Below are 69,771 nucleotides of genomic sequence, written 5' to 3'. Positions count from 1 at the left end.
TGAGAGTGTCCTTGTATTGCTTCTTCTGACCTCCAAGTGAGCAGTTGCCTTAAAATAGTCTTTTAGGCAAACGTACATTTGGCATTCAAACAATGTGGCCAGTACTTTGAAGCTGCACTCTCTGTAGTAGAGTCTGAATGCTCGGCAATTTAACTTGAGAAAAAACCCCAATGTCTGGTACCTTATCCTGCCAGGTGATCATCGGAATCTTCCTAAGACAATTCAAATGGAAGCAATCCAGTTTCCTGGCATGGAGCTGGTAGGCTGTCCAGGTTTCACAGGCATACAATGAGATCAACACAATGGCTCTGTAGACCTTCAGTTTGGTAGGCAGCCTAACGCCTCTTCTGTCCCACACTTTCCTTCTGAGCCTCCCAACTACTGAGCTATATCTGGCAATGCGTGTGTCAACCTCACCATCTACGTGTACATGCCTCAGAAGTATACTGCCAAGGGAAGTGAACTTATTCACAGCATCCAAAATTTCTCCATTTGCTATAACCAATGGTTTCACGTATTGATGCTGAGGTGCTGGATAGTGGAGAACCCCTGTTTTCTTGATGGAAATCATTAGGCCAAAATTAGCACAGGCAGCAGTGAATTGATCCATGATTTGTTGCATCTCAACCTCAGAGGTTGCATTGAGTACACAATCATCTGTGAACAAAAAAAGCATGCACTAACTCTCCCTCCACTTTAGTCTTAGCTTGTAGCCTTTTCAAGTTAAATAATTTACCATTGCCCAGCAAAAAAAAAGAAGAAGTCATGCAATTGGGGTTAAGTGACTTGCCCAGGGTCACACAGCTAGTAAGTGTTAAGTGTCTGAGGCCGGATTTGAACTCAGGTCCTCCTGACTCCAGGGCCGGTGCTCTATCCACTGTGTCACCTAGCTGCCCCTGCTTTCATACTTTTTATGATGTTTTCTGTGATGTTGTCAGACACCTTCAATGAGGACGAAAAGAGCATCAAGGTTAGCTATCACACTGATGGTAAATTATTGTCATCTACCCAAAAGCCATTCACTCCATTGGTGACTAGGAAAGTCCATTATCCAAAACCTGGGCAAACATACCATCATGAAACTGATGTACAATACTGATGACCTTCTCTAGGTGACCAAATTTTGCTATAATTTTTCACAAGTTGACAGTGTCAAAGGCCTTGGTCAGATCAATTAATGTTGTGTACAGACCTCTCTTCTGCTCCTGGCATTTCTCCTGGAATTTGTAAGGAGCAAACACAAAATTGACTGTTTCACGGCTCTTTCTGAAGCCGCACTGGCTTTTGGGTAGATGACCATTTTCCAGATCAAGGATCCTATTAAGGAGGACTCTGGCAAGAATCTTGCCAACAATGATTAAAAGACCACCCCACCCCACTTCTGATTGTCACAGGACAATCTATTTCCTTTTCCTTTATAGAGATGGACAATGGAGATGTCTTTGAACTCCTGGGAGATAACCTCCTCTTGACATATAACTTGGAAAATTTCAGTCAGCTTTTGTATGAGTGATGGATTCCTGCCTTGTAGATCTTTGCTGGAATACAAGCAGCACCAGGCATTTTGCCACGAAAGAGGAGCCTAATGGCATTCAAAACCTCTTCGTTAGTTGGAAGTTCAGCTAGAGAGGGATTGACTTCAATCTGGGGTAGAAGGTCAATGGCTTCAGCAATGATTGATGATGGCCTGTTGAGAACACTATGGAAGTGTTCAGCCCATCTCTTCAGGATCATGTCATTTATCACTAATCAACATGGCTTGAGATGCACCATAGATCTTTGGTCCATAAATAGCCTTCAGGGTATCATAAAAGCACTTTGGATGGTTGCTATCAGCATAAAATTGAATTTCATCTGCTTTCTAACTCATCCAAGAATCCTGCATCTTTCTAAACTTTGCTTGCACTTTACTTTTTTGATAATAAACATTTTTATTTAAAAGTTTGAGTTCCAAATTCTATCCCTTCTTCCCTCCCTTCCCTCTCCCCTCCCCCCTCCCAGTGGGAGTAAATAATCAGGTATAGGTTATACATTGAACTTAATTTTGATGGAGTAAAGTGCTGCCTCCTGAGATGGATACTGGCAAACTGCTAGCAAACCCTGTGGAGTTCTCATTTTTTCATTTAGCAGCTTCTGAATTTCCCAATCATTTTCATCCATCCAGTCTTGATGTTTGTGAGTGTTCTGACCCAGATGACTAAATGAAGTACTGTACACCAAATCTCTGAAAGCTACCCATTCCTTTTTTCCTCCACTGTTGCCAACTGTGTGTTGGCTCAGCTTTTCCTCCAAATTAGCAATGAACTGTTTCATCTTGGAAAAGCTCAGCTCTCTAATCTCATGATATTAAGTATTCTGGTAGTCATTGCCTTGGGGTCTACACTTGTTGAATGAAATTATTTAGCTTGGAGAGAATAAGTCTGCGATTGGTCCAGCACTCTGTGCCACACATTGCCTTCATCACTCTCGTCCTGTCTGGCTCTTCTCCTTACAACGACATAATCTATTAAATGCCAATGTTTGCTGTAAGGGTGCATTCACAAAGTTTTATTATGTTTAAGTAAATGGAAGACAGTGCTGGTGATGAGAAAGTCATGAGATGCACAAGTCTTCAGTAGTGACTGTTGATGTTTCTAACTCCATTACTCCCAAAGACTCCATGGCATGTCTGATAGTCTGTGCCTCCTATTATATTAAAGTCACCCAGAATTACAAACTTGTTCTCTTTTGACCCATTGATAAAAAAAGGTCTCCAGGTCTTTATAAATTTTTTCTTTGACCTCATCAGGGTTTGTCATTATGGGAGAATGGTCACTGATGATGGTAGAATGGTACTTCCCTGCAAGTGGCAATTGCATTGTCAGGAGCCTGTCATTCACTCCTTTTGGAAGGCAAACAAGCTTGTTGACTAGATTAGGGTTTTTTTTTTTGTTTTGTTTGGGCAATGAGGGTCAAGTGACTTGCCCAAGATCACACAGCTAGTAAGTGTCAAGTGTCTGAGGCCAGATTTGAACTCAGGTCCTCCTGACTCCAGGGCCGGTGCTCTATCCACTGCACCCCCTAGTTGCCCCTAGATTAGTTTTGATTGGGAAATCCAGGGCAGCTTCACAACGCTTGCTTTCACTGTGGTCACTCTGGAAAAATGTGTTTCCGGCTTCAACTTCAGTCAGCTGGCCCTCATTCACCAGCCTTGTTTCACTCAGGGCTGCTACATGGATGTGACACCTGCTGAGTTCTCTCCCAAGAGCTGTTGGTCTGCTGGATTTTGTGTTGTCCATAAGTGTGCACACATTCCATGTCCTGATGGTGAGTGGAATCTTTGCAGAAGTTTTTGTACATATTTTTTTTGTGTGTGTTTCAACCCTGCAGGGTGGTATTTCCTGCCTTCCAGGTTAATCAGGCCAGGATTGGGTAAGCAGAGTTTCTAAGGCACCTTTTCTAGCCCCTTCCTCACACCAAGAGGTGATCAGTGCAGTCCATAAAAGGCTGCTTAGACAGCCAGGGGACTGCTGAATCTCTCAGTTGCTGCTTCCAGTGAGATGACCCTATGACTTGAGCTGCCTGTGTGCAGGGGTGTGACTACAGCTTCCAGTGTATCTGCATCTGCTGCCTCATCACTTGGCTTTTGCCACAGGACTTTGAGTTTGGTCAAAATGGTAAAATGATGTGATGTCTTTTGACTTGAGTGTAAATTGGATTGAAGTGAGGCGGAGTTGGGAAGTCATCAGCCTCACTATCTCTTCCAGAGTCATCAAAGTCCAGTGGCAAGACAAAGTCAAGACGACTGGTGATAGCCCAGGATTCAGTGGATGACCTTGGACCGTGGCATCTTCGATGTCTGACCAAGCTCTAAGTGCTCCACAGAGCCTGCTTCAGCCACCTTCATGGTCATTGGAACAAATCCTTCTCATCCACCCATTCCACCAGGGGAAGTCTTCACATGCTTGGGGTAGACACCCCTCCCCCTGCCCTGACTCATCGAAGGATTTGAGACCCCTTGGTTCCCTTAAACATGGTTTAGTCTCTCTACTGAAATGGTTTACTGGGATGTGGCCACTGTGCATGCTACAGCTTGGAGCCACAGGTGAGAGTTGGGTGATTGGTTAGACACCAAAGAAGAATGAGCAGCCCTTCAAAGGGCTTGGCAGTCCTCACTCCAGAGGCGCTAGTCCTCCCTGAGCACCCTGTATCCAAGCTTTTCCACTTCCTAGCTTTCCTTCTGGACCTCAACATCTTAACCTGACTCAAGCCCCTCATTCTGGGAGGACCCTGAGCCCCAGCTTGGGGGAAGTGACTCACTCAAACCTTCTCCATTTGGCTTACCTGACAGTTTATTGGGAACCAAGCACTGGAAACAGTTGTCCCAGAGAGCAAAGCTCAAGGTTATGTTGTTCCATGGTTCCCTTCGGGAATGTTTTAGGGTGACCCACCTGGGGTGAATGCAGATCACAAGCATGATGACCCAGCTCAGGGTGGTGAGGATGACTGCCATGAGCCTCAGACTCAACAGATTCCTCCTGGTAATATAATAGTGGATTTGGGTGGGGTAAGTGGGAGAAAGGGACCCGGACCATGAGGACGTCTTCAAGCTGGGTTTATCCTCTGTCATATGGGGCATAATCTCCATTTTCTCTCAGATACAGAACACCAGGGCCTCTAGCACTGAACTCGTTTGGCTTCTTCACCCCAGTGAGTCGTCCGACACTGCCCCCTCAAAACAGCCTCAGACTCTGAGCACAGCTCGCCTCGTCACCTTCCCCAACTTGGGACCAGCCCACATGATGCCCATCTGGATGGTCTGTCTGCCTGGAGTCAGTGAAGTCCCTGGAGAACTGAACAGGAAACCCCTACTCTCCTTCCCCAGAGGCTTTGAAACTGCTCCTGTTCCCAAGGACTTCTCTCTTAACACGGGAGGGACCTTGGGCCCTCATCAACTGTGACTATGCCTTGTTCCCCTGAGGGCCTCTTGGGATAACATCATCCCCAGGCTCATCTCTTACAGTTAATTCTAACTGTCATGGAACCTTGGTCCATTCCCCTCCCTTTTCCCCAATGCAATAAACATTTATTAAGTGTACTGTGTACAAGCTGAAGAGGGACTATTTCCTTTCTGTCTTTGTATCCCTTTACACTGAGCTAGAGCCTTGCAACACAGTTGGAGCTTAATAAAAGTTTGCTGAATTGAATTAAATTACAAGGCCCTGAACTCAATGCTAGAGATACAAAGAGAAGCACCTTGTATGTCAAGCACTCCCACCCCAACCCCCTTCCTGGTGTTGGCCCCCAAAGAGCTCATCAATTAGTGGAGGGGACATGACATGTCTGCACAAATTAAGATGATCTAGGGGTAAGTTCTATGGTGGGGGAAGTAGGTGACAAAGAATCTGAGATTTAGAGCTAGAAGAATCCCCTACTCTAACTCTCCCATTTTCCAGATGAGGAAAATGAAGCCCAGAGAGGTTAAGGGGTTTGCTAAAGGTCCCTAAAGTAGGACTGGAACTCAACAATGCTAGGACAACAATGCTCTCAAAGGAGAGGTCTAGACAAAATACTCTGTGAAAATCCAGGAAGGGAGAAAACACTTTTGGCCAAGGGTCAAGGGTGGGAGGAATCAAGGAAGGCTTCGGGGAAGAAGTGGCACCTGAACTGAGCCTTGAGGAAGAATACTTCCGATGAGCAAAGCTGAGGAGAGGCCAGATTCCAAGGCTGAGGGATAGTCTGAGACTCACAGACCCTCCAGAATGAAAACAACCTCAGAGGCATCTAGTCCCACCTAGACCTGATTCAGAATTTCTCCACGTGTCCTCAAGTGCTCGCTTGGCCTCCGTTCCAAGCCCACCAGCTATGGGGCGTTGGCTCCCTCCCCAGGAACTCTCCCTCCTCACCTGGAGATGGCTCTATCTCCTGCCCTGGGGTCCCCACCACCGAGAGGGGTGGGTCGGAAGCTCTTTTTCCCCTCTGTAGGCTCTCAGTAGTGGCACAGTAGGCGGTTACAGGGATGATTGTTGTGGTTGTCTGGGTTGTCCCTGATTGGTTGGCAGGACCTTCCTCAGACCCTCTGGAGGCTCCTTATCAATCTCAGGGCTGATAGGCTCATGGGAGCCTATGTCTAGAATGGGACCTTGGAGACCATTCAGGTCAACCCTCTGGTATGACAGATAAGGAAACTGAGGCCCAGGGAAAAGGATTTGCCTGATTTGCTTGTTGCCCAAGTCAACAAGCATTTGTTAAATGCCTACTATGTGCCAGGCACTGTGCTAAGGGCTGGGGATGCATAGAAAGGGAAAAGTAGACCCCAATTTTGAGGGGCTCAGAGTCCAGTGGGGGAGACAACACACACATGAGTATTGTTAACCTTGTGTATTTAAAAATTCTAAATGTGGGTTCTAATCTGTCCCCCCAGTTTTGGGGGGAAACTGGCTAAAATTACTGATAAGTTCACCAAGAGTTTAGGCTTTTAAGGGTTTATTAAAAGATATAAGATAGCAAAGAGAGAGAAAGATTGAGATCTGATTCCTTATAGCATGGAAATCCTAGCCTTCCTAATCACCCACTTGAAGTCCTGTCAGCAAGCTGATGTCTCAAACCCAAGAGGAAGTAAGTCCTCAGCCAGTGTCCCCTTCCTCCTTCATGTCCTCCTCCCAGAAATGGGAGGTTCTTCAAGCTGATTGGCTAGCGTCATTCAAATCCATTGGTTCACTGGACTTGAGGGTGGTCTCAAGTTAAGTTCAAAGTTTTTAGCTTCTGAGAACAATATCTTCTTAAGGGCTAGCCAGATGTCCTTACAATCTAGTTAACTTGAAGTAGGCTAATCAACAGTCAATCACTCTCACTTAATTCAATCAGTTTAGATTAATCTCCAGGTGAGCTCAAAGTATCTACTAAATCCCCTTATCTACCACATTCCATTATCTTGACACAACCTGAAAATTAATTAAACAATCAATATAGGAGAAATAAGGTCTTTAATAAGGGCAGAGGAGCTATAACTCAGTGTATCACAAAGCAAGAACACTAGGAATACCCAAAGATGGGGCCTGAGAACAGGGTTTATAGGAGGTAAAAGAACAAATGAGGCTGCCTCAGATGATCCATAAGTCAATCAAGAGTCTGGAATTGACAAAGATTGGTCGGCCCCAGGCAATTCATTGGCCTGGGAATGGGGAGTAGGTGAGAATCAGTCAGTTCTCAGAGAATTGTCTTTCTCAGTATGTACAAATAAGATTATAGAATACATTGAGGACACTCTCAGGGGAGGGGCATGGAGAATCAGGAAAGGCTTCTTGGAGAAGGTGGGATTTCAGCTGGGATGTAAAGGAGGCTGAGAAGCCAAGAGGTTGAGATGAGGAGGGGGAGGGCTCCAGGCATAGGGGGCAGCCAGGGAAAATGGCCAGAGTCTGGAGATGGAAAGTTCTGTGTGAGTAAACAGCCAGAAGGCCCAGGTCACTGGATCACAGAGGATCAGAAGCAGGTATCTGTGGGTTGGGGGAGTGGGGGCAGCTCAGGAAGGGCTTTGAGCAGCCAGAAAGGAGAGAATTTTTTAGTTGATCCTGGAAGTTGTGAGGAACCACTGGAGTTTGGCAAATAGGAGGAGCACATGGTCATCAAGAGAGTGAATTTCAGAGACAAGATTTGAACCCAGGACCTTCTCCAAGGCATCTCCCCTTTCCCCTGAATGCCTGGATCCAGACACACTAATGCCCCCTGTGTCTGATTTCCTCTAGTGATTTCAGCCAATTCCTCTTTTCTTGGTGCCTGGCACAGTGCCTTGTATACAGTAGGTGCTTAATAAGTCTTAACTGACTGGGTCTTAATTTCAGCATTGATAAAATGAGAATGGGCGGCCTGGATGCTTTCTGAGGCCCCTTCCAATTTGAATTCTATATTCCTAAGGTCCCTTTCCGGTTGGAATTGTATCAACCGGATACATCCCTTTTCTCGTCTGAGCAAGAAGTGGGGCAGGCAGTGTGACAGAACTGGCTTCAGAGTGGAAAAATCCAGCAGATCCAGGTTCAAATCCAGCCTCTGATGCTTAGGGCCCATTATAACCTTAGAAAGGTCACTTAAGTGGCTTGGGCCTCAATTTCCTCATCTGTAAAATGAGAGGGTTGGACATGGTGGCCTCAGAGGTCACTTGCAGCTCTAGAGCTATGGTTATCTCCTGTCTGAGTTTGCCTGTGATATATGCTGGCTGTGTGACCCTGGACACATCACTTAACCTCTCACTCTGTTCTAAGCAACATTTCATTGCAGGCACCAATTTGCAGTGATTGAGGCGGGTTTCCCTACCCATAATTCCCTACCCGTAACTGCTCTGCCTCAATTTCTTCATCTGTAAATATGGATTTTAAAATTTTTCAATAAACATTTTTATTTAGAGTTTTGAATTCCAAATTCTATCTCTCCTTCCCTCCCTCCCTGAGGTGGTAAGCAATAAGATATAGGTTATGCATGTGCAATTATGTAAAACATTTACATATTAGTCATTTTATGTAAGAAAACTCCAATAAAAGAAAAACATTTGAAGAAATAAAGTGAAAAATAGCATGCTTCATTCTGTGTTCAATCAACATTGGTTCTTTCTCTGGAGGTAGATAATATGCTTCATCCTCTGCAATTGTCTTGGATCATTGTATTGCTGAGAATAGCTAAGTCAGTCACAGTTCATCACTGAACAATATTGCTGTCACTGTGCACAACATTTTTCTGGTTCTGCTCACTTTACAATGCATCAGTTCATATGTCTTTCCAGGCCTTTCTGAAATCATCCCACTTCTTAAAAAATATGGATGTGGGGGCAGCTAGGTGGCGCAGTGGATAGAGCACTGGCCCTGGAGTCAGGAGGACCTGAGTTCAAAGCCAGCCTCAGACACTTGACACTTACTAGCTGTGTGACCCTGGGCAAGTCACTTAACCCCCATTGCCCTGCAAAACAAAACAAAAAAATAATAAACAGTTTTATTTAAAGTCTTGAATTTCAAATTCTATCCCTCCTTCCCCTCCCCTCCCCTTTCACCTCCTTGAGGTGGTTAAGCAATCAGATAATGGGTTTTACATGTGCAATATGATGTGCTTGTGAGAGGGAGGGAATGCTAGCGACTGTGAGGATGAGGAACAGCCTTGTGGTGCCTGAGTGGCTTCATGGGAGGGGAGGGATTCTGGACCCATGGATGCAGAGCGGCAATGTATCTCAGGGCACCCAACCCTGCTCCCTCCTTTTATAGATGAGAAAGCTGAAGCCCAGGGAGGGGCAACCACTGATGTTCAGAGGTTGTAGGTATCAGAGGCAGTCTTCGAACCCAGATCTCTGACTCACTAGTTAGCACTGTTTCCTCTGAGCTGTGAGGGAGTAGACATAAAAAGGGAATGTGTTCCAGACATGAGACCACTCATGCAAAGGCATGGAGGTGGAAGATTGTGTTGGAGGGGGACTAGTTACCAGGTGGGTTTAAATAGAATAGAGAACATGGGAAGGGGGGAATATAAAATTAGATTGGTAAACTAAGAGGGGGTCAAATTGTGGGGGGCTTTCGATCCCAGGCTAAGGATTTAGAAGCAGTAAGGAGCTAGCTGCTGGAGTTGTTTGAGTAGGGGAGAGGGTCGGATCGATCTGTTAGGCAGCTATATAGAGGAAGGATTGGAGATGGGAGAGATTGGAGACAGGCTGAGAGACTGATGAGCAGGTAATGGCAATGGGTCAAGGGAGAGGTGACAAGGGCCTGGGCCTGGCTATCTGTGGTATGAACAGAGAAAAGGGCCGGGTTCCAGAGAGATGATGAAGATGTTAGCCTTGGTGAGAGGGTGGGGGTGGTTGGAGTATGTGAAGGGGAAAATCAAAGATGCCTCCCAGGTCATTACCCTCAGTGACAGAGAGAAGATGGTGCCCTGGACAGAAATAGGGGCATTTGGAGGAGGGAGGAGGTGGGGTGGGGGGACAGAACGAGATGCCATTGGGACGTCCAAATGAGAGATTTAGTAGATTTCCATTAGAATGTAAGCTCCTTGAGGGCAGACTTGTCTTGTTCTCCCCCCCCCACACACACTCTGAGCATAGAGCTAGACTTATAGATGAACTTTACTAAATCTTAGTTGATTAATTGATTAATAGGAGACTGGTTGCCCTCCTCCAGACTCTCCTCAGCTTGTCAATGTCCTTCCTAAAAATGACTGTCCACAACTGTCCATAGATCAACAAATCAGCAAACATTTAGGTGCTCAGACTGTGCCAGGCACCAAAGATGCCAATCCAGTGGTAAAGCAGGTCCCTGCCCACCCCCATCCTGCCCTGTTTTACTATGTAACACATGGTTTAAAGATACATATCTCTAAATAGAAATAAAAACAAGAATGTGGACCATGGATGTAAGAAAGGGACAAATGTCTGAGGAGGGAAGGATCAGGCTTGGGGAGTGAGACAGGTCCATGTTGTTCTGGGACCTGGTCCAAAAACCTGGGTCAGATGGAGTCACTAGACCCCGCAAGGGTTTTTCCCCCTTTTTGGGGGGGGGCAGGTAAATGAAGGTTAAGTGACTTGCCCAGGGTCACGCAGCTAGTAAGTGTCAAGTGTCTGAGGCTGAATTTGAACTCGGGTCCTTCTGAATCCAGGGCCAGTGCTTTATCCATTATACCACCTAACTACACCCCCCCCCACATGGACTTTTATGGCAGAACCTGGGTTCTCATTGCTAGAATGCTTCAGTGCAGAGAGCCTAGCCTTTGAGGTTCTAATCCCAGCTCTGACAGGGGTGGGATTGGGGCAACCTTGACAGGTCACAGAATGCTAGAGAGACCTTAGATATCATTTCATAGATTAGAGAAATAGCTAGAGGAGATCAGTGACTTGCTGCAAATCACCCAGGTAGTAAATTAAAACCAAGATTTGAACACAGGACTTTAAAAAAATTTTTTTTTGGTGAGGCAATTGGGGTTAAGTGACTTGCCTAGGATCACACAGCTAGTAAGTGTTAAGTGTCTGAGGCCGGATTTGAACTCAGGTCCTCCTGACTCCAGGGCCGGTGCTCTATCCACTGTGCCACTTAGCTGCCCCAGGACTTCTTAATCTAAATCTGGGACTCTGCCCATTTCCACCCAGAATGTTTTCCATTTCTGCCCCAGGGGAATAAGAAAGGCTGACCCATTTCCCTGTGGGGCTGTTGAGAGTCAAATGAGATAATGCTGCAAAGGAGGTTGGTTGGTGAGGAATCCCTAGGACTGAGCATCTTCTGCTTGCAGCACCTGCTTCAAGAGGGAAGCCTGGGCCTCATTCCAGGTCCTGGAAAGAGAAGACCAATGTATACTGGGCTTTTGGGCCATTTCCTTGGATTGTGAAATGGGGACAGTAATCTTTGCACCACTGACCTCACAGGGTTGTTGTGAGGATCAATGAAATCAGAAATGAAAATCCCTGGGCAGCTAAACAAATTGTGAACCATAGATTTCGTGGAAATTGTACTGTGTCAAGCCATAAGAAATGATAAACATGATACATACAGAGAAGCTTGGGAATACTTGTATGAACTGACCCAGAAATATAGGAGCAGAACCAGAAAAGCTATATGCACACAAATGAGAATAACCATAGAGCAATCAAAAGTGAATACCTTCAAAACCATATTGACCCTTAAACCATCAGCAAGCATTGTATGTAATGGGGATAAGTCAGAAACATTCCCGGTAAGATCACGGGTAAAACTAGGATGTCCATTATCACCCCTATTATTCAATACTGTACTAGAAATGTTAGCATTAGCAATGAGAGAAGAAAAGAACTGAAGGGATTAGAACAGGCAAAGAAGAAACAAAACTATTACTCTTTGCAGATGATAGGATGATATACTTAGATAATCCTAGAGAATCAACTAAAAAACTACTTGAAACAATGAACAAATTTAGTCAAGTTGCAGGATATAAAATAGACCCACATAAATTATCAGCGTTTCTATATATGACCAACAAAGTCCAGCAGCAAGAGATAGAGAAATTCCATTTAAAATAACTATAGACAATATAAAATATTTGGGAGTCTACCTGCCAAGGCAAACCCAGGAATTATGGGAATACAATTATAAAACACTCTTCACACAAATAAAATCAGATCTAAACACATGGAAAAACATCAGTTGCTCATGGGTAGGCTGTGCTAATATTTTTTTAAATCATAAAAGTATTTTTTATTATTTTCCAGTTACATGTAAAGATAGTTTTCACCATTTGTTTTTACAAGATTTTGAGTTCCATATTTCTCTCTCTCTCTCTCCCTTCCCTTCCCCCTCCACAAGACAGAAAGCAATCTGATATAGGTCATATATGTACAATCACATTAAATATATTTATGCATTAGTCATGTTGTGAAAAAAGAATCAGAACAAATGGGAAACACCTCAAAAAAGAAAAAAGTAGAAATAGTATGATTCAATCTGAATCCAGATTCCACAGTTCTTTTTTCTGGATGTGGAGAGCATTATCTATCATAAGTTCTTTGTCTTGCTGAGAAGAGTTAAGTCTATCACAGCTGATCATTGTACAGTGTTGCTGCTACTGTGTACAATGTTCTCCTGGTTCTGCTCACTTCACTCAGCATCAATACACTTAAGTCTTTACAGGTTTTTCTGAAATCTGCCTGCTCATCATTTCTTATAGCACATTGCATTCATACCACAACTTGTTTAGCCATTCCCCAATCGATGGGCATTCTCTCAATTTCCAATTCTTTGCCACCACAAAGAGAGCTACTATAGATATTTTTGTACATGTGAGTCCTTTTCCCTTTTTTATGATCTCTTTGGGATATAGACCTAGTAGTGGTGTTACTGGGTCAAAGGATATGCACAGCCCTATAGCCCTTTGGGCATAGTTCCAAATTGCTCTTCAGAATGGTTGGATCAGCTCACAACTCCACAAACAATGCATTAGTGTTCCAATTTTTCCACAGCTTCTCCAACATTTATTATTTTCCTTTTTTGTCATATTATCCAATTGGATAGGTGTGAGGTGGTACCTCAGAGTTGTTTTAATTTGCATTTCTCTAATCAATAGTGATTGAGAACATTTTTTCATATGGCTAGAGATAGCTTTGATTTCTTTATCTGAAAACTGCCTGTTCATATCCTTTGACCACTTCTCAACTGGGGAATGACTTGTATTCTTATATATTTGATTCAGTTCTCTATATATTTTAGATATGAGGCCTTTATCAAAAACACTGGTTGCAAAAATTGTTTCCCAGCTTTCTGCTTTCCTTCTAATCTTGTTTGCATTGCTTTTGTTTGTGCAAAACCTTCTTGATTTAATGTAGTCAAAATTATCTACTCTGCATTTCACAATGTTCTCTATCTCATCTTTGGTCACAAATTCTTCCTCTCTCCACAGATCTGACAAGTAAACTATCCCTTCCTTTTCTTATTTTCCAGTCACATGTAAGGATAATTTTAAACATTTTTTCTTTACTTTTCTTTTTGCAGGACAATGAAGGTCAAGTGACTTGCCCAGGGTCACACAGCTAGTAAGTATCAAGTGTCTGAGGCCAGATTTGAACTCAGGTCTTCCTGAATCCAGGGCTGGTGCTTTATCCACTGTGCCACCTAGCTGCGCCTATCCCTTACTTTTCTAATTTGCCTATGTCTAGATCATGTACTCATTTTGACTTTACTTTGGTATATGGTCTATGCCTAGTTTCTGACATACTATTTTCCAGTCTTCCCAGCAGTTTTTGTCAAATAGTGAACTCTTATCCTGGAGACTAGAGTCTTTGGAATAATCAAACAGGAGATTGCTATATTAATTTACTGCTGTGTTTTGTGTGCCTAACCTATTCCACTGATCTACCACTCTTTTTCTTAGCCAGTACCAAATAGTTTTGATGGCTGTTGCTTTATAATATAGTTTTAGATCTGGTATAGCTAGATCAACTTCCTTTGCATTTTTTTCATTAATGTACCACCAGACAACTATCCAATAGACTAATATGACAAAAAAGGAAAACGATAAATGTTGGAGAAGATATGGGAAAATTGGAACACTAATGCACTGTTGGTGTAGCTGTGAACTGATCCACCCATTCTGGAGAGCAATTTGGAACCATTCCCAAAAGGCTATAAAACTGTGCATACTCTATGACCCAACAATACCACTACTAGATCCATATCCCAAAGAGATCACAAATAAGGGAAGAGGGCCTACATGTACAAAAAATTTATAGCTGTTTTTTTTTTTTTTTGTGCTGGCAAAGAATAAGAAATTGAGAGGATGCCCATCAATTGGAGAATGACTAAATAAGCTGTGGTACATGAATGTAATGGAATACTATTGTGTGTAAGAAATGATAAGCAGATGGATTTCAGAAAAACCTAGAAAGACTTGCATGAACTGTTGCTGAGTGAAATGAGCAGAACCAAGAGAACATTATATACAGTTACAGCAACATTGTGTGATGATCAACTGTGATGGACTTAACTCTTCTTGGCAAAATAACGATACAATACAATGCCAAAAAACTCATGATGGAAAATGCTCTCCTCATTCAGAAGAAGAACTGTGGAGTCTGAATGCAGATCAGAGCATACTATTTTCACTTTTGTTGTTGCTTTTTTATATCATTGTTGTTTATTCTTTCTAGTGTTTTTCCCTTTTGTTCTGATTCTTCTCTTACCATGTGACTAATGTGGAAATATATTTTAAAAGACCCCCAAAACCATAATGACCAAGTTCGGTTCCAGAGAAGTACATCTACATGCCTTCTACATGAAGGCATCTTCTCCTGCTACTTTGATGCAGAAGTGCAGAAGTGGGGGACCAACTATGGATACGGAACCCTGCAGATAAAGAAAGACTTTCTGATGTGCTGGTTATACTGAATTTATTGGTTTGTGTTTTTCTTTATAAGGGATGGTTCTCTGGGGGTGGTGGTGGTGGAATACATTGGGAAATGTAATGACATAAAGACAAATGATGTCAATAAAATGTATTTAAGGAAGGACAATAAAAATCCTTCACAAATTCTGAAGTGAGATGTAAATGTTAGCTGTTATTATGAAAAATAGCATGTCATTGTAGGAAGATTGCTAGAGCACTGGGGCCAGAAGATATGGGTTCAAATCTCATCTCTGTTATACCCTAAGTATGTGATCCTGGGGGAGTCACTTTACTTCTCTGATGGGCAGTAAAATGAAGATAATAATGCCTAGGGCACTGACCTCATAGGGTTGTGATGAATGGGAGCTAATCATAGTAGTGATTTTCAAATGGGGAGATTTAGGGAAAAGGTACCCAATATTTAGGGACATCACTGGTCCCATTGACTATGGTGGGCTTTGGGGGGAAGGTGACAGGGGAGCATCGATCTGAACTTCTCCCTACTTCCTTGTCCCTATTATCAGTAGTAACTTCCCCAGAACCCCACTCAGCACTGTTTGCACTGTTCTATTGTACTTATCAAATTGTATTGTATATTATCGGTATCCACATTGTATCAAGATAATGAAATGTGATAGATGAGATTTAGCAGATACTCTGGGGCCCACCTGGAGATTAATTTAAACTGATTGGATTGCATAAAGTGACTGACTCCTGAATGGATTACTGGCTGACTTCTAGTTAAGCACATCTGGCTGGTACTTAAGGATACTTAAGAAAGCATGGTTGTTTTCTTAAGCTGAAAAAACTTTAAACTTTGAATTTGAATGACACTAGCCTATTAGCTTGAAGAACCTCCCATTTCTGGGAGGAGAACATGAAGCAGCTGGCCAGGCTGTTCGCTCTTTTTGGCTGTGAGAGATCATCATGGTGGCAGTTGACTTCAGAAGTGGGAGCTTAGGAAGCTTAGGATTGCCAGGTTATAGGAAATCTGTTCTCAATCTTTCTCTTTCTTTCACTATCTTTCAATAAACCCTTTAAAAACCCCTAAACTCATTTATCAGTGATTTTAGTCAGTTTCCCCTCCAAACTGGGGTGACAGATTAGAACCCACATTTAGAATTTTAAATTACACAGCATGTATATCTTCTCCTCCTTTGATGTCAACTTTTTATAAAGGGTAGGGCAATAATTTGCAAATAGCTTCAGGAATATAGGAAAAAACCACCAGCTCTACTCTGCCCCTCTGGTATTGCTAAATGAAGCTTCAGAGTGATTTGTATGACTGTTTCTAATTGCCAGAGGCATGATGGCTAAGTGCCATGCCCAGAGTTAGGAAGACCTGAATTAAATTTTGACCTCAGACACTTAACTAGCTGTGTGACTCTGGGCAAGTCACTTAACCATGTTTGCCTGAACTCTTCATCTTGAAAATGAGCTGGAGAAGGAGATGGCAGAGCACTTCAGTATCTTTACCAAGAAAACCCCAAATGGGGTCATGAAGAGCTGTGCATGACTGAAAATGATTGAGTGATAACAACATGATAGAAATTGCAAGGTATTTACTCTCCCATAGACTTCAGGGAATGTTCAGTGAGAAGGAACTAGGGTAGAGAAAAAAAATAGATGACCTTAGAGTCACTTTGGCTGTGCTGGCTGGGTGGGTTCAGCTGTGGGTCTGACTCACAAAAGAACTGAAATAGCCCCGAGGTCAGAGGCTGCCTTATAGAAGCTCTTATAGAAGAAGTTCCCTCCCACCTATTAATACTATGACTAATTAGAAACCCTCCTTGCAGAGAAGATGCCACCTGACTGCTGCAATGAAGTGGAGAAGCAGCAGATGGCAGTAACCACTCAATGGAGAAGCAACCCTAGCCAAGAAATAGCAGATGGCTGCTCAGCAGAGGAAGCAGCCCAGCAGATGACATCAGTGGCTCTGTGGGGAAGCAGCGGGTGTCAGCTTTGGAGGCAGAGATGTGTTTCAACTGGAATATAACCCTACAAGTGTGTTATCAGGGCTATAAACTGTAGAAGAGTGTGCCCTCTATGTATATGGGGTGGTGGATTTTTTTCCCTTGTTATTGCTATTCTGTTTAATTAAATTACTGTGTTTTGAATTCCTATATTATAGCTTCATCTACTGAGATGGCACCATCAGTTGTGAGCTATGGATTTGAATAGATGCTGACCTCCAGATTACTTAGAACCTGGGTATTGCTTTCTGAGGACCATGTTGGAGGACTCCATTTATATCTCTCTCAACAAAGTAAATGTTTAATAAAATTGGTTATATTTTATAGGATTATAAACAAAAAATCCCTGGACATTAAGGGTTTGTTGAACTCAAGGTGGTCTTTTTTTTTTTTTTAAGAGAGCATGGAATAGTTTATTTGTCATATTTATGGACAGAGGAAGAATTTAGAACCAAAGAGATAGAGGATTGCAAAATGTAAAATTGATCATTTTGATTACATAAAATTAAAAAGCTTTTGCACAAATAAAACCAATGCAACCAAGATTATAAGGAAAGCAGAAAACTGGGGTGGGGGATTTTGTAACAAGTATTTCTGATAAAGGTCTCATTTCTCAAATATATAGGGAACTGAGTCAAATTTATGAGAATACAAGTCATTCCCCAATTGAGAAATGGTCAAAGGATATGAACAGACAATTTTCAAACAAAGAAATCAAAGCTATCTATAGTAATATGAAAAAAATGGTCTAAATCACTATTTTTGTTTTTGTGGGGCAATGAGGGTTAAGTGACTTGCCCAGGGTCACACAGCTAGTAAATGTCAAGTGTCTGAGGCTGGATTTGAACTCAGGTCCTCCTGAATCTAGGGCCAGTTCTCTATCCACTGTGCCACCTAGCTGCCCCTAAATCACTATTTTTAAAAATTGTATTTTATTTTAAATTTTTTCCCCAATTACACATAAAGATTTTTTTTTGAGTTCCAAATTTTTCTCCCCACCCCCCTTTCCCTCCCCCCTCCCAAGGCCAGCAAACAATCTGATATAAGTTATACATTACAATCATGTTAAACATATTTCCACATTAGTCATGCTGTAAGAGAAGGGGTCAGAACAAAAAGAAAAAAAAACTCCCAAAAGGATAAACAAAAACTATAACCAAAAAGCAACCACAAAAGTGAAAATAGTAAGCTTTAATCTACATTCAGTCTAAATCACTATTGATCAGAGAAGTGCAAATTTAAAAAAAACTCTGAGGTATCACCCCACACCTATCAGAGTGGCTAATATGACAAGAACAGAAAATGTCAGATTTTGGAGGGGATGTGGGAAAACTGGGATGCTAATCCACTGTTGGTGGAGTTGTGAACTGATCCAACCATTCTGGAGAACCATTTGAAACTGTGTCCAAAGATCTATAAAACTGTGCATATACCCTTTGAACCAGTGATACCACTGGTTTACATCCCGAAGATATCCACAAAAAGAGAAGAAGACTTATTTGTACAAAAATATTTATAGTAACTCTTTTTGTGGTGGCTAAGAATTGGAAATCAAAAGGATACCCATCAATTGGGGAATGGCTAAACAAGCTGTGGTATATGATTTGATGGATTATTATTGTGCTATAAGAAATGACAAGCAGGATGATTTCAGAAAAACTTGGAAAGACTTACATGAACAGATGTATAGTGAAGTGAACAGAACCAAGAGAATGTTGTGCACGGTAACAGCCATTTTTTTAATGAAGAACTATGAATGACTTAGCTATTCTCAGTAATACAATGATCTAAGGCAATTCCAAAAGACTAATGATGAAGCATACTATCTGCCTCTAGAAAAAGAACTGATATTGATTGAACATAGACTGAAGCAGGCTATTTTTCACTTTCTTTCATTTTTTTCTTTTATTTGAGTCTTCTTATACAAAATGACAAATATACATGTATATAATTGTACATGTATTATCTATATCAGATTGTTTACCATGAACTCAAGGTAGTCTTTTTTTTTTTTTTTTAGTGAGGCAATTGGGGTTAAGTGACTTGCCCAGGGTCACACAGCTAGTGAGTGTCAAGTGTCTGAGGCCGGATTTGAACCCAGGTACTCCTGACTCCAGGGCCAGTGCTCTATCCACTGCACCATCTAGCTGCCCCCAAGGTAGTCTTTTAAAGCCTTTATTGTGCTGAGTTATTCACTGGAAAGTTTCTTATGAACTAAGGGCCATCTGCTGAGTCATGAAAACAAGCCCTTTACAGGGGAATAGTGGGGAAAACAGTAGTAGATTCATAGTCCAAGGACCTGGGTTTGAGTCCTGATGATTTCTATAGTCCCTTCTAATTCTAAATCCCATGACCAGAATATGAAGCTTGGGTCTGAGTGAAGTACTTTGGTGACTTCTAGCAGTGGGACTGGAGTCACAAAGACCTGAGTTCAAACCCAGCCTCAGACACTGACTAACCTGTGATCCTGGGCAAGTCACTTAACCTGTTTGCCTCAGTTTCCTCAACTGTAATAATATCTACCTCCCAATGTCTTTGTAAGGATCAAATGAGATATTTATAAAGTGCTTAGCATGGTGCATGGCATATAGTAGGCACTGAATAAATGCTTGTTTCCTTCTAGCACAATAGTAAGCACTTAATAAATGCTTGAATTGGATAAACTGGAAATGCAGCATTCATTCAGTCAGCAGACATTTAGGAACTGTCTACTGTGTGCTGAGTTCTAGGACAGACACTAAGTTGTTTTTTTTTTGCCCCAGACACTAAGTTTTGATGAGACACAGCTCCTGCCTTAGCTCCACTCAGCATTTATTGTCCTGCCAGTCAACTCCAGAGAGCAAGATGTCCCTCCCAGGTTAAACTAGTCACTTCTTATCTCATCACTTCTTTTTTTTAATCTTAAAAGTATTTTATTACAGTTACATGTAAAGATAGTTTTCAACATTTGTTTTTATAAGATTTTGAGTTCCATATTTTTTCTCCCTTCCTCCCTTCCCTCCTTTCCCTCCTCCCCAAGACAAAACAATCTGATATAGGTTATATATGTACAATCACATTAAACATATTTCTGCATCAGTCATCACTTCTAATCTCATCACCAGGCTGCTAACTCAAGCCTTGACTGACACTGCCTTTCTCCCCTCTGATTGGAGGACAGACTACCAACATCTAACATCTTACTTTTGGGCTCACTCCAGTCTGCATTTGCTGCTCAATCTTGTCTCTGGTCTTCCCTCTGCCCCTTTCTGCCTCCTTTTGTGAATTGTCTCCCACCTCTCCCATTAGACTGTAAACTCCTTGAGGGCAGGGACTATCTTTCTTTTTTACTGTATTCTCAGTGCTTAGCACAGTGCCTAGCACATGGCAGATGCTGAGTAAATGTTTATTGGGTTAGGTTGGATTCATTAGTGCATCCCAGACTAGGAGGGGGAGCTACCTGATCCTCTGACACCCTAAGCAGCCCAAGACTTGATTTCATTCCCAAAGAGTGCTTATCCACAGATGTTCTGAGGGAAGGCCCCTACCCTTTCCTCTTTCTCTGAGTCTCTGGACATCTCCAAAGCAAAGAGCGCATATGTGCTCATCCCAGAATGATAGGTATTCCAGGGCACAACTAAACTTATTCTGGATTAAAAATTAATTGGGGGGGGGCAGCTAGGTGGTACAGTGGATAGAGCACTGGCCCTGGAGTCAGGAGGACCTGAGTTCAAATCTGGCCATAGACACTTGACATTTACTAGCTGTGAGACCTTGGGCAAGTCACTTAACCCTCATTGCCCTGCCAAAAAAAATTTTTTTTTAATTAATCTGGGCTCTTTCAGGTTTGCTGGATGCTTTTCTCCCAACATCCCTGACAGGTAGCTGGCTCTGGAGTCAGGAAGACCTGAGTCCAAATCTGGCATGACACATTAGCCTACCTGTGTGACCCTGAGCAAGTCACTTAACCTCTGTTGCCTCAATTTTCTTTTTCTTTTTTTTTTTTTTTGGTGAGGCAATTGGGGTTAAGTGACTTGCCCAGGGTCACACAGCTAGTAAGTGTTAAGTGTCTGAGGCCAGATTTGAACTCAGGTCCTCCTGACTCCAGGGCCGGTGCTCTATCCACTTTGACACCTAACTGCCCCACCTCAGTTTTACTATCTGTAAAATGGGGATCATGACAGCTCCTACCTCCTAGGATTATTGTGAGTGCTTAGCACAGCGCCTGACACACATTTAGCACTATGTAAATGTTAGCTATTGTTATTATTATTATCATTCCCATTTTACAGATGAGAAAACCAAAGCTCAGGGAGACCCAAGGTGCTGCTGGCCCAAGGTGATACAGCTAATACATGTCAGAGTCTGGGTTTGGTCCCAGGTCTCTTGACTCAAAGTGCCTCATTCTTTCCTCTACCTCACACTGTATTCACTATTCATGCATTCAATAAACATTGATTAGATACGAGGACTCTGAGGCTGGGGCAGGTCCTGAAGGGGATACAATATGAATATTAAAAAGTTTGAGGGAGCAGCCAGGTGGCACGGTGGATAAAGCACGGGCCCTGGATTCAGGAAGACCTGAGTTCAAATATGGTCTCAGTACAAGAATTATCTTCATTATTGAGAAGTCACCACTGAGACTGCCAGAGCCCTGCTGCCCTCGGGGAGTTTCTCCTCAGATCTGCCATCTCATGGATAGATGTGTCCCTTGAGAGCGTCCCTCCCTCTCTCATGCTCACTCCAGGGCCTCCTTTTCCTGAACCCCTTGTGAAGTCTTGACATTGCTCTTTGGGATACTCACAGTTTGGATTTGTCAAAGCTGGTAAGATTTGTCACCAGCCAGCACCGCTGGAGATGATTGAAGTCTTAAAACTGAGCTTCAGGGGGCAGCTAGGTAGTGCAGTGGATAGAGCAACCGGCCCTGGATTCAGGAGGACCTGAGTTCAAATTTGACCTCAGACACTTGACACTTACTAGCTGTGTGACCCTGGGCAAGTCACTTAACCCCAATTGCCCTGCCAAAAACCCAAAAAACCAAAAAACTGAGCTTCACTTTAAAAAACAATGATTCCCCATCCCCTTGAAGGAAGCTTGGAACCCTTAAAAGCACTGACTAGCGTCCCAAATGTGATGCTGTGGGCTCTCCTCTTCCCATTCTGGACTCCACCCATGATCCCCCCCCCCCATTCACTGTTGTTTTGGATGATAACAATAGCTCACACTGACAGAGCACTTTGTAAACCTTCATGTAAACTGTTACACAGCAGTAATCAATCAGCAGACATTTATTAATCGCCTATTGTGTTCCAGATACCCCAGGATACTGTAGGCTGATACCATAACCCTCGTTTCAGATCAAGGTTACCATTTCTTGCACAAAAGGATTAATAGGTTTCCCCATGAATCAATTCACCTTTCCTGGGACTTGCCAGAGGAAACCCGGCTTTGCTGTCCCCCACTCCCTTTAAAGGGCTGTACCCTATTATTAGAATGCAAGTTTCTCTAGGGCAGGAGCTGGCTTCAGTGTTTGTACTGCCAATTCTTAGTGCTCCTGCTGATGTCTAGAATTATTTATTAAGTAGGCACTCGATAAAAGCTTTTTCCTGTATTCACTGTCTCATTTGCTCTACATAATGGTCCTGTGAGGTAGGCAATATTATAACAATCATATCATATCATAATCATATTATATTTAATTATTATTATACTCATTCTTTCACTGGGAAAAGGGAGGTTGAGGGGGTGAAATGAGGCGCATACACATTGTCAGAGTCGGGATTTGAACCCAGGCCTCCCTAATTCCAAGAAAAATATCCGGTCTGTTTTAGCTAGCACAGACACCTGCTGGCTTGCACAATAAATCGATTGTTGAATGAATGAGTGATACGCCTAGCAGGTGCAGGTGGGTATTTCGCTTGGTTTGGGTCTGCAGAACCCTGAATCCTTAGAGATCCTTAAGGGACTGCAGAGCTGCGACTGGAGGCTTCCATGCGCTGTGAGGGAGGGGGGCTGGGCTTTGCCACTTTAAACGCATACCCGCGGGCATACACTGGCGCACGCCCAGGCGCGCACACCCAAGCACACACACACACACACACACATACGAATGCACGCACGCACGCACACTCCCCCCACCCCGTCATCTCTTGTGGGAACGATCCCTGACTGCGGCGCATTTGCTCGTGAGTCTGCCCGCTTCAGCTAGGCTGGCTCGCTGCTGACGCTAGCCTCCAGACTTGCCTGCCACCCGGTTAGTCCGCCCGCTGCGCTAGCGGATCCCCTAGGGCCGGGGACTCGGGGCTCGGAGCTCGGGGGCCGCTCATCCAGGGCTGCGGCCACTGCAGAGGCTGCTGCGAAGGGCGGCTCGGCTTGGATCGGGCAGGGCAGGGCAGAGCTGGGCAGTGCGGGCAGGGCGTGAAGCCCCCGAGGGAGGATTGGCAGGGCTGGGGCTGGGGCCGGGGCCGGGGCTGGGGCTGGACCGAGGCACGGGCTTGGGCTGGGACTGGGCTCGATCTGAGCTGTCTACTGGAGCCAAGCGCGGGAGGGGACCCGGGCAGTGGCAGGGCTGGGGCTGGGTGGGGGCTCTCAGTGGCTTGGGGCTGAGCCGGGGTAGGGGTCTCTGAGTATCTCCAGCAAGCAGCCTTGCACTCGGATTTGGAATAGCGGCGCGCTCCCGGAGCTCGGTGAGTGGTATGCCTCATCTCATCCTTCATCCTCCCCCACCCCAGCTCCACCCGACCCCTCCTCTTCTTCGAGGACACGTCCCTGCCTGCCTGAGGAGCAGCTCTTATCTCCCCTGGCCACCGCATGCTGTCTCCTCCCCAGCTTCCCTGGTGCATTCCCTTCCCCACACCCTCCATGCCACCATGCCCTCCAGTCAGGCTCCCCGGGGGACAGCGGGCTATAGTATAGTGGGAAGCATGGGATCTGCAGGCAGAGGAACTGAATTGCAATCCTCTCTGTTACTTATTACCCATGTGACCTCAGGCAAATCCCTTCCCCCTCTCTTTTCCTCAGTTTCCTCATCTGTAAAATAAAGAGGGTGATCTCTAAGCTCCATTCCAATGTTTAATCCTGTAATAACCATTGCCTGGTGGAAGAGATGAGGCAGATTGAAGGAAGGGGTGTGAGGGGCAGGCCAGCATATGCGGAAAACTGGGGGGCGGGGCTGTTAGCTGCCGAAGTGCCATTGGTGGGATTCTGTAGCTATGGGGATGGGTCTTGCCAGGAGAATTTCTAGTCGGGGGTTCAGCCATGTTCTCGGCCGTGGATTGAGAGCGAGGCTTCGGCTTTTGCTCCCCCTCCCTCAGTTGGCTGGCTTCCAGATCCTTCCCTGACGACCCCTACTCTTTCAGGGTCTAGGGGCTCAGGACTGACTGCTTAGGAATGATACAGGCTATGGAACCGAGGCTTGCCACAGTGGAGAAAGGAGCGGGAGGAGCCCTGGGCATGCGTTACTCTTTCACAGAGAGTCCTGAGGGGGCGCTGGACTCTTTCCAGCCATTCTCTGCAAACCTTTCTCCAGCACCAGCTCCAGCTGCCCCTTCTGAAGTCTCTAGAGCTGGAGGTGCCTGGCAATTCTCCAGAATTCCATTGTGGCCTCTCTGCAGACCCTCTGGTGCCAAGCCTACTCCCAGCTTGGAAGTAGAGCCCATTTTCCAAGACAGCCTGGCATCTGGGGGTGCTCTGGAGGCAATAAGGGGGATTCTTAGCTCCTTGTCCCCCTAACATCCAAGTCAAAGGCTGGAGTTTGGGTGCTACAAGGGCCTGAGAGATGTTCTGGCAGCTACAGACAGGTCCTTCACTGTCCTGTTGACTGCAGTCTCTGGAAAGAAGGGTCTTCCAGGACAGGGCTGAGAGGGCTCTATTCAGCACCAAGTCGGGGGGAGGAGGCTTCCTTTCAGAAGTCAGTTAGATTTGAAGCTAGAAGGCACTTATAAGCCACTGAGCCCCATCCTTTAATTTCACAAAGGGACAAACTGAGCCACAGAGAGGTTAAGAGCCTTGCCTGGGGTCACAGAGCAAGGAAGTGTCCGAGGAGGAGCATTAAGCCGGGTCTTCTTAGCTCCAAAGGCAGTGTTCTGCTCACTGTATTACTCTGCTTTTCTGTAGGATCATAGTGTAAGTACTACCACCTCCTTTTTACAAAAAAGGAAACTGAGGCTTGCCTCAAGTCAGACAGTAATTTACTGTCTGGTCTAGGATTTTAGCCCAGGCATTTTCTAGGACTAGCACTTGATGCCCCATGCAGGTCTCTGAAACGGGGCATTTGTTGGAGGTCTTTGAGGTCAGTGTCTTCCAAATGGGGAAACTCAAGTCCAGGATAGGAAAGGAGGTTTTCTACTGTCACCCAGCATGTCAGAGGTCTACCCAGGACTGGAGCTCAGGTGTGCTGTTTTCCATCTTCTGGCATAACAAGAAAGAGCAGGCTGTTCTCATCCAGTCTCCTCTTGGATGAACCAGTCATCCTTGGCTTGGTGACAAAAGAAAGTCTCAGAAAAGATTTCCCTCCACCCCCCCCACAATGTCCCCAAACCCACTGGGGGCCTCTGTGCATGTGCAGGCACCTCTACCCTGGATGCTTTCTAGAGCAGGCCTCTCCCAGCTGCTGGCTTCCTTGTGCTCACCTGCAGAGTCAGAGAGGGAGGGAGATGCAAATGTTGTGTCAGCTAATGAGGTACATGAGATGTGATGCAGCCGCCTGATGAATGACACTCTCTGCAGCGGAGGCGGCATCCTGAGCCAGATGGGCCTGGGCCAGGGATGCCTGGGAGTGGGAGAAGCTGGGCTAGCTCCCTGGAGACTCACTACTCAGAGGGGACCCCCATGTGGAGGTGGATGGTTGAGGAAAAGGGCTCTACTGGGTAACCATTAGCCAGACATTTCTTTTATCTGGCCTCAGTTTCCCCCTCTGTACAATTGAAGGATCGGGCTCAATCTCGAGTCCCTTCCCATTTTGACACTGTGTTCTACTCTAAGGGCCCTTCTAGAATTGTACATGTGAATGGCAATGACTGAAATCAGTCAGTGCTTCTGGAGAGTAGGATTTAATAGGGGGAAGGAAGGACCCAAAGTGGGGGTGGGGCTGGGGGCCATGTCCAGGGATGATTAAGACAAAGCCTGCCTCTTTGGTAGTCTTAGGGAGGGAAGTGTTTTGTCCTCCTCTTTGGGGGTGGATTAGCTCTTCCCATGGGCTTCTGTAAGTAGGTGAAGGGGGTGTTATTCCCTAAAATGGGCTAAACCAAGCTTAAGGAGTGCCCTTGTAAGTGTAAGGAGCCTGGACCACAAGTCAGAATGCAAAGTGAAGCTGGTGTGAGAAAGACATGTTGTAAGCCAAAGAGGCTTACTGTGAGACCCTGGGTAGGTCCCTTCCCTTGGCTAAGCCTCAGTTTCCTCCTCTGTAAAATGGGAATACTTGCACTATCTGCCTCAAACTCACATGCATGGTCAATCACACCCCTGCACCAGAACATGCCCCTCCCTCAGCCTGCTTAACCTCCCTACCTTTGGGGGAAGGCATTGTCTCCAGAAGGCCTGTGTTAAAGATGCAAATGTTATCACCTGTAGAGAGGTGACACATGAATCCCCTAGCTATTGAAATAACATAGATTCATCCATCAGACTGACTCGCTGTCCCGGAAAGATGATGGAGCCTGGGCCACTGGACAGGTAAGTTTGGATGGGGGGGTGGGGGTGGGGAGAGAAGGGAGAAGGAAAGGTTAGGTCTACTGGGCACCTGCTCTAGAAGTCTTAGAGGCAGCTTGAGGACCCAAACTACCTCCAAGTGGGGCACCAGAGCAAGAAGGCACAGGGAGTCAGGCAATTCAACCCTCTCATTTTACAGAGGGGGAGACAGACTCAGCACCAGCTAGTAAAAGGCTGCGCCAGCATTAGAACTCAGGTCCTCTCAGTCCCTGCTAAACTATAAGCCACTTGAGAGTGGGAATCGTTTCTCCTCTCAGGAAAAGTTTTTAGAATAGACATGAGCTGCTATAAGGTTGGATGGAGGATGGAAGATGCTGAGGGTCTCCTGGCCTGGGAGGGCTCACAGAGGAAGGAAGAAGAATGGGCACTCTGCCCAGAGGCCAGGAGCATAAGTGCCCCCTGTGGCAGGGCTCCAGGACACCAGAGGGGAGGCCAAATGCTGCAGCCATCTTTAGGAGAGGCTAAAAGAAAAGACCAGCAGGAGGGGGGCGGGGCGAAGCTTAGGTGCAGCAGTGCATACAATAAAGAGGGCGGGAGCCCAGGCGGGGTAGGACCCTTGACTTGGCCTCTCCAATGGGCCTCGAGCCATCACGGCAGGACTGGCCAGACCTGCCACTCCAGGCAGACCTAGCCCCATCTTTGGATGAAGCTCATCCCACCCTCTCCCCTACTGCCAAACCTCTCTGGGAGACAGTTCAAGGGAGGGAAAAGTCCTGAACTGTGGGGATTCCTCTCCTGGCTTGCCCATAATCTAGTTGTTTGACCTGAGGCTTGACCTTGATGACCCTGCTTACTTGGCTGTCAACTGGGATCTGGCCTCCTGAGAGCCCCCTCCCCCATCAGTCAGTCTGAGGGTCTTCTCTGCCTCTATTCCTGCCCCCAAAGGACTAGATGCTAAGGAGGAACAGGTGGTGATCCTTGAACCACATCTAGGAGAAGCCCAAAGGCTCTGGCATTTGGCACTGTGCCACCTAGCTGGCTCTTCTTTCAAAATGCAAATATCCCTAGGATGAAACCAGTAGTCACCTACACCTTAGTCTGAATTATTTCAGTCTGTCAATTACATCAGTTGACCAATATCCCAGGATTTAGTGCCAACATGAATTGTAGCTATCTTCAAAGGTGGGGGATCCCAACCTGTACCCTAGTAGTTTTTGGCTCGGAGATTTGTGTAAATCCCCAAGAGTACCTTCTATAGAATGAAACAGGTCTTGGCCAGGTACACGTGACTTTTTCAAACTCCATAAAATGCACACGCACTGAAGAGTCTCGCTGGTTCCAGAAAAGGGTTTTGTCTCCCCACACTCTCCGGAAGGACCCTAAGAGCAGAGTTATAATTAAGGTGTGGATTGGTGGCGGTTTTTTGAACCTTGGATGAGGATTCTTATCTTGGAAAAAATTGGGAACTCTTGTTCTTGTCCAAGTCCATCATTTTAAAGATGGGGAGCCTTAGCTCAGGGAGGGGGCCCAAGCTCTTAAGGAGCTGAGACAGGACTTGGATCCAGGTTCTCACCCCCAGTGTCATCCTGCTCTAACACTGATGCCTTGACAGAGGATGAGGAAGGCAGAAGCTAGCTGGGAAGCCCAGTGGCAAGGGGCGGGCGTGGGGGAGACTGAGGACTCTGGCTGGCTGGAGGGGCCTGAGGGCACTGGGTATGTTGGAGCGGGCAACAGGTCACCCTCCTTCCACTCACAGAGGAGTGAGCTGGTCTCCAGCCGTCTCCCACCTTGGAATGCATGCCCTTCCTCACTGATAAGGACTTGTAGAATTTTGAGCTTCTTCCAAGGCTCGGCTCAGGGGACATCTTCAGGAAACCTTTCCTTCTTCCCTCAGTTAGTCCCTTCTCCCTCCACAAAGGACTCATCTGGGCACATGCTCTATCCCCTCTAAAGTGCATGGCAATTCAGCAACACTCTTTGAACCGAGGGGGAAGGAGGTGAGGACAAATGGCCAGCATCTGAAAACATTCACTGAGAGAAGGCAGAATTGCAGGCTGGATCATTTTTTTTTAATTTTTTCTTTTTTAGGTTAACATACACATTTTGAAAACAAATGCGTGATTGGTGCTTACATGATTCTGCCTAATTCTTATGTTTTTTTTTCTTCGATGATTATTTGGTTAATGAGGACTAAGGTTAGAAGAAAATAATAAATGAGTAGAACAAAAAGGAAAGAGAAGACTCTTACTTTGCCGTTTTGCTTAGGGCCCTGGTAGCGACCAAGCGCCACCGAAAATCCTTCTCTATCGAAACAGACAAAATGATGCTATGATGATGACGACAACGACATGACACGACAACTAACAACAATTATAAGGCACATTAATATAGCTTCATGGTTTCCAAAACGCTTTTCCTCTTATGAGAGAGGATGTACAAGTATGATGTTCCCCTTCTAAAGAGAAGACATGCTCAGAGACTTTCAGTAACCTGCCTAGGGTCACACAGCAGGACTTGACTCCAGTATTCTGACTTCCAGTCTTAGAAGCAGGGCTGCCTTGGAAGGCTAGGGGCCTCAGCTGCTTGGGCTGGGTCCAGGGTCTCGTTGCTCAGTGCCTGCCACTGCCCCTGTGCCCCTGGGGATGGGGAAGGAAAGGAAGGCAAGAGCTTCTTTCTCAAGGTCCCTTGCTCAGTCTAGGTGGGAGCCAAGGCTCCAGCCTGGAAACTTTGCTCCATGACAAGAACTGGAGTAGTTCTTCTGCCGCCTCGCTTTGTCTTAGAGTTACTTCTTATGTCCCTCTCCTAGAGGGTGCATGCACCCTCTAGATGCAGATGGGACCTGTCTCATGCAAGTTCGTGTCTTCCCCCAGAGCCTAGCATATTTCTGGACATAATCAATGGGGGGGGGGGGTGAGTCTTCAGATGTTTGCTGTGGAAGATCTATGCTGAGTGCCCAACGAGGGGTGGAGCCAAGGGTAGGGAGGGCATGCCCATGGTGGGCTGGGGAAGTCAGGTGGGCCTTCTTAGGGAGGGGGCCTCTTCCTGGCTGGACACTGCCTGTAAGATGTTCTTGTTTTTCGTGACACTCTGGGGGGGTGGGGCGGCTCTGGACCTGTGATGTATCTCAAAGGTAGGTCTGGCAGCTCTCTGGGGACTGCTCGCCGCTTAGAAGTAAGAGCTGGCATAGCCCAACTACCTGTCCTGACTGACCACCTCTACCTCTGGGTTTCCTTTCCAGATCTCGGGGGACATGGCTGTGGACGTAACTGAATACCATCTTAGCGGTGAGTTAGACCAATAAGAACACTCCACACGTGCCGGTGAGTTAGACCAATAAGAACACTCCACATTCGCCCGGCACTCAAGGCTGCTCAGAGCCCAGTCATACTCATCTATGTGGTCAGTAGAGCGGAGGAGGCTCCGGGAGGGCAGGGATGGTGTCCTTCTTAGCTCTGTCTCTCCCATGTCTAGCACTTTCCCTCAATAAAGGTTTGGTGAAATGCACTGACTCGATCCTCACAACACCTGTCTGTGGGGGGTAAGCTGGCTGCTGGCCCATGGGAGGAGGCATGGTTTGCCCAAAGTCACCTGCTGGGCGGAGACTAGCAGCAGTCAGCCTCCGGACTCAGCCCCGAGGCTCCGCCCTCATTAGATTATTTTTCCGATTCATTAAAGTCCCCCCCCCCTCCCCACCTGTCCCATTCAGAATTCTCCTGCCCCTACCCACGAGGATTTCTTTTTCCGTAGCCCACACATAAGACCAAGGCTCTGAGTTCCTCCTCACACACAGCCTGACTGGGGAAGGTGCTAGGAAAGCAGCTGAATCCTCCTCAATCCTGAGTCAGGGAGCTCTCTGATTGGTCCTCCTGAAGCCCACCACTTCCTCCCGCCTACACTCAGGAGCAGAGCTGGGGGAGATGGGGGAGGGGGGAGGATGACAAGACAGGTGTGGGAACACCCCTCCCCCTTGACTGCTCAGGACCAACCATCTCCATCTGGGTCACCAGCCACCATTCTTCGGCCCTTCTTGGGGGGAACCTTCTGCACTTTGGCCTTAGGGGCTCTGGAGACCCCAAAGAGAGCTGTCTGCCCGTTGCCCCTCCTCCCTGAGCAGTCTCACCTGCTTGGGAGGGGTTAGGAAACTGAAGGGGGTGGGCTGTTTGTTTGTTTGTTTGTTCTTTTGACCTATCCTGACCCAAGAAGAGCTCCCTCCATAGCTCTTGATGGTTGACTTTCTTTACAGCAGCTCCTAAGTGGGGCAGGGTAAGTATTTTTATCCTTATTTTATAGATGGGAAAACTGGGACCCAGAGAGGTGCTGCTGTTTCCTCCAGGTCACACAGCTAGCTAGGTGAGGAATCTCAGAGGAGACATAGGCTCAAGGGCAGAGACTTTGGGGCTCTTGTCTTCAGGGCCAGTGCCCAGCCCAAACCAAGCACTTAATAAATGCTTGTTTGTGGACAAACTTACCGATGGCCTAGTCCACACCCTACTGAAATTTACTTTGAAATCATGACAGATCTGCACCTGTCCTCCGTTTAAAGAGCCCCAGCTCCTGCGGGGTACAGTTCTAGTTGTCAGAAAACTCATCCTGCCCTCTGGCCCCGACAGCCTCTTGGCCCCTTCCCTGCACTGCTCCTGGCTCTGCCTGCTGGGGCCACCATGTTCTATTTGACAGCTCTCTTGCCCCTCTCCAGTCTTCTCTTTGAAGCAGGCTAAATGAGGCTGTTAGCTCAAACAATTCCAGGACCAGGCCCCTCTTAATGCAATCCAGGATGATGTTAACTTTTCTGGTACCACATCACATTGAAGACTCCTATGAAGCTTGCAGGCCACTAAAGCCCCCAGATTTTTTCAAACAAATGACTGCTTCTAAGAGCTAGTAGGGTCCTCACTCACAAGAGGTTTTCCAGCAAGGGTTTGGGGTACTATTGTTTTAGGATATGAATACTGAGGTTCTCTGATTCAGTCTAACCTGGCCCCTGCTCCTCCCATCTCATCCTAGGGAAATTGATTTTTTGAACCCCAGGGTTGATCTTGACATTTATCCCTAATACATTTCATCTTCTCTGATTCAGCCCAATGCTCTAGAATGTCATGATTTTGGGGGTTGCAGCCTCCATCACTGAATATGGTGACTCTTGTAGTTTTGTGTCATTTACAGCCTAGGGCCAAGCACAGATCCCTGGGGCACTCACTGCGGGGACAAGGAAGTGTTTACACTCCTGTTTCCAGCTATTCTGATTCTCCTGCTGTCCACCCCACACTTCTCTATCCCTCTCCCAGGAGGAGCAGGAGACTTTATTGAATGCTCTGCTAAAATGTAGGCAAGCACCATCTCACCCACTAGCTTTTTGGTAGCCCTGTCAGAAAAGGGAATCCAGTGAGCCTGACAGAAGCTGTTCTGGGGGAACCATCTCCTTTGCTAGATGGACACTAGCCCTGCCTTTAAAACTTTCCTGTTAATCCCAGTCAAGCTCACTGGCCCCCAGATGCACACTCTCTCTTCTTTCTTCCTCCCCGGTCCAACACGATCTGTCCCATTCTCCAAGATTTTCGAATGTCACAGATGGCAGCTCAGCAGTCACCCGCTGGCTTTCAGGGTTGTGAGGAAAGCGCTTTGTAAACCTTGAAGCATGAATCCATCTTTGGGATCTGTGATTTCATTGCTGGATGTCTCCTCCAACAATGCAGATGGCAACTCATCCCTCATCTCCCCGTCCTGTGCAGCTCTTGTCTGTGTTATCCTTTTAAGCCCACTCAACACACTGGGAACCTTCCTTGCTTTCTCCTGACATCATGAGGACACCAGTGGGGTACACAGGCTGATCCTCCTGATCCCTCTTCTCTCGGCATGTAACCAGGCCTTCTTTTGGGATCACACATCTTCCCTGATGATATCTCTTCTTCCTGTTTTTCTCTGAAGTTCCTTAAAGGTGTGATGCTGCAGCCTGGTTACAACCATCATGCACCTCTCCATGGCCCTCTGAGTGGTCCTCGTTTTTAATTTTTTAGAGGCTTGTAGAGTTCTATGACTCACAGCCATATAACACCAGTGGAATATTGGTCATTAAAAAGATAGGCCTTTGTCCTAAGGAGAAGTTTGGGGTCATTAAGGGAGCTTTGCAATTTCCCAACAACAATCCAGCCTGCTCTCCTCATATTTAATTCTGGGTCAAACTCACCATCCATTTAAAGTATTTATCTAAGATTATATCTATATCTAAAGCTATATAGAATATATAAATATATGTACGTATATATGTATGTATGCATGTGTGTATATATATGTATATATATATATAAACTGATGGACAAGCTCTATAGTTTATCTAATAGCAAGCCATAATCTGAACTAGAGGCATTCTTCATACACTTGGTTAGTCTTGTGTAGATGGTCAGGCCAAATTCTTTAAATGGTCACAGATCTCATTCAGGAGGCTCTGTAATGCTCTAGGGTTTGATGCTATCAACACAATGTCACATTTAAAAAGAAGCACTTGGGGGGACCTTACCTTCAATAAAGAATACCTCTTCAACTTGAACTCTGGGCTGGATCTCTGCCATCACAGTGGCAAACACTTTTATTGAGTGCATATGTCCTTGTTTCATGCCTTGTCTGATACTAATGATTCCAGAGAAGTCAAACCAGGTTGTCCTATTATTATATCTTTCTAAGGCTCTTAAATAATTTTGACATATGGATAGGAGGCAGCTTGTTGAAAGATAGCTGTTAAGGTAATTACCAAATCAAGTGCTTCCCCCTCCCCCCCCCCCCAAGAATCAAATAATAAACACAATGGGCTCTCAGACTCTTGGCATCTTTCAGTCAGTTGAATAATGGTAAAGATGCCCCATCATAGACTGTTGTTTGCAAAATGCTGTCTGTTCGTTACTAATGAATGTTCCTTAAAATTAAGGGTGCCCTGGATGCATATGTGGACCATTCTCATTTAGAGATGGGAAAATAGACCTATTGGCTGGTAGGTATTGATGTTCTCCAGGTTGTGTTTTTTAAAAAGGAACAACAGGGCCTGAGACTTCTCCCCTCCCCCTCATGCCTTTGGTATTTCTTCCTTCAGACACTTTGTGAATTAGTCCCCCCCGACCTCCAAACACACACACAACTGTGTTACCTCCAGCACATGTCTCATCCAGGTACATCTGGTTCAGACTAACTGCTATTTGGGTCTTTTTGCTATGGTAAAATCTATTGTTAAGCTTCTACATGAAATGACTAATCATTATTTTCTTCTGTCCGCTTTTTTTGGTCTTCAATAACTTGTTTGCATAGGTCCGTATTTCTTATATTTTTCTAATTTTTCTTCTTTTTTTTTAGTTTGGCACTCATTTTGACTTTTGCTCATACAAGTTGGCAGTTGATGGTATCCAAACAGCTGATTCAGGAACGACTCCTACATTGGTGTCCAGTCTGTTAAAATATAATCATTTGGGGTAATATTACTTGATGCTCACCCTCCCCAGCACCTTCTGATTCTTTTCTTGAAGAAAGAGTTCACAGCGTACACAGGTGAAGCATCTGTGTAGTCCACGAGTTCAATATGACCCATCTCATTACTTATTCCTCATTCATATATTCCAACATATTTTTCACTGTCCTCACCCATTCCGACCTTTGCATTGAAGTGAATGAGCATCGTATACATTATGATCATTTAATTTGGAGGGGCCTATTGAGTTCTGGGTAATTTTTTCCACCTCTTCATCCTCTGTAGTGGATGTTGGTATATCAGTGGCAATTGTTTTCATGGTGGGCTTCTTGTAAATTCTTATCATGGGCACTTCAATACAAGATGACCGAGTGTCCCCGGGGTAGATGAAATGACATTGCTGGTGGCCTCTGCTCAAACCACATTGGCCAGCTTCTTTCTCTGCCTCTCCAAGGAGTACCTGTGAGCCGTCCTTCTGTTTTCATTGCATTTATATCAAGAATGTCGAGATTGATATGATTCAGTCTTACTAATGTGTCAACTTGGTGATCACTGGACAAGGACCTCACGTTTACAGCACCAACACCTAAGTTTGAGTTTACAGATAATTGAACTAACACAATTCTTAGCACTTGGACAAACAGCTCACGTTTACAGCACCAACAGCTAGGTGAACGTTTATGGGTGGTTGAAAACTTGGGTTTCTTAGTACTTGGACACAGAGTTCACGTTTACAGCACCAACACCTAAGTTAAAGTTTATGGATGGTTGAATACGTGCAGATCTTCCTTGCATTCTCCATCTTTTTTTTGTTTGTTTGTTTACCACTCACTTGGACATCGTCTCTATAGACTAAGAAGGGGCTGCACAGGGCTGAGGGCTGTTCTCCTTTGCTTCCAGGTTGCTGTGGCCAAATCCCATCACCTGGTGGCTAGCCTGCTGGTGATGGGCCTCTCCGCACTTAGCTAGGCTGGTCCTCAGAACACAGACTTGGTCTGTTTCCAGGACCACACTTGAAGTCTTTCCAGCATGGTAGGACCTGCCAGAGCTTCTGCTCGGCTGGCATAGCCTTCAAGAACCCAGGGTCACCTCCACGCCACGATGAGGCACCGGAGTAGGACTTTGTGGAGGAAAGATCAAAGATCTATGAGTTTTTAGTAACATGACACAGTGGGAATTGGCACCACTGACCTTGGGATTGGTGAACTTAGAGTCACGGGACCCGAGTTCAAGTCCTAGCTCTAATACACATGGCCTTGTGTGACTTGCCTCAGGTAAATCACTGAGTACTTCTGTGCCTCAGTTGCTTCATCTCTAAAATGAGGGTATTGGACCAGATGGCCTCCTCTAGGATCCTTTCCAGCCCTAAGTCTGTCAGCTCCAGGGCTGATGCGGCCTTGGGTAGCTTTGATTTTTTTCACTGCCATATCCCAGAACGGATTCATGGGAAGCTCTCTTCTTAGGCCTGCCCTATCTTGTGCTTGTGAAGGAATCCTTTTGAATGGAGAGGTAACTGGCTTCATCTTAGAGTTGACCCAGTTTTCGAGGCTGTTGAGATACCTCCAGATCCTGATTTTCTTATCCCCAGTGTTAGCAATGCTTCTGCATTGTGCTGAAATTAGGTATGCTATGATGTTGTAACTCTAACTTTGAATGTTGAACAGCCCAGGACCAAGCAGAGCTCTGAGGCACTCCACTGGAGACCTCCACTCAAGGTGAGCTCAGTACATTAGTGACTACTATTCTTTGGGTCCAGTCCATCAACCAGTTTGGAGCTCACATGACGGCACTACTAACTAGCCTACGCCTCTTCCACTCTTGTGCAGGAGCCAGTTGAGGAAGCCACTCAATCTCCTTCTCAGCTTCACCTCTCCCATATGTAAAATGCCAACCCTATGTTCTAGAGCTCCTGTGTTCCATGGTTTAGCCATCCTGTCAACGAAGAGGATGAGTCAGGTAGAGAGACTCTTTCTGGATCAAGCCATGCGGCCTCTTTGTGGCTGTGGATCCCCCTTTGAGACATTCACTCATTCACTTCCTTCTCTAGTCTCTGTTCCAGAATGACACTGGGAATTCAAGCTTGTAGACTTGACCCTTTCCTTCTCTGACAATGGGGTACAGCTTCCTTGTACCAGTTCTGCAGCCCCTCTCATCATCACCTTCTCTGAGCCAGAAAGGAATCCAGAGGCACTAAGTCCAATCCTTACAAGAATCCCTTCCAAAATGGCCTCTTCTTAAAGACCTCCCATGAGGGGAGGCTCACTCCTTCCACTGGCAACCCCTCTTGGCAAGCCCCTTGACTCCACTGCTCCTGGTACTACCCGCCCTTTAGATGCTGGAAGACCAAAATCTTTCCTTAGTCTAGCTAACTCTTCTTCTCAGTCCCTTCCATGGATTCTCGTGGTAGCTGCTCAATCTGAGTGAATAAAATGTGGCAGGACCTTAAGACCTCACACCAACTCTGTTATCCTCCCTGAGGTGAGATCTAACCAGGGCACACTCGACTTGCGTTTCTCTGATCACAGGCCAAGACATTCTGCTGTCTCGCAGAGATCACAGGCAGGGAACAAGTGCTTACCAACAATTTCTTCTCCCAGATGTCTCAGTACCCTCTGGCCCAGGGCACTCAAAATCAGAAAGGATCACACTGGGTCATGTCTAATTCCATAACATCTCTCTCTTCTGTGCATGCCCCTTCCTCTCCACTCACACAAGTACCATCCAGGTTCAGGCCCTCATCACCTTCCACCTGGTTCCCCTGCTCCAATCCATCCTTCCCCTGGCTGCCAAAGTGACTTTTCTGAGGAGCAGGTCTGCAGATGCCACCCTCCGACTCTGTCAAACTCCAGTGGCTCCCTATTGCCCCCAGGAGCTCTACAAACCTCTCTCATCTTCCCCCACAACACTGCCATGCACATGGCCTGTAATCCAGCTGCTGTACACACAGGGTGGGCTCCCCTGACCTGTGTGTCTTTGCCATGGCCATCCCCAGTGTCTGGAGAGCTCTCCTCCCTCATGCCTCACTTCTGGAGTCTCAGCTCAAGTGTTCCTTTCTCCATGAAGCCCTTGGAGCTGTCAGAGCACTCCTTTCTTCTCTATGAGCTTGGACATACTGGGTATGTACAAACTGGCTCCCCACCTTGGAGGGCCTGTTTCACTCTTGTCATTCTACCACCAGCACTGGGCACCAGCCATCACTGCCACGACCCCCTGTCACCGAGCAGGCCCTTCGTAAATGCTCACTGACTGGCCGAAGCCGAAAGCTGCTCTGGGCAGACCCCTTCTCATCTTGGATTTCTCTTCCCTCTGGCCAAGGCTGTTGTCTTTCTCTTCTTTCCTCTTTGTGGCTCCCCAGCCTTAGCTCATTCTGAGGCTTGACCCTCTTTCAGCTTTCTTAACAAGGACAGGTCAGGGTTTTGTGTTTTGTGCATCTACGGTGGTCTCTCTCCTCTGGGTCGGAATCCTTCCTCTTTGGCTCTTCAGGATAGCATTCTTGAAATTCTGGTCCCTCCTAGAAATCTGGGGGGGTCACGGGATCTTGGGACCCCTCCTCTGAACTCTCAAATCTACTCTTGCCAATCCACACCACCTTAACTGCAAGTCCTCTCTCAATCACACTGCCCTGAGAAGCTCCAGGTGGGGGCCTTTCCACCTGGTTCAATGGACACTTCAACAGTCATGACCATGTTTAGGGTTGGAATTTTCCCAGCTTTCTTATCTCCTCTGTGGAACCTCACCGTGCCCAGAGAGTGCTCCCATGCCCGACTTGGCCCCAGGCTGCTGCAGCCTTAGATTCTTGGTAAGCTAGGACTGGAATAATGGTGCCCAATTCACATGGACATTTGTCAAATCTTTAAAAAAGAGAGATTGTCTTTCTTACCTAAGTCTCACCTTCCACTGCTCCACCAGCTGCAAGGAAGAAGGCACGAAAGGGCAGAAGGTTGGCAAGGTAGGGCAAGATCCACTTCTGATGTGGCTCAGAGGCTTAGCAGATACAGGAAGGGCTGCTGTCTGGTCTGGGGGAGGGGCTACCGGCGTGCATGGATGTGTCCCCCCATGAGAATGTGAGTGTGGACCATGTGCCTAATGCTTTGTGATGCTCGGGCTCCCCTAACAGCAATCACCTGCTTCTTCCCCAGTTATTAAGAGCCCTCCGGGCTGGGAGGTTGGGATCTACGTCGCCGGGGCCCTTGCCTTGCTGGGGGTTGCTGCTGTGAACCTGTGGAAGCTCTGCAAATCAGGCAGCTTCCCCATCCCATCTCCATTCCCAAACTACGACTACCGGTACCTGCAGAAGAAGTACGGGCTCACCTATTCGGAAGCCAGGCAGAAGGTGAGGGTGGGACCCGGCCTCCCCGGGGAGGAGGAGAAGCCAAGGCTCAGCCTCCAGAGCTGTGACCAAGGCCAGGCCCACATTTCCAGAGAGTGCATGGTCTCCTTGTCCTAATCCTGTGTTGAGGGTCACTCCTTTGAGTGAGGCAGCTAAACACAGCTACTTTGACCACAAAGGCCAACTGGAGTTAGGATTGCTTGAGGTCCTGCTCCGTGACTTCCCTGACTCAGTCTCTCCCCACTCCACTCCACCTCCATCCCTAACCCTGCAGCCTCCGGGATCCAACAGCAACTCCTTGCTTTGGCCCCAAACCCTCCTGGCACGGCCTGACCTGTCTTTTCCTTCCCCTTTTTGCCCTCCCCCTGCGGCTCCTCCAGCAGGACCCCCTCCATCTCGCCCCCCCCCCCTGCCATGTTTCTGTATGCCTGAGGTGGTCTTCCCTCATCACCTCGCCTCCAGCAGCCCTGGCTCCTTTCCAGACTCAGCTCAAGCAGCAGCTTGTACAGGAGGCCTTTCCTCTCCCCACTGCCTCCCCTCTAAGGATGTCCCGGATGTACCCACTTAGTTACATGCTGCTCCCTGAGGGCAGGGCTGGTTTTCTGTTCTTTGCTCTCCCCAGTACCTGGCACATGATAAGTGCTTGATGGCCGACTGGCAGAGCTGGGATCCAGCCAGCATTTGTTCATTGGTTCCATGACTGAGAGGTTAGCCACGAATCATGGTGTGAGGGTCTGTCATCAGTTCCCCTGTGACCCGCCCCCCCCCATCTCCTCCAGGGCCTAGCACAGTACTGGGTATACAGGAAGTGCTTAATAAATGCTTGCCAGATTGAAGTGGACAATCTCCCCCTCCTCCTTTCTGCCCTCCATCTCATGGCTTTCCTTTCCCTTTGGTCCCCAGAGAACAATGGCTTGCAGTAGCCAAAAGAGCAGTGAGCAAGCATCTCCTAGCCGCAAGGACAGCCTGCGGATGGATGACGCCTTTGAGAGTGTCAGCGAGCTAGGACCCCTTGAGCTGATGAGCCGGGAGCTGGGCCTCCCCCCCGATGGGACCCTCAAGAAATCCCTGTCTGCCGATTCACTCAGTTCCATCTCTTCTGTGAACAACAACTTTGGCCAGGACTTTATGCTGGGCCAAGTGGAAGTGAGCTTACAGTATGAGCCCAGAAGACGCTCGCTGCTCGTGGTTGTGCTGCAGGGCAAGGACCTGCTGGAAAAGGAGGACCCTGCCTTTGACTCCTGCTTCCTGCGTGTCACCCTGGTGCCCGAGGACCAGATTGTGGGCATCACCCGGGTAAGTCTGTCTTCTGGGGCTGCTGGGGAGGCTGGTATGGGGCAGCAGGAAGAACCCTGGACTTGAGTCCAAGGACATAAACGTAGCAGTGACCATGGCTGTATCTACTCTGAGCCTGTGTCCTCATTAGTAACGTGGGAACAATCACAATACTTGTACAACCTACCTCATATGGTTGATGGGTACCCAGGGTGGATGCGCATGGATGGATTACAATCTGCATCACTGGAGAGAACACACACACTGGGACATATCCTTTGGAGGAGTGGCCCCTCACAGGGCTGATGAGGAGCCAGTGAAAGGGCCTCTTGCCCACCTGAAAGTGCCACAGAAATGTCAGCTCTGGGCAGGGGGCCCTGGGGTCCAGGAAGCATCAGTGGATGGATGCCTGCATCTTTGAATACACTTTGGGACATAGAGGGTTAGGGGTGGGAGGGCCCTCAGAACAAAGCATGTCAGGGTGGAGAGGGACCTAAGAACCTTTCAGTACAGGGTGGTAAAGGTGGGAGGGCCCTTACAACACAGAATGTCACTTTATAACATAGAATGGAGAATGTCATCTTAGAACACAGAATGTCAGGGTGGGGAAGGGCCTTCAAACACAAAATGTCATCTAAGAGTATTGAATGTCAGGACTGGGAGGGCCCTTAGAACAGAGAATGTCATCTCAGAACACAGAATGTCAGGGCAGGGGGGGACCTTAGAACATAGAATGTTAGGATTTTGAGGGCTCTTAGAACACATACTATCAGGATTGGGATGGACCATAGAACACAGAATATCAGGTCTGGGAGGGACTTTAGAATACAGAATGTCAAGGGTGGGAGAGACCTTAGAACATATAGTGTTGCCTTAGCACATAGAATGTTGGAACTGGGAGGGACCTTAGAACCTAATATCAAGGATGAGAAGGACTTCAGAGCAGGGAATGTCACCTTAGAACACAGAATGTCAGGTCTAGGAGAAAAATGTCAGAGCTGAGAGAGGCCTTTGAACAGAACGTCAGAGCTGGGATGGATCTTAGCACACATAATGTCAGAACCTGGAGGGGATCTTACAACCCAAGACTGCGCAGGCTATTAAGAGCTGGGAGGCACCTGGGAGTGTCAGGATGGAAAGGGTGCGCAGCAGGTCACTGGATCTGACCCCCTTCTTCTCTAGAGGAAGAAGGCAAGACCCTGAATGGGAAATGAAGCTTGCCTGGGTGTAGAAGATGAGGACAGGCACCCCAAGGAATGGGTTTGGGGAGCTGGGGGCAGGGAAGACATTCCACTGCAGCTGCCATTTTGCCTAGGGGGGGTCCTGACCCATCTCCCTCCTCTTGGGCTCACGGCCACAGGCAGGCCGTCCACACCTGGGTTTCCCTAGGGGCAGGACTTCAGGGGGCTGAGCTGATGCTTCTTCCTAGTCCCCCCCAGCCTGGTTCCACAGAGTCCCTGCAGGCTAGCAGGAAGGACCAGACCTCCCTTGACCCTTTCGTGCCCGGGCACTTCTCTCCTTGAGCTCAGTTTGGTACCAGTTCAAAAGACAGCTTCTGTAGCTCCGTGACCTGGAGCAAGCCCAGGGGAAGCCCCCCAGAAGGGAGCAGGCACTAGGCTTGGCAAGTCTGAGCAGGGAAGGGTGGCTGGCAGCCCCAGGGAGTGTCCATGGAAAGTGTCCTCTTCTGCTGCTTGCTCTGGGTCCTAGGGATGGAGAGGAAAAGAGAGGCCCAGGGCAGGTGTTACTATTCTCCCCACACATGTTCAAAGGAACTCAGCCCTTCGGACTAGAAGCAACACCTTCTAAAGACCTCAGCTCAGCAAGTCCTTAGCCGTCATTGCCCTCTGGGGACCCAGGGCCAAGTGAGGGCCACAGGAAGAGAGAGCAAAGGAAGATTTTCTTCCTCCAGAGAGCTCGTTGGCTACCTGAGGAGAGAGATCAAACCTAGAACAGTGAGAAAAAAGACAAGGCAGCTTGTAACTAATGCCTGACTAATTATGATGTTCACAAAGCCCTCAGCAGACATCATGCAAGGGAGGTGCTTTCTCTCCATTTCACAGATGAGGGAGGTGAGGCTTTGGGAAGCAGAGACTCACTAGTTAAGAGTTCAGAACTGGAGTATCAAGGGAGTTCTCTTGGGGCTTAGGCCAACTTCCCTGCTCCTCTGCCGTCCTGGCACCAGAACAGTCTCTGGCCTACCCCCACCCCCACTCCCTGCCCACTCAGGGCCCCCTCACCCCAGCCTGTGGCCCCAGGCCCCACTAGGTTCCTTGACCACAGCCCATCTGGCCGTCTCCTGTGTCCACCCAGCTTTTTTGTCTTTTTAGACCCAGCTCAGGGGCAACCTCCCCCTTCCCTCCTGGCATCTCTCAGGCCTCTCAGATTGGGGGTTTCTTGGTCCTGACCACACCTGGTGAGGTGCCTCATTCCCCTGCCTAGACAGGCAGGGACTGTGCTTCTTCCCTCTCCCCTCTGGGATCAAAGAGCCTCTCCCCAGGTCTCATGAAGCAACCTCACACAGCGACTAGTGGTGTGAGCCTGGGCAAGTCACTTTGCCTCAGTTTCCCCAACTATTAGCTGGGGATAATAGTACCACACAGGTAATGCTGTGTGGATGATACGGTATTTATAAAGCACAGAGCACAGAGCCTGGCACTGGTAGGTGCTATATAAATGCTGGCTATTAATAGTGGTTATAGTAAAAGAAAGTAGGATTACAAGTTGAATGTGGTCAGGACCAAGGAGAGGTCCTGAGGACCTCACTCTGAACTATGGGAGTACCAGGGAAAGATGATGAAAAATGAGAGGGGCCAGGGCTGCTGACAGGCACGGGTTATCCCATCTCCAACAAGGGCAAGAGAAGAGAGCCCAAGCCCTGGAGGTCAGGCTGCTTGAGGACCACTGTACTTAGGGAACATGTGAGGAAACTGAGGCCCCAGAGAAGTTACAGCTCTTACCAAAGGTTGCCCATCTCAGCGTTAAGAAGAGAGAACCAGGATTTCAATTCCGGGCCAAATTCTAGAACATCTGATTGATCATTAGACTGGGAGCTCCCTAAGGGCAGGGACTGCGTCTCTTTAATATTCCTAGCACTTGGCAGAGTGCTTGAGACACAGAAAACACCTAATAAATGCTTCGGGACATGAGGACCAGTCAGAGGACAGACAGGCACCAGCACGGTCCCAACAAAATTTAGCTGCCGGCAGACTCCCTTGTTTCCTCTTTAAAGGCAGCCTAGTTCACCCAGATGTCAAGGCTTGGCAGGGGGAGGTCACCAGGGCCGTCGGTCCCTCCTTGGCCTCCCAGCGCCCATCTCCCTCTCCATCCAGGAGCCAGAGCCTGTGCAGACGCCCAAAGACAGAAGCTGTGTTCCTACCAGGCCCTGGCTGTTGGGGCAGGAGGAAGCAGCACGTGCTATACTGATGGGGAGACCAGGCCTCCAGCCATGTTGTGACCAGAGCCAAGTCCCTTCCCTTCTCGTGCACTTACATGGTGGCTTGTGACTCTAGGCAGTGGCTTTCATGGAGAAGGGCAGGGAAAGGAGAGAGCTGCTTCATGTTCACTCATCGAGTTCCATTCCGCAGAAAGAGGCTGTGAGAGAGGAAGACAGAGCAGCTAAGACACACAGAGATGGGCAGGAGGGGGCTCCAAGAGAGCAGCCAGCAGGGAGAGCCCCCGTAAGCAGGTCAGGAGCAGCAGCGGCAATGCTGGTAGAGGGGAGGCAGAGCCGGCCTCCCGAGTGTGTGGCTGAGACCCGCCAGCGGGCCGGGGTGCCAGACAGACATCAGAACTGGGAGATGACCAGTGTGGACTCCTGGGAGGAAGTCTGGGGAGCACCCCTGAGGACAGGGGTTATGGCGTTTGTTCCCACTTGTGCCTGGCACATGGTAGGGCTCAACCATCTCATGTTTAATTGAATTAAATGACCCCCAGAGGAAAGAAACAACAAGGAGAACATCCAGGGTATGTTTAGGGTTCAGTTCAATGTCCAGGCTAAAGGTCTTTGCATCTGCTACTCTGTCTAATTCTAGTTCCAGGAACAAGACGCCCTGGACCAGACACCCTTGGGTGTTCTCCCCCATCCTTCTGGGTGTGGTTTCCCCTTCAGAGTGTAAGTTCCTTAAGGGCAGGCGCTGGCTTTCTTTTTATTAATGGTATCCCCAGCACTTAGAACAGTGCCTGGCACATAGTAGGTGCTTAATAATTCACTGATCGTTCATTGGATTGGAAGATCAATGGAGTCAGAAATAGAAGTGATTGTGTCACTGGAGTAGACTGTAGGCTACCAGCCCAAAGGAATAAGATGAGGTTTTCAGGGATCAGATGAGAAGTCTGGGACAGTCAAGCTACAGTTGTGATCAGGCGATTGATATCATGGGGGAAGGGCTGCCATCACTTGGACTTCTGCCCAAAACAGAGAATCTATTAATTTCATGGTTTGGCTTCATGATTTCATCCTTCAAAAGTTGGGAGAACCAACCACAGAATCCTGGCCCTGACTTGGGAGAAGGGCTCAGAACAGGGATTGAGGGAAAACAACTCCTTCCTCCCATGCCAGCTGGCGAGAAAAGAGAGGAAAATAGAGCACAGTGTGATAGGTAGCCTAGGTTTGGAGACAGGCTCAGAGGAAGGACAGGCAGGACCCCACAGTCTATTCTTTACAGGGGAAATAAGGCCAGGAAGGAGGGGGAAGGATTCTCCTTTTAAGAATGAAACTCTCAAGACATGATGAGAAACAAAATGTCAATAAGAAAGGAGGCATTGTCTGAAGAGACTGGTGTGGATGCACAGGGGGCTCTCTGAAAATGTGTCCAGAAGAGGAAGCCAGGGCAGAGGGCAGGGGGTGAATGTGTTAGTGAGGCGTAGGAACATGAGCTCTGGATGAACAGAGGATGGCCAGCAAAGTCCAACACAAAGGAGAAGTTTTTAAAGCTCTCTCAGAGGGAACAATAGAGGCCCAGTAAAGTGAGAGGACCGCAGCTTGCAACAGAGCGGAACTGCACTTAACAAAATGCTTGGCATTCATTCATTCACCCATTCATTCATTCCATTCTGAGTCAAACTGGATAAGGCCAAGGCAGCCCAAGGAGATCCTGTGATCTGGGTCCACATTGAGCTTGGCCTAAATGTCAGCATGTCCCTCATCATTGTCATGGTGAGGCCTGGGGACAGCGATCAGTGGGAGAGTGTCCAGAGGAGGCAGTCAGGACAGGATGGGCTGGGAGGCGAGAAGCCTCAGGGCAGACATCATGCTGGCTTTCCTAGCTGGCTCTGAGCATAAGAGCTGCAATGTAGACAAAGATTCTTCTTGTTCAGCTCTAGCAGGCAAGACTGAGGGTCAAGGTGGGGGAGGAACTTCTTGACTTTCATCAAAATCTAGCTGAGACGTAGGATTTCCTTCAATTATTCAGAGACCTTCTTCTGAGAAGGGGTCTGGAGGCTTCGCTTCCCCAGACCAAGGGCTCCAGAACATAAGGAAGATAAAGAAGCTCCTGTCTAGTCCTTCTAGCAGGGGGGGCTAGCCACCACGCATCACCATGGTCCCATGCGAGGGAATGAGATAGTTAGGAGCAGAGAGCAGGAGGGAAGGAGAAAAATCGGTCTTCATCCCTTCCCAGGGGACCACAATAAACAACATCTCTCTAAAACTTTGCAGTTCACCCTATGGTTTCTTTACTACTGTAACATGTCAAAAATCTTCAATAGCTCCCTACTGCTGGCAGAGTAGCATCCAACTACAGTTCCTGGCATTCAAGGCCCTCCTAACCCATTTCTGTCAAGGTTGCCACCATCCATCCATCCATTCAGTAGCCTGTCTGTCACCTTGCACTCAATCCCAACTCTTCCCCCTTCCTTGTCCCTCATATCTGGTCACCCTGGGCCAGACCCCATCCTTTTTGGTCTGGCCCCTCCAATAGCCTCCTACTGGTGACCCTTGGGGCAGCTAGGTGGCACAGTGGATAGAGCACTAGCCCTGGAGTAAGGAGGACCTGAGTTCAAACCTCACCTTAGACACTTACTAGCTGTATGACCCTGGGCAAGTCACTTAATCCCCAATTGCCTTAAACATCCAGGGCCATCTCTAGTCGTCCTGATGTATATCTTGCCACTGGACCCAGATGGCTCTGGAGGAGTGAGGCTGCTGACTGCACAGCCCTCCCTCACTTCAATCCTATTATTCAGTGTCATGGTCCTCTTCTAGAAGAAAAGGACAAACAACAGTAAATGGTGACCCTACCCCTGAGGTCTCTTTCAGCTTGAGACTGAAGGTCCTAATTCAACTCCCAGGCCAGAACTCTCCCCCCTTCCCTCCTCCCTTCAAAGCTCAGTTTAAGTGTTGCCTCGGATGGGAAGCCTTCCCCACTGCCCCATCTCCCCTGCTCAGTGGAATGTTTCTGTCCTTATTTCCCCAGCTCCAAGCATAGGGCTGGAACACAGTGGGGGCTTAATTAATGCTTGTGGGACCCATAGCACCGGAGGGTTTGCTCAACATTTGACAGATATTCATTCCCTCATTAGGTTTGTTAGCACTGACTCAAACTCTATAGACTGGAGCTAAAGAGATTTTCCAACCTAGTGTCCTCTGACTTCCCTCCCCTCCAGCCCCGCTGGACAAGGTCTCGCTCTTCCCCTCCTCTCTCTTGCCTTTGCGCATCAGCCACAGTGTTCTCTGTCTGCATGGCCCTTCCTGTCCATCTCTGCCTCCTCCTCCACGAAGTCTGCTGGGATCTCTCTAGTTTGAGCCTCCTAGAGGCTGTCAGGGAACATGGCCTAGCCCAGTGGCTGGCGCTCGTGTCTGATCCCTTGCTGGACTGGGCAGGGGCTTCCTGTTCTGAGCTTTGAAGGTCTCTGCACAGCCCTCCTTGCCTCTTCTGGGTGGGTGGTACAATTGTAATGAGAGCAGCTGCCAAAGACATCAAGCGTATCAGTGAAGTGCTGGAGCACAGGCCTGAGCTCCAATGGTCCTTGGTCACTAGGCGTTCAGGGTGCCCCTACTATGTGCCGAGCTAAGGGCTGGGTCTGGCCTGACCGAGATCCTGCATTTGACAGAGAGGGAATCTGAGCTTCTGGGAGAAGAGATTGGATCCAGTGCGCTGTCCTGTTATTCCTGTGCCTCCCCTTCCCATGGCCATTAGAATGGAAGGACCTCCAAGGCAGGCTCAGTTCTGCTTCCTATTGGTATTCTTCCATTCATTCTGTTAGTGCCAGGGCAGCTGCCACGCCGAACCCTTGGCCTTTAAATATAGGACATGTGCTTCTTGGGGAGAGGCAGCACAGCCTAAGCTTCCTAGTAAGGCGAGTTCCTTCAGTGGCCCAGGGCCCCGAGATCCTAGGATCCTAACCCAGTGAGTCCTGGCCTGGGAGTCGGGGAGACTTGAGTGCAAATCCTACCTCTGACCCTGGCAGCCTCGCCAGTGCTGACTCCTGCTTGCTTTCTTCCTGCTGCTCTGCAGATCCAGCGGACTGCGTACTCCATTTTCTTTGACGAGAGGTTTAACATCACCTTGAACGCCTCTGCCCTAGAGGAAAGCAGCTTGCGCTTCTGCGTCTACGGCATCGATGACGACGATCGCAACGTCATGACCGGGGTGGTCGACCTGAGACTGTCTGTCCTGGACCTGCCCCATCAGCCCTTCTGTGGCTGGCTCTACATGCAGGATGTGAACAAGGTGAGGGGCTTGCCGGCAGGCCTGTGCCCTGGGGAGGGGGTGATGGTGGGGGCCCTGCTTCAGCAAAGCTGAGAACTGGCAGCAAAGCTGAGAACTGGGGAGCAGGGCGCCTTCTGCACAGAGAGCGTATTCTAAGAAAGCTCAGAGGCTCAGCCCAGAAGAGCTCGCTGTCCCCTGGAGAATCCTCTGCCACCTGGCCACCCATGCCTGCCAGGCCAATTTGGAGGCTATCTAGGAAGAAAGGGTCTGCTTACATACAAAGGAACCACTGATTCCTGAAGCCAGGTGGGCCAGTGGTTAGAGAGCTGACCTCGGAACCCCCTTCCAAATGCTCACTAGCTTGGGTGAGCCAGCGCAAGTTAAATTGCCTCTCCGACTCAGTTTCCTCATCAGTAAAGTGGGGATAATAACAGCACTTATTTCCCAGGATTGTTGTGAGGGTCAAAGGAGTCCTTAGAAAAACCTTCATCAAGGCTAGCCATTCTTATCTATTCCCTAAAAGCAGGCCCTCTTCAAGACTGCCCATGTATTCCAAAGAATCAGCCTGCATTTCTTTAAGGGTCTACTTTACCTGACTTAAGTGTTCCTTTGTTCCTTCAGACAGGTTCTTCCTGCTCTTGCCTGTGCAAGGGGGGCTGCTGTTCCCCGGCTGTCCAGGTTCAGCCCCTGGACGCCTGTACCACCTTGGGGCAGGATGTCCAAAGGGAATCCTGCCCTAGGGCTCTGAATGTCCTTTGAAAATGAAGCCTGGTGACTCCCTGTGCCTCGTATGTCTACAGGTCTCAGACTCGGTGGGCGAAGTCTTGCTCTCCCTCAGCTACCTGCCCACGGCTGAGCGACTCACCGTGGTGGTGGTGAAGGCCAAGAACCTCGTCTGGACTAATGGGAAGGCGACCGCAGGTGAGTGTTTGGCCTGCCAAACGCAAAGCCTCTGTGCCAGGGAGAAGGGTAGCACCCCGGCTGGTCCGGACCAAGCAAAGGGCTTAGGGACTACCTCTGTGAGGGTCAAAATGCAGCAGTGTGCCCAGAGGGTGGGGCAGGAGTGGCCAGGTCCGGAGGGAGGCCCGATGCCTTCACTACACTGCCTTGTGATCTTTGAGGCTTTGTCCCTTACTAAAGGACAGCTTTCCTTAAGCAGCTGATGGAGGTTTCTTGAGTGACAAGAGCAGCATGTGCAGTCACGCCTTGTCGATGGGCTTGAACTTCACTCACCCCAGAACTGGGGGGGGGGTGGGCAGCCAGGGCGGGGGGCAGCAGTGATGAACAGACCCTGGAGGACCCACTGTTGGGTCTGCAGAGGGCTCTTTAGCACCAGGAGGCACTTTGGGCTCAAGGTGTACTTCCCTGAGAGATGAGGTGCCCCCTCCCCAAGCTATTCCCCTGGAAGGATGTTTCTGAAGCTTAAGTCCAGACGAGTCCTAGACTGACCCAGCCATCATCAATGCCTGTCTTAGCCCCCACTGACTGGGGTCACAAGGGCCTGCCAAGGCTTTTAGATAGTACAGTGGGGAGAGGGCTGGACTTGGCCATCAGGAGCCCAGGGCTCAAATCCGGCCTCAGACGTTTTGCTGTGCAACGGGGGCAAGTCTGGTTTTCTCATCTGTAAAATGAGGTAAAAGCCCCCTCCCCCCGCCCCAGGTTGTTGTGAGGCTCTCTGGAGATGGGGCAGCTCTATGGAAATGCTGGTTACTATTAATCACATAACAGCTAGTCGCCCTCCAGCCTGCCCTGGCTGGGGCCAGCAAGGAAACTGGGGCTCTGGGAGGCTGCCAGGTGGTAAGCAGCAGAGCCCACCCTGGTCCAAGGTGCCTCTGCACCACTCTCTGCCCGAGCCAGGGAAGTCTTTCTACCATGCCCTGGTCTGCAGTGAAGTACCTACTACGCAGGAGCAGGGAGCTCGCTCCCCCGCCCACCTCCCTCCCCCTCCTGCTCCTCCTCCTCCTCCCCCAGCTTTGTCTCTGAGCTGCTACCTGGAGCTCTGGCAGCAGAAGGAGGGGGGAGAGGAGGATGCAGCTGGAATCCATGTGTCTGTCTCTCATTGGCCAGCCGAGGGCCTGGAGACAGCATCCCAGCCAATGGGAGCCGAGGCTGCCTGCCGCAGAGCTGCTCGCGCTCCCCTCCACCCCCAGGTGTTTCTGCAGAGCAGCATCCTTGGAGCCCAGGGACAGTGGCAAGAAGCACCTGCTGGCCAGGGAGGGGGTAGTCCTGCTCACCCCCAAATGGGACCAGGACAGAGGTGGCTGGAGGGTCTGACTGGCCCCACTCCCCTAGGTCTGCAGCCCACAATATATAACATATAACATATACATAACCTACGCCCCACACCCCCTTCTCTACCTCCTTTTGGGGCTCCTCATCCCCCCCATCCTCCTACCCCCATACCCAACCCTGGCAGGACTGGTTTGTCTCACTCATTGCTCCTGTGGTCACCAAGACCTGGGTTCAAATCTAGCATCAGCCAGGGCCACTTGGGTGGCCTCAGTAAAGGCTCATCTCTAAGAGGAGGAGGTTGGGCTAGCCGTGGCCAAGGGCCCTTCCCAACTGTCCACCACTACCTGTGGCCCTGCTCCTCTTCTCCCCCATGGGGCTCATCAGCTCGCACAGTCCAGGTATCTCTGGCTCAGTGACCAAGGTCTTGGGTCTCTCTCTCTGGGGCTGATCTCCACCTGCCCCGTCCCTGCAAGACCTTGCTGCTTTCCTGAAAGCCGCCCCCCCTTCTCCTTTCCTTGTTTCTGGGGAGGACACCTCATCCTTCCGGGCGACTCCCCCTCCTCCCATTGTCCCCTGCATCCCTCCAATTCCCTCCCTCTCCACTCCTCCCACCTGCTGCAGCCTCCAGCTTCAGATGCTGCGGGGGCTCCCTGCCGCAGGCTGATCCCCCATCCTTCTCCCTCCCAAGTGTCACAGATGGGGCCGTTCTTGCGCGCCCCCCCCCCCCAGCCTGCCACCTCTTGCCTCCAGGGTTTCTTTTTGGAAGGCTGCTCATCCCTGCCTAGCCTGCTCCCCTCCAAGGTTCAGCTGGGGAATCACTACCTTCCCAAATTCCTTCCCAAGCCTGAGGCCAGTGATGGTCCCCACGACTGTGCATCCCTCTGCTGACCCTGAAAACACAAACTTCAAGACAAAAGGCTGGTGGGTTTGTCTGGGCATGCCTAGCACATGGCAGCATGCCTGGCACTTACCGGGTACTTTAGTTGATGATGCCTGTTGACTTGGACCCAAGTAGACAGGGGCTCTCTGGAGGCTCGGGGTAGAGAAATCCAAAGTGTTCACTACTAGCCGGTCTGAGTCCAGGACTGGAATTTAGCAGGCTGTGTGACCTTGGCCAAGTCCTTTCCCTTCTCTGCAGGTCACCTCCAAAAGGAGAGAGTTGGGCTAGGTCAAGTCAGTGTCCATATCAGCTGAGACCTAGAAATCACACACAGCTCTAAAGCTTTCAGGCTCAGCAAGCCCTCTGCATAATAAAGGTGTGGGGGGAAAAAAAGAAGGTGTGGGGACAAAAGACTTCTTCATGAACTAACTGTTAATTAAGACCCCACTAAGTCAGTTCTGAGTCAGGGACAAAGGCTTTCCTTAGCAGGCCAATGGTGCTCAGTGGACTGGACACTGAGGCAGGCTGTGTGGTGCCCACAAATTGGATAGGGGAGGAGGGAGAAGGAAGGAAGGAAGGAAGGAAGGAGGGATTGGAAAAGGGTCTGCTTGCCCCTGCTATCTGAAATTCTCTCCTCTCTGCTGGGCATATGTCTTGTAGGTACCTGGTTATTTACATGGTGTTTCCCTCATTAGACTAGGAACTCCTTGTGGGCAGGCCCTGTTTTGGCCATGCCTTGCATCCCAGAGTTCAGCACAGGGCCTGACACACAGTAGACATTTACGAAATGCTTGTGGCTCGACTGAGTGACTGGCAACGGCAGCGCAGTAACACTGCCGACTGAGCCCAGAGTAGGAGGTGGAGCGCAAGGGCAGCACCCACATCCCGCTCCCAGTGACCAGAATGAGGCAAATTCCCAAGGACTGGGGAAGCAATCTGGCTGCCCGGGGCTTTGCTGTGGGCATGTTGGAGCTGCTGCCCCAGATGGTGAGGCAGGGTAGCAGAGTGGCTAGGGAGCCAGTCTTAGGGTCAGAAAGCTGTGGCTTCAAATATTACCCATGAGACATCCTGGCTGTGTGCCCCAGGCCAAGGGGTAAGGCTAGAAACAGCAGGAAAGGGGGCCCCTTGTACTGGCAGAGAGGGCTCTCAGTGCTAGTGAAATCACAGGGCTTATTCAAATAAACCTGCCGGAGCCCAAGGAACAACAGGGAGGCAGCAGAGGATCTTCTGCCAAACTGGTTCAGGGGATGTGGGGGACCAGCATCCTGGAAGTGGGGGGCAAGAGGGTGGTGTCCCTGCCTGGACTTTCTGCTGTTTCCCCAAACAGATCCCTACGTCAAGGTGTACCTGCTGCAGGACGGAAAGAAGATAAGCAAGAAGAAGACAGCTGTGAAGAAGGATGATGCCAACCCCGTGTTCAACGAAGCCATGATCTTCTCAGTCCCTGCCATTGTGCTTCAGGTGAGAGGGCTGGTCTGGGACCATGGGGCCAGGATCAGGCTGGGGCCCATCCGTTTAATAAGCAGAGTGGAGCCCTGTGGGAGGCCTTGTGGCAGATAGAGTTTGGAACAGATGACTCCCTGCCCTCCTCAAGCTTGTCGTCTAGTAGAAGGAACAAGCACAAGTTCTGTCCGTTAGGGAAGAGCAGAAAAAAGTCTGGGGCCAGGTCTGAAGGGGACTCACACAATAGCGATGGCCTCTAGAACATGGTAGGGGGCTAGCCTCCCAAAAGGTGATTTGGTGCGTCCCCTAGCAAAGGGACATGAATTCTGAAATGTGTTCCGGGGTGTGTGCTTGGGGCCACCCTTACTTGATTTTGGCAGTAGCCAGGAGGGAGAGAGCTAGGCCAGATCAGGAGGATGTTCAGTGGCTAAGGGACTAGAGGTTCTAGGCCTTCTCCCATGTTCACTTCTGCCACCACGCGTGCGGCTGGTTTGGGAGGTTGGGAAACGTCCTCCCTGGAGCCCCCGGCCCTTATTTCTTCTGTCCCTGTGCTCACTGCTGAGTCATCAAGGTAGGCCCACTCAGCTGAGCAGCTCCCTGCCGCCCACTAATCTCGGGCACCAAGCACAGTGCAGAGACGGCCTTCTCAAGTTGAAGCCCTAAGCTTTCTTGGGGTTCCCTTGGTCCTGGGTCTCTGTTTAGGCTCCCCCGAATCACCAGGACTGGCTCATTTTCCTATCGTCCCCATTTGTCCTCCTGGCCCAGCTGAGAGGCCTCTCTCAAAGCTCCCAGGATGCCAAGGAAGCCGGAGCTCTGGGCAAGCCTGCCTGAGCAGACAGAAGGGCCTGAGCTGCAGCCCTGTGTCTGCACGCCCTCTCCCGGGAGCCTCCCTGGCCCCTGAGCTTCTCCAGCTCCTGCCTGCTTCCCACAGACCTGTGAGTCCCCTTTCTGCCTTGCTGCCCATCAGTCAGTGTCTAGGCAATGGTCTTTTCACCACGGGCGGCTGTGCTGCCCGAGAGCGCCACAAGGGGGCGCGCTGCTGGCGGCCATCGAGCCACACACGTCTTCTGCTTCTGCAAACCGGCATTTGGGGCTGCACCATCTTCCTTGTCCTGTAGGGGACACAGAAATGGAGGGGAGGAAGAAAGACAAGGCAAAGGTCTATCTCTGCAGCCCCTGGTCCCCAAGTCTGCACAGCCTGGCTGGGGGTGGGGAAAAGCCAACACACAGAAGGAGCCATCGAGGCCTCGCAGAGAGTAGAGCCTTAGTGAGCCCAAGAGGGGAACAAAGGAAGAGACCCTTGCTCTTTTTGTCTGGGAGATGAGTGGGGAAGATGGCGGGCATGGCCCATGCCCATCCCTGGGTCTCTAGGTAATAATCCTGCTCTCCCCGTCCCCTTTCCCCTAGGACCTGTCTCTGAGAGTGACCGTGGCCGAATGCTGTGGCGACGGGCGGGCCGAGAACATCGGCCACGTTCTCATTGGCCCACTGACCAGCGGCATGGGTATCACCCACTGGAACCAGATGCTGGCCACCCTGCGCAAGCCCGTGTCCATGTGGCACCCTCTGCGGCACGCCTAGGAAGGCCCAGATGTCAGAGGCCCCTGCCTGGGACCCTCTACCCACCCTGGGTTCCAGCACAGACTCTGCTCTCCCCTTACCCTTCTCCCCACACTCCCAGCTTTGTGAAAGTGGAACACAGCTCCATCAACTCCATCAGATTATGCCCTTCTTTGCTACACTTCCCTCCCCTGGGCTCCCCTGCACCCCCCACAATGAGGCCTGATCTGGTTACCACCATTGCCTATTTAACAAGAAGAAAGAGCATCTCCACTTGCATGGAGCTGAGATGGCCTCTCCCCAGGCCCTGGGCACAAGGCTCAGCCCTCAGAAAGCTGGGCAAGGAGTGCCAAGGCTGAGCTGGATGCTGAGGGCCAGCCCACAGGCATTTCACTGCAAGCCTCGTATGGGCTTCTCCCTGGTCTTGGAGTTGGGGCTGAAGTGACAGTGTAGGGTCCTACCTTCTCCCAATCCTCCTTGATGAATGCTTTCACCTTCATGGCCCCACTTGCTTTCTCTGATGACAGGTCCTGCTTCTGCGGGATGCCTGGGCTCTAGAACAGAGGAAAACACCCAAGAATGAACACCTCTCCTACTTCCCTCACTCTCCAGAAGTTTGGAGTGCTTCGCTCAAAGCCACCCCAGGAGAAAGGATGTGCAGGTCATATTACCCCAATTTACAGATAGGGAAACGGGCTTCGACATGAGGAGGGGCTTGCCAAGCTTATATGACAAAGAAAGGAACTCGAGAATATTCTGCCTCTTGGCTGGGCCCCTTTATCCAAGGGGAGAACCGCTGGCTAATCATTTAGCAAGCCCTACTGTGTGCTCAGTGCCAGTGCCAACAGGCATGGGGTAGGCCAAAGAGTAAGTGACCCAGTGCCCTTCTGGGGGGGCTCACAGCTCCAGCTGGGGGCACACAATGTGTGAGATCCTGAACAACACTAGGAACCAGACAGCTTCCAAATACTCCAGGGCTAAAGAGGAGAAAGGTTGGTGTAGACAGAAATGGTCAAGGAAGACTTCTTGAAGGTCAGGAGGAAATTTCCCACTTCCCTGGAGGAAGGCAGAGAAGTGGATTTGTGTAGGGATGGAATGGGCTCTGTCGGGAAAGAGTGTTCTCTGCTGACTATGTACAGGACAGGGAGTCTAAGACTGAGGCTGAGAAGGTAAAGGTGACTGCTGCCCACCCTAAGGCTGGTTAAAGCAGATCCTCTCCAGAGAGCCCCGCAGGAAGGGTACCATTCTCACTATTAGTAATAGCCAGTAGTCAGGGCTCAGTGACCAGGGGAACCTTCCCACTCAAGTTCCTGGCTCTTTCAGAATGCACTGGCTCCCCCTACCATGGTCCCAGCCCCAGGTCAGTCATGATTCTTTAGCTGGAAGCCCCCAAAGATCCCAGGGCCTTCTGAATTCCTTTCTGATCAACATTTCCAAGACTTCCCCTTAGCCCAGGTTGGGTGTACCACCTCCACTCCCCCCCAACCACACACACAACCCCCTCCCCATTAAAATAACTACCATCTAAAAACAGCCACACCATGTGACTCTTAAAAAAAAAAAAGGAAGCACTACAACACCAAACACTTCAGGGCAGCTCCAAGCACCTGGCTCTAGCCCAGCCAAACCTTATTAATTCAAGATGGAGGCCAATTTGACCTGATCGTCCCTACTCCTCTCAGTTAGGCTGGGGATGGGGCCAGAAGAGGACAAAAGGAAGAGAGCTTGAGAATAGACAACCTACTGGGTGACCCTGGGGAAGCTATTTCCCCTTTCTGGGTTTCCAGATTGAGGGAATTAGTATCGATGATCTGGAAGGTACCTCCCAGAGCTAATGATCTATGACTAAGTCACCTTGAGGTGGTCACTTAACTCTTCCTGATCTGCCAAATGGGGGAACTGGATGAGTTGGTGCAGTCTAGCTATTCACCTTACTCTCAGCTTGGGGTTAGGGGAGGGCAGGGCAGGTGAGAGAGGCACTCACCCCAGCCGACTGAATGGTCCTTCTTTTAACAACTCCTTCTTGGTAACTCGGTGCTAAGCTCTTTTGCTACTGAAGGACTCTAATTGGTGTCAGCAGCCCTCCAAATGAGAGGCCCAAAAGTCCTTGTGGCCTCAGCCTAGTTGCAGCTCTGGCTCTAAGGAAATACTTCCTGGCAATGAGAGTTGGTCATCTTTGGCCGGGTCACCTCAGCTGAGGCTGTGGCTTTCCAGTTCTATCATTTTGTGGTTCTCCATCCTGTTCCCCAATGCCATGGTCCTTGTGGGTTTGAGGGAAGGGCTAATGTGTTCCACCCCCCCCCCAACATTTTGCTAAGCTGGATGGAAGGGAACAGCATCTCCTAACCTACTAATTCCTGAAGAGCAGAGAGTTAACCCCTATTATTATTGTTGTTGTTGTTGTTGTTGTTGTTATAAATGCATGCAGCGTAACAAATGTGTAACAAATGTGCTGAGGGATCAGTGATCTGACTTCCCCAACAAAAACAATAAAGCAGCAGGAGAAAAGAATGCTCTTGGGTGTTTTTCTGTCCCCACCAGCCCCTGGGGGCCCTGGGTCTTTGGAAATCTAATTTCACAGGATAGGACAGTAAGTGGATAGTCAGAGATAAAAGATCTGACAGAAAGCTGCAGGGAAGCTGTGGCTTCTCAGAGCATCCATCACTTGGGGCCGGCCATCCAGAACAGAAGGAGGAGTTATCCAAAACAGGGAAGAAGAGGCCAAAGGGAAGGGAATCTCTTCCCTGCTCTGAGACTCTGGGACTCACTCATTCAATCAATCAGAAAACATTTCGTAAATGCTTGCTGTGTACAACGAGGCACAAGCCCGGGCCCTCAAGGGGCTCACAGTTCAATGGAGGAAGACCACAAGCAAACAAACGGATACATGCTATATGCAGGATGCAGCACTCACATCACGAGGGGTTAGAGAAGACTTCTTGTAGAAGCTGGAACTTCAAAGGAAGCCAGGGAATTCAGTCGCTGGAGTAAAGCACGGGGCCGTTCCAGGCCCAGGAGGCAGCCAGTGACTGGCCCCAAGAGGATATGTGGGGAATAAGTTGTGGCAGGGGCAGGGAGGGGATGACACAGTGAATGCTGAACAGAGCATTGTGGGGGCCACAGGGAGCCACTGAAAATCAATGAGTAGGGGAGTAATAGGAACAGAGCTGTGCTTCGGGAAAACCACTGTGGAGGGTGAGTGGAGGGTGGACTGGAATGGGGAGGGGCTGGAGACCCCCAGCAGTCAGTGGTGATAAGGGCCTACAGAGGGGCTGCTGAAAACAATCAAGTGTCAGGAACGGTGAATCCGGAGAGGCCAAAGCTATGTCAAGAAGCATCTTTCTGGGTCTTGTCTCCAACACCAGGGCAGTAAAAGGAGGCTCTAAAATCATTCCCTACTGGACATTTGCCTGGCAATGCTAAACCCCTGCTACCTTGTTCTGTCCATAAAACATTGGGGAGGGAAGCCTATGATGAGTCCCCTTTAAAGGGGAGCAAACCATGGCCCCAGGATGTGTCAAGTGACTTGCTGATGGCCATCTTGCTGGTCTGGGACAGAGCCAGGGAGGCCACAAGTTGGTGGGGGGGGGCGGAGAAGGGGAGCTGAAGTCAGAGGATCTGGATTTGAATCAAGGCCAAGGCTTTTCAAATGTCTGCAAAATGAGCATATGGCCTCTGGGGTCCCTTCGGTCTCTACATCTGGGACCTTCCTGAGGCTCCACTGACTCCAGGTCTCCTGGATCTCACATTGACCCTGTTGCCTTTTATTCTTCCCTTTCCCAGCCTCTTCTATTTCCCTTTTGTCCACCCCTTTGTGTGTTGCAGAAGGCCCTGGATCTGGAGTCTGGAAGACCTGTACTTACTAGCTTCCTGACCCTTGACAAACCACCTTAGGTCCCATCTGCCAAATGGGAATAATATTGCAGTATCAGCCAAAGGAGCTGGAATGAGATAATGTCTGCAAGGCTGAATGTCTTTGAGGCTGACAATGATGCCTCGAGCCATCCAGGAGCCCATGCGATCCTCCCCTCCCTCTCCTCCCTCCTCCAGCTCCTCCAGCTCCTCAGCTCTCAAGTGAGGCGGCACATCTCTGCCCACATCCCACCTGAGCCTCACTACTTGTCTGATTGCCCTGAAGAACTGCTGCTGCCTCGGGCACAGCTGGCAGCCCTGCAGCCCTCGGCCCGTCTGGCCAGCCGCAATCCCACGGCCCCTATTTCCTTTAGGATCAAATGAAAGCCATCAGATGGGGTCCTTCAAGGTTTGCAAAGTGCTTTTCAGACTTCCAGAGGAGATGGCCCTCGGTCTTTGCAGACTCCCCCATGATCTGGCCCCAGGCTAAATACCAATCAAGCCCTCCTATGAGAAACTCAAATAAGGGCCCACCTGCCCTGCCTTGGCAAAGAACTGCACAGAGTCAAGCAGAAGCCCACAGGCAGTATTTGTTTGGGCCATATGGAATTTAAGATGTCTGCTGGAAAGCCAATTCAAAAATGTCCAACAGGCTGGTGGAGAAGTGAGACCAGAGGTCACCAGAGGTTAGGGGTAGACTTGAGAGCCATCAGCAGAGAGGCAGCCACTGAATCCATGGGAGGCCCACATTTGTTGTGGACCCAGTCAGAACAGCTGCACTCCATGAGTACAGAAGCACAAGGGGTGGATGGGGGAAGTGATTTAAGGTCGAGGCTTGACTGGGACAGGGGGGCTTGAGAGAGGACAGTGTGGGGTTGGACTGGGTCACCAAGGGGGTCCAGATGGGGAAAAGAGGAAAGAATGGCTAGTGCAAAGTCAAGGGTGTGACCATTTTGGCATGGGGCTGAGGTGTGGTGGAGTATGAGGTCATGGGAAGCTGTAGAGGTTGAAATCCCCTAGCACAAGGGCAGGAGCTGGAGTGTTCTGGGGCTTGAAGACAACAACCAATAGGATTGTAACTGGGTGGCAGATGTGGACTGCACGGCCCTCCAAGGAGAAGAGGCTCCTGGATGACAGCCACAGGAAGAGAAGCTGGGAGTGGCGGCAGGGAGACAAGAGTGCTCTGATACCACCCCCCCCCCAGCAGGGAGTCCATCAGCACCAAGTGCGCTGCAGGGAGCAGAGCCTGGTCCTGGCCCAGTATGGGAGCCAAAGCTGAAGCGATGAGCTAGCCAAGGAAAAGAGCGACTGCAGATTGAGATACCCCCAAATCCAACCCCAAAGCAGAGAACAATCCCATAACAGTTCTCAGCAGAGACCCAAAGGGAAAAATGGACTTTCTACAAGGATGACATGAATACCTGGGAGAATGAAGCAAGATCAAAATCAATAAATTGTATCTACGGAGGAAAGAAGCAAAAGGAGGATAGCTTAGCACAGACAGTTGTAAGCCTCCCCCAACCAACAGACTCCCTAATTCTACTCTTACTGAAATAGACCAAACAAGAATCCAGGACTCCGGGAGACAGAAAGAAACAGTAGAACAAAACTGAAAGATGGAAAACAAAGAGAAGAAACAAAACAAGTGACCTGGAAAAACCAACCAGGGCAGGGAGGTCCCCTGGGGGAGGGGGGGGTTGTGGACTGTCCAGGAAGGCCATGGAGCCAACGCAGAGGAACCAGAAAGCTAGCAATGAGTCCCTCCTGCTGTGGGAGGCATTTCAATTCAATTTAAGCGGACTCTCCCACAAGGCCTGCTTGGTAGCCAGGGAGACAGAGATAACAAAGGAACAGACCCTGCCTTCAAGGAGCTTATGTTATTTAGGCAGGGAAGAGTCCCTGTGAGGGTCCCTCATCAGTGGAGCCAGACAGACTGAGGCACAGGCCTTGGAGCAGGTCAGGCGGCTGGAGGCTGAGAGTTTCTGTGCTGACTGTGGGGCCTCAGAGATGCTGCTCAGGCCTCCCTCCCCTCTCACCTAGACTGGGACAGTCGTGCTCCAATCAGTCTCCTCTACTTCCAGTTTCTCCCTTTTTCTGCCCTTGCTCCCCATGGCTTCTTGACCCTCCTAAAGCACAGGCCCAATAGCCATGGCCCACTGGCTTGAGGCTCCTGCTTCAAGGCCGCCTGCCCAGGCTAGTCCCCTCATGCACCCCAGCCTGACTTCAGTCCTCCTGCTGCTGCTGCTGCTCCCCTGAGGCTTCAAGAGGGACCGCCACTGCTGATGTCAGAGGAGAGGAGGCCTGCAGGGGCTGGACGTCAGCAGATGGAAGCAACGAGGACCCAAACAGCCAGCCAACAGATGGCAAAGGCCAGGAGACAACGGAGTAGGGAGCTGGCAGCAGCCACATCTGCATCCTCCCTCCATCCCAGCTCTGTGTCCTGAGGGAGCAGCAAGGATGAAGCTGGAGGCCTGGAAGGAGGAGCCAGGGATGAGGCAGGAGGAGGAGATGGAGGGGGAGGGAAGCTGTGAACGACAGTGGGACTCAGAAGTGATGCGTGAATGGAGAGGAGTCCCTGAGGCCCCTGAAGGCAGCTCTGGGATCTGCCTGGTCTTGAAGATGGCATTTATTAAACACCTACTATGTACACCAGACACCCTAAGAAGCAGGTGCTGTCATTATCTCTGTGGTACAGTTGGGGAAATCGAGGCAAGCAAGCGATGAAGTGACTCCCTGGGGTCACACAGCCAGGAAGTGTCTGGAGCCGAATTAGAAACTTGGGCCTTCCTGACTCCAGGACCAGTGCTCTGTGCCCTATGATAGTGCCCCCAGCGGCCTCTTAACTAAGCCCTGGTTGTCTCCCCCTTAGAATGTGAGCTACTTGAGGCTCCCCAGCACCTAGCACAATGTGCAGCATGCAGTTGGTGCTTAATAAATACTGGCCATCATCATCATCAACAATTATCAACAGCTATGAGCACCAGCCAGCATTTATGGAGAACTCGAAGGTCTGCAAAGTGCTTCACATGTGTTATACCTCCATTTTGCAGATGGGGAAATTGGCAGGCAGGTGAAATGACGTAGGGCAGAGGCGGGGAGGGTTGGGGGGCGTTACTCAGCTCATTAGGCTTTGAGGCAGGATTTCAGCTCGATCCACTGCGCCACCTAGCGGCCAACCCCTGTAGGAGCGCGCTCAGGACAGTGGATTGTCTGCTGGGTTAGAGAGATTTGGGGTTCTTAGTGTGGGACCTCAAGCTGACTTACAGATCAATCAAAGGCATTTATTAAGCACCTGCTGTGGACAGTGAGATGGCACCATCGTGCACAGAGTGACAGGCCTGGAGTCAGGAAGACCTGAGTTCAAATCCAGCCTCAGACACTTCCTAGCTGTGCGATCCTGGGCAAGTTACGTCACCGTTTGCCTCAGTTTCCACACCTGTAAAATGAGCTGGAGAAAGAAATGGCAAAGCACTCCAGTATCTCTGCCAAGAAAGCCCCAAATGGGATCACAAACTGAACAATAAAACACTTACTATGTGACAGAAACTGGGCTAGGAGCTGAGGTATCGAAAAAGAAAAGAACAAAACAGGTCCTGCCTTTCTGATGGGGAGATGACAAGTCCTTAAATAGGCATCTCTGTGACACATCCAGAGGCCCTTGGTATGGGGGAAAGGGCCAGGAGTCCTGAGTTCTCTGTGATCTTTGGTGAGGCACTTCCCATGTCCTCAGTTTCCCCCTCTGAAAATGAAGATCTGAATTTTCAGGCAGCCTCATAGGTCCCTTCTAGCTCCAGGACCCTTTGTCCCCAGGAGGCTCCCCAGGGCAGAGGAGGCCCAAGAGAAAGAAGCCATCCTTTGTGCAGCCCCTTGTCAGCACTTCAGAACAAGGTGGGAGGGACACGCCCTGTTCTGAAGAGCCCCGCTGTACTGCCCAGAGACCACCCACTCCTCATGTCGGGACAGAGGCACTCCAAGAGCCTAGCGACAGCATCTGATTGGCTGCAGAGCCTCTGCAGGGAGACCTGACGCATTCTTTGCCTAGCAACATCCAACCGATTACCAGGAGCCCAAGATGTTTCTAGGAGATTTGCAGAAACCCACGTCATCCCTGCCAAGCCTCTCCATGATCTCATCTGGGGAGCTGGGGAGCTAGAAGGCTGCCCTCCCCACCCGCACGCGCAGAGCAGGGCAGAGAGGCGCAGTCTGGGCTGACGGTCCCCAGGAGCCCGCCTGGCCTGCAGCCGGCCCAGGCAGCCTCCATCCAGCAAATGAACAAATGGCTGCTAGAAATCACCTGCCTGTCCCCTAGCATACAGCCGGGCTTCTTGGCTGTGGCCTGGGAGCTTGCTTTGCTTTAAGTAAATGACCAGAGTCCTCTGTCATCTCCTGTGCTTTATTTTATGCCATTTTAAACTGAGAAGGGGTCGGTAGATGGACCGAAGCACTCCTGAGATGGAGAAGCCTGGTGAAGGGTCCCTGGCAAGCGTTAGGTCCAGCTTGGAGGAGCCCCCCCTCTGGGCCACAGCGGCCCATTGTCTGTTCCCTCTCCCACCTCCACACTTTTGCAGAGCAGCCCAGCGGCCCAGAACGCTCTCCCTGCTCACCCCCACCTCAAAAGATCCCTGGCTTCCTTCAAAGCCCAGCCCACTATCAGAATGCCCATTTTGGACTTGTGTCTCTAGCACCTGGCACATGGGGGTGGGGAAAGGATCTGTGAGTCCCCTGATAGAGCATCCTCCCCATCCCCAGCCCCAACTCCCTGTACCAATGTCTCTGAGAGTTCTATGGACCATTAAGGGGCTAAGGTGAGGGACTTGTCCAGGGTCCTACAGGCAGCCTAAGTCAGAGGTGGGATCTAAAGCCAACCCTTCATGGCCTTAAGGCTGGCCCTGCACAGCTCATTTGTCCCCTCCACCTCCTGGGGCCTCTGCCTCTCCCATCATCCACTGACAGCTTCCTCCAGGTTTCCCAGAGTCCTTCCACCAGCCTCAGCATGGCACAACTGTCTGCCCACTTTTTTTTTTTTTGAGTTTATTTATTTTTGGGGGTGAGGCAACTGGGGTTAAGTGACTTGCCCAGGGTCACACAGCTAGTAATTATTAAGTGTCTGAGGCCAGATTTGGACTTAGGTCCTCCTGAATGCAGGGCCGGTGCTCTATCCACTGCACCACCTAGCTGCCCCATGTCTGCTCACTTCTTGTCAAGGTCTCCCTACTCTGGCCATGCTCCTGCCTGCCAATGGGCACTGAGCATCGAGTGCAGACTCCAAGGGAGGAGCTGGAAAACCAAGAAAAGGCCCCCACACAAGGTGCAACAATCTGCCTGAGGACAGAGTGATGGTGGCCAGGCTGCTGACACTGTCACCTGCCATGCCAGTCCCCAAATCAGCAAGTAGTTACTGTACTTGGAGGGCCCTTGGCTCCCGGCTCGTCATCAAGGTGTTTGCCTGCCTACCAAAAACAACTTCAAGAAAGAGGCCCAGCGTCCCCAGCCAATCATGGCAAGTTGGGAGCTGTGTGGAGATTTCCCAGGTGCCCAACATGGGCTGAGGGAGGTGACTAATCCCTTTCTCTTGGTTTCAGGGCTGAGCTGGGCACACCTGTGCTATGACACTCCAAAAGTGTAAGGCCCTGGCTTGGGCTGGCCCCACCTTCCAGGTGGCTTCTGGGTCACAAGGCGCCCACTTGGTGGGACAGTTTGGGTTCTGACAACCTGGACCGGGCAGAGCCAGATATTCCCCCCTTTCCCCATTCCATCTGCTACTCACTGGTCAAAGTGGCTGTCACCTGGTCACCTCCCCACCCCCACTCAATAAACTCCAGTGGCTCTCTAGCGCCCCCAGTGATAATTAACGCAAAAAAATCCTCTGGCCTTCAACATCCTTCATAATCTGCGCTCCTTCCACCTTAACCCCACCCCATGCACTCTTCGGCACAGAGACACTGGCTGCTTCTCTGGCTTTTTCAAGGGCCAGCTCGTGCCCCACCTTCTCCAGAAACCCTTTCCTGATTCCCTCCTAGTTGTAGATTTCTCACTTGTATGTAATGTGGATTTTGTCATCTTTTCCATCTGTACTGCCTGGACATCCCCCTCTGCGCCACAATCCCAGGCCCGGGCCCTAGCCCTGGTCCTTACTATCTTTGCTTCCCTGGAATGTGTGTGTGTGGGGGCAATATAAGGAACCCTGGCTCCAGAAGACCTCTGATACCCACAGTGTGACCTTGGACAAGTCATGTACCCGCTTGCCCCTCAGTTTCCTCAACTGTAAAATAAGGGCATTGGATTAATTGTCTCCGTTTTACAAAAGAGGAAACAGAGGCTCCATGGGATAAGGCACTTAATGTGTCTCTGAGCTAGTCTTTCCCTGACAACCAATGGCCAGCGCGGCCCCCAGCACTAGCTGCATCAGCATGATAAACCCAGGCAGGACTGCTGGGCTTGGCAGAATCTCCACTTCCAGGAGGCCCTTTGAAAACGTACACTGACTAGTCTCCAGGACTTGGGGACAGCAGGCCTACTAATGCCCTGTTGATAGAATTATGAGTTGGGTCAACCTCTGCAAAGCAATTTGGAATTATGCAAAGGGAGGGGATAAGCCATCCACACCCTTCAACCCAGAGATCCCAGGGCAGACTTACTGACAGACTGATTACAAAGGAGGTCAGAGACAAAAGAAGGGTCTCTCAGACACAGAATATTCAGGGCACCACTTCTTGTGGTGGCAAAAGGAGATGGCCGGTCCCACCCAGACTAGGGAATGGTCATACAGGCTCTGGACTGTGAAGAGAATGGAGTATCACTGCACTGTGAGAAACCAACTCAGGGAGAATTCAGAGAAGTTCAGGAAGAATTCTCTTAACTGATGCATTCTGAAGGGGGCAAACTGTGAAAACAATATGCACAAATGATGACAGCAAGGAAGTGCCCTTCTGATGCAGAGGGATGCCCGGACCCTCGGGTAGGGCAGGCATGCTGATTTTGTGAACTGTTCTTTACCTACTTTAAAATTTTTGTTAAAAGGGATGGATGGGAGGGAGCAAGGAGATTTTAAGAAGTGACTGTGATGTAAAAGCAAGCTGCCTGAGAAAAAAAAGACTAAATAACAACTAAGAAAGAGCAATTATGGTGCAGTGGGGTAGAGAGCTGGCCTTAGAGCCAGGCAGACCTGGGTTTAAGTTCCACCTCTGACAGATTGGCTCTGTGATCCTGGACAAGACACCAAACTTCTCTGGGCTCTTAAAAAACACAGACTTGGTCTAAGAGAAGGTGTTGATCTTTTTTTTTTTTTTAAAGTGGGTCAATGAGGGTTAAGTGACTTGCCCAGGGTCACACAGCTAGTAAGTGTCAAGTGTCTGAGGCCAGATTTGAACTCAGGTCCTCCTGAATCCAGGGCCGGTGCTTTATCCACTGCATCACCTAGCCGCCCCCGAAGGTGTTGATCTTTTTTGGAAGGAGTTCCCTATACCCATGAAGTCACCAGTTCAGTCCCCAGCCTGTTCCTCCCTCCCTTCCTTCTCTTGGCCAAAGAGGTGGGAACTGCTAGGGCAGAATGGTGCAGACACTGTCAGATGAGGTCACCTCATCAGTTATTTCTGCTTCACTGGTTTCTTTGATACAAGGGAGGGTTCAGTTCCTGTGTGTGTGTGTGTGTGTGCATTTCTAGAAATGATTGATATGTAAAAAACAAAAGACTTCAATAAAGCCTTTTAAAAATCTACATCCACTTTCAACTAAATGAGCCACTGGAAAGTGATGGGTAATAGGGAGGGGAAGAGCAGGTGGGAGAGAGGGCAGATAGTGAGGCTGGGGAGAAGGAGCCCTTCCCATCTCACAGGTTGACAGGAGGGGAAGGGTCCCCAGTCTGGCTGGTCCCAGCAGCCCAGCAGAGCTCACTGACGGGGTCCCTCCCTAGGACTGGCCACAAGCCCCAGCAATGGCTAAAACGACCTGGGGAGGGGAGTGGTAGGCAGGGAAGGCCCTGCCACCCCTCAGACCCTTTGAGCTCCGCTTGTGCCTGGAGTTCATTCTGAGACCTTGGGGTGCCACGAGTATCTGCAGTAAAATGAGGCGTGGTGGATAGGATGAGAAGAGAGGATCCCCTCCAACCCCGCCCCCAGGGTATCCTAGCAGTAGCCATTTTGCTTCCCCAGGTCTCCATTCTCTCTTCTGTCAAACAAGGAAGTTGGACTAAGCAGCCTCTAGGCTGGAGCTCTGATCTCCAGGGTCCCTGCTCCCTTGCCTACCCAGCTGCCCCGCTGGGCCACACCTTCACCCTGGGAGTCTCCAGGTGTCACACACAGCTCAGCCAAGCCTTCTCCAGCTTCCTGGCTTCCTGCAGGTGGTGCCCGCCCCTTCCACATTCCTGAGCTCACATACCTGCAGCCTTCCGGGCCTGTCACCAGAGGGGCTGGGCTGGGCCAGGGCTACATCTGTAGCTCAGTAACTCCCACCTCCTCTGGAGATCCAGCAGGCCCCCACGGCCCCCACAGCCTCCCAGCCCCCGGAGGCAGAGAGAAGATAGAGGGGAGGTCCCGACCTGCAGGGAGTGGGGGAAAGTCCAAGGAAGAAGAGGAAGCCTGACCTTCCCTCGACACACCTTCCCAGAGAGATGCCCGCTGAGCAGGACGGGGCCTTTTGAAGGACCGGCTCTGGGGCCAGCGGCATGCAAAGGGACAATGAACCCCAGCCTTCGGACCCAGCTGTCCCTACCATCAAGGTGGTCCTAGTGGGGGACGGTGGGTGCGGCAAGACGTCTCTGCTGATGGTCTTCGCCAAGGGAGAGTTCCCTGAGGTGAGTACTGACTTCCACATACTGGGGCACCCCACGCAGCAACACACACGCACAGCGGCACCCTTTGTCATGTCCCCTGCCCACAGTCACACACAGCTGCCCTTCTCTGCCCTTCCCCCTCTCTCCTAAGAGATCCCAGAAGGGAAAATGGGGGCAGGTGCCTGCAGGGGCCGCTTCCCAACTGCTTTCCAAGTTCTTTCCTTCCTTGCTGATGGCAGGCAGGGCTTCTCCAGCGTGAGGGAGTGGGCCCAAGCATCATGCTGAGGCATGTTCAGGGTTTGATGTGTAAAGGCCCAGACCAGCCCTGCTCCCTCCCCTCCTCCTGTTCTCCCCTGCCCGTAACCAACCAGGACACCCCTTCAGTGGTCCACTTCCTAGTCCATCTACCAATCTGAACTCCCTTCCGGACCAGCCCCTACCTCACAGGAAGAGCTTTTTCTTGGGCGGTCTCCCCCATTCCCCCGCCACTGTGTGTTCCGTCCTTCCTTTGGAATAGAGTAACAATACTAGTATTAACAGCATCGGACATGGGCCTTTTGAATTGGCAAAGCTTTTCCTGGATTATCTCAGGTAGGTGGGAAGACTATTTCTACTTTACAGATAAGGAAACTGAGGCAGAGAGAGGTAAGTGCTTTGCCCCTGGGTCACATAGCTAGGAAGGTAAAGAATGCAGGATTTGAACTTAGGTCTTTCTAAGTGCAAGTAGAACCCACTACCACTGGGCCACCCACCCAGCAGCAGCCCTTTGCCTCTCTAAACTAATCGCTTACATCTCTCTGTTTTTCTATACCCTTACTATCCAACAAAGGCCACAGGCCACGTTGGCTCAGAGGCCAGAGAGCCTGGGGCTCAGGCAAAGTGGACGCCTGAGGGGTTTTCTCCTCCATGAACAGAGTTGGTTTCTTATTGGGCTAAAACCTACTGGTTTGCAGGCCAACACTCGGAGGCACCTGTGACCCATCAGCTCAGTCCCATCTACCCGTCATCAAGAAGAACTTGACTGACAGCTGCTACCCCTTCCACATGGAGCTGCCCCCCCTTACCCCCCTTGCCTAGAAAATCCATGGGGACTCTTTTGGCCCGCAGTGTGTACCAGAGAAGTCTGACTTCCTTCTCTCTTTCATGGGGCATTCACAGCACCTTACTGTAAAATCTGGGTTGGTATTATATAATACTATACATATATTTTATGCATTTCTGAGTTTCTGCAACTCTTCAAAACTCCACCCCCCCAATCCCCATTTAATTTCTTATGTGGCTAATGATACATGTAAACCACAATGGGAAAAGTTAAAGTGTGGAAGGGATAACTGAGACCTGAGAAAGGCCAAAGGCAGCCCCTGGGATCAGGGAGCTCCCGGTCCAGTGGGGGAGGTTGCAGGAAACTACTCTGCAGAGACAAAGATAGGGAGACAGGCTAAATGGTAGACAGTCTGGGAGAGATGGCACGAGCCCGAGAGGGAATCTTATCTATTTTCTTTGTCCTGGACCCCCACCTGGGCTGGAACTGCTCTTCCTCGGCTTCTCTCCAGGCTCCCAAGGGCAGACAGAGAACAAAGGAGGGGGAAGGGAGCAATCTGGGCATGCTGACCTGGAAGAGAGTGGTATCACGGGGGTACCTATGGGGAAAGACAGGGGCCTGTCTTCACTGGCATATGAACAAACTCCCTCCACTAGTATAGGTTGGCACCTTCTCTGGAACCACAGTTTATAAGGCTGGGGAGGGCGGGCTCTTTGTGCAACATGCTACAGAACAGAAACTGATTGGAGGAGCTTCGAGAAAGGGCGGGGCTCTCTTTCCTCCAAACCTCACCCAAACCCTCAGGCACCAGAGGACAATGGGGGGAAGACAAGCCCTTCCCAATCTGGCCCACATCTTTTTTCCAGTCTTATTTCATATGTATTTTTCAACATGTATGACCCCTTTTGTTTTTATGTCACATTCACTTCCAAATATAGCTCTTCCTTCTCCTCCTCCCCAACAAGGCTTCCCTTTTCGTAAATATTAAAAAGAAAAAAACCAACTTCAGCAGAACCAATCAGATGACTGTGTCTGCTGGGGTATGCAGTACTCCATACCCACAGTCCCCTACCTCTTCAGTGAATTTATAGGTTCCTAGACTTAGAGCCGGAAGGGTTGCCATTGGAAAGGCGTTGTAACCCAACAGCCCCATTTGACAGACGAGGTCCAGAGAAGTGCTGGCTCTGCCCAAGTCAAACAGAAAGTGGTTCTCTGACCCTGGCCCACACAGCCTTCCTTCTCCCCCCTGCATGCTCTGAGCAGTTCCCTGGACATGACATTCCGTCTCCAGCCTCCAGGCCTTTACCCAGGCTGTCACCTGGGTAAAAGATGTAGTCTCTCCTCTCCTCCCCCTTGAAGAGTCTGGTCCTCCTGCCCCTCTAACCCTCCTGGAGGTCTAACACTCTCCCCTGGGCCTTTGCTTTGGTGAGGATGGCTTCCTGCTTATTGCCATGTGGCCTATCTCGCCTGTGCCCTTTTGGTGGGGGGAGCACACTTGGTGAGGGCAGGCCCGCCTCTCCTTGGTGTATCCCACACCGGCACCCTAGTGGTTTGGGGGAGGTGTCATGGCTGGCACCCTCCCCCAACCACAGTGACGACAAGCCATCTCTCCAAAGGCCTGCCTGAGCCTTGGCCCTCCCCCTTGTAGCCCAGGAGGAGGAAATTTTCCTGGACTCCAAAGCAGGCCCCATGTTTCCCCTCCCCCATGGGAATGACCCGGGAAGGGCAGCAAGAGCCTGGGCCCTCTTTAGCTGCTCAGAGCTGATTAATGAGTAGCTCAGATTAGCTGCTTATCACTTCTACACTCCTGGGGAGGCACTGATGGAGAAGGGGGACACAGGTGTGGAAGCAGAGATGAGGGCTTGAGAGCTGCTCGGACTTCTTGGGGGAGCCAGCCCAGGCCTCTGCAAGGGACCCCAGGCAGCCCCCTCCAAGCCTCTCCTCACCCTGTCTTCTCAGTCACCAGAGGGATCTGGGTCATGTCATTTCCTCACTAGACTCTGAGATCCAGGAATATTCTGGCTTCTCTGTCTTCCCATCTGAGCACCTTGATACACAAGAGTGAGGTTTTGGGGCAGCTAGGTGGCACAGTGGATAGAGCACAGGCCCTGGATTCAGGAAGACCTGAGTTCAAATCCAGCCTCAGATACTTAACACTTACTGGCTGTGTGACCCTGGGCAAGTCACTTAACCCCCATTGCCCCGCAAAAAAAGAAAAAAGAGTGAGGTTTTGTTGGATGGTCCAGGCTAGGTCCAATGGGTGGAAGGTAGCCCAGTCAAGAGAGCTGAGGCCTGCAAGGGTGCTCCCAGCTGTAATTGGGGAGGTTCTAGGTTAATGGGGGTACAGTGCTCTGTATATCTGGCCAGCCTGTGCTCATGATGCCCTCTCCCCACAAGCCCAGGGGTGCTGGTGAGCCTTTGCTTTCAGATCCCAGATAGGAGGGATGGTCCACCTGGGGAGACACAGGACGGGTTTTCTGGTCTCATCCCAGCTCAGTTTTAAGGTCAGCAGTCTTGAGAAGCAGGTGGGGCAGGGATTACCATTCCTACTTTATAGTTGAAGAAACTGATCTGAGCAAGTTAGAAAACTTGCCCAGGGTCACACTAGCCCAGGGTCCACAGGACTCCAATGTCCACTGGAAGCCCAGCCTGGGCATCCTTCCTCCCTCTCCCACACCTGACCTGACCTCTAGGCCCTGGGCAGAGTATGTGTGTGTGTGTGGGGGAAGATCAATCAATCAGTCATGTGGGTGCCTACTATGTGCCAATCTTGGCTCAGGACCCTTCGGGTACAAATCCAATCAATGAACACTCCCCACCTGTTAGGTCTTGGGGGAG

General features: G+C 49.6%; 3 protein-coding genes and 1 long non-coding RNA gene across 12 annotated transcripts in view; 2 read left to right on the top strand and 2 right to left on the bottom strand.

Moving 5' to 3' along the window:
- TMEM225B (transmembrane protein 225B) overlaps positions 1–4,492 on the bottom strand; it is a 9,169-nt gene extending 4,677 nt beyond the window's left edge. Inside the window, exon 1 of the mRNA XM_043972059.1 lies at positions 4,324–4,492. Coding sequence (XP_043827994.1) covers positions 4,324–4,492 — 169 coding nt within the window. The remainder of the gene's footprint in view (positions 1–4,323) is intronic.
- An 18,382-nt stretch (positions 4,493–22,874) lies between these two features.
- Positions 22,875–55,780, top strand: SYT12 (synaptotagmin 12). Of its 8 annotated transcripts, XM_043973427.1 has the most exons (10): positions 23,383–23,488; positions 26,427–26,474; positions 29,689–29,734; positions 33,789–33,980; positions 38,040–38,233; positions 39,134–39,526; positions 46,960–47,175; positions 47,955–48,075; positions 51,594–51,727; positions 53,117–55,780. In XM_043973427.1, exons 6-10 carry the CDS (start codon positions 39,140–39,142, stop codon positions 53,288–53,290), a joined length of 1,032 nt encoding a protein of 343 aa, XP_043829362.1. In that variant the 5' UTR covers positions 23,383–23,488; positions 26,427–26,474; positions 29,689–29,734; positions 33,789–33,980; positions 38,040–38,233; positions 39,134–39,139; the 3' UTR covers positions 53,291–55,780. The 8 variants fall into 8 exon arrangements, with proteins under 8 accessions (XP_043829354.1, XP_043829361.1, XP_043829357.1 ...); XM_043973426.1 differs by lacking the exons at positions 23,383–23,488; positions 26,427–26,474 and adding an exon at positions 22,881–23,055; XM_043973422.1 differs by lacking the exons at positions 23,383–23,488; positions 26,427–26,474 and adding an exon at positions 22,881–23,055 and having other exon boundaries at positions 29,689–29,770.
- Positions 39,535–51,571, bottom strand: LOC122732967. 2 transcript variants are annotated; one of them, XR_006353663.1, is made up of 4 exons: positions 50,358–51,560; positions 46,898–47,203; positions 42,995–43,096; positions 39,535–41,208 (listed from the first exon to the last, which is right to left on the bottom strand). It is a non-coding gene; the product is annotated as an uncharacterized LOC122732967 (long non-coding RNA). The 2 variants fall into 2 exon arrangements; XR_006353662.1 differs by lacking the exon at positions 46,898–47,203 and having other exon boundaries at positions 50,358–51,571.
- Positions 55,781–65,677: 9,897 nt separating the features above from the next.
- RHOD (ras homolog family member D) overlaps positions 65,678–69,771 on the top strand; it is a 10,685-nt gene continuing 6,591 nt past the window's right edge. Inside the window, exon 1 of the mRNA XM_043972650.1 lies at positions 65,678–65,912. Coding sequence (XP_043828585.1) covers positions 65,784–65,912 — 129 coding nt within the window. The 5' untranslated portion in view covers positions 65,678–65,783. The remainder of the gene's footprint in view (positions 65,913–69,771) is intronic.

The sequence above is a fragment of the Dromiciops gliroides genome, chromosome 6 (genome assembly GCF_019393635.1).
Source record: "Dromiciops gliroides isolate mDroGli1 chromosome 6, mDroGli1.pri, whole genome shotgun sequence".
Taxonomy (NCBI): Eukaryota; Metazoa; Chordata; class Mammalia; order Microbiotheria; family Microbiotheriidae; genus Dromiciops; species Dromiciops gliroides.
The sequence above is the reverse complement of the archived record's forward strand: the minus strand, read 5'-3'. Positions and strand labels throughout refer to the sequence as shown.

Bases quoted from the DNA above. Each gene is read 5' to 3' on its own strand.
- SYT12 (XM_043973419.1), top strand. From the start codon at position 29,701: ATGGCTGTGGACGTAACTGAATACCATCTTAGCG. The intron at 29,735-38,039 runs GTGAGTTAGACC...CTTCTTCCCCAG, and splicing joins AACTGAATACCATCTTAGCG to TTATTAAGAGCCCTCCGGGC. The intron at 39,527-46,959 runs GTAAGTCTGTCT...GCTGCTCTGCAG, and splicing joins AGATTGTGGGCATCACCCGG to ATCCAGCGGACTGCGTACTC.